The following is a 70,642-nucleotide window of genomic DNA, read 5'->3' as shown; positions in this document are numbered from 1 at the left end:
TCGTGGAGGTTACGTGCAGTGGACATTATTTGAGGTGAAAACAAGTGAGAAGGAAGCCTCCCGCTCCCTGAGCTTCAGTGACCACAGGAGGGGTCTCAGCATTAGGTGGGGGGCTACGGGCTGGGGCTGAGCTCATGGTGTGTGGCCTTGAGCTCCTGGCGTTGGACTGAGACCTCAAACAACCACTCAGGCCCCAGTTCCCCCTCTGTGAAGCAGAGTAGTGACATCTGTGCCTCTGAGTCCTGTCCTGAGGATTGACTGTGCCCCGTACCACAAGGGACATGTGTGTGTGCATGGGACTGGTCAGTCACTGCTGGCTTCTGAAGATCCTGGGCTCTGGTGACATTAAACCTTGGAGGGTTGTGTCACTGAGAGATTCCCGCAAAGCAGACCCTAATGCCAGACAGAGGCCACCAGGCTAAACAGGAGACACGCACACACTCCAGCCCGGGAAAGGGCCACGCTCTTGACATACCCTCTGAACACGTTTCAGATGAAAAGAAACAAAAACCACAACACGGTGCCCGGTGTGTGGCGTGCTCTCCTCGACTGGTGTCCAAGGTGCCTTGAGACAGGGCTCCCCAGCCCACGTGAGGGTCAGATCTGGGTACGGCCCACTCACAGCACCTGGAAACCGTCCCCTGGCTTCTCCCTGGGTCTGCTCCTTCCAGGCCCGTGTCCATGTTGGCTGCAACATAACAGAAAAGGTTAAGTCCGCAGCCGATCCTTAATCACGGAGAGCCACAGTCCATGCCAAAGTAACGAGGTTCATACCTTTTTGACAGAATTTAATAATATGGTTTTATAATATTTAATTTTGTTCAGAAAATAACTCTCAGTAGGAAGCCTTTCTTCCTTCACTTACCTAAACATTATTGCTTTTAAACAGTTTAATTCATATTTCCTGGCACAAAGGACTTCTTATGCAGACCTGTCGTGGTCGAGGGGCGGATTAGCTTCCACTTAATTTGGACATTCAACCAACTTTGAAAAGCAGGGCTGTTACTCTCCTGTGAATCGGGACAGTCAGATTTGGAATGTCTTAATTTAAGGGTACCTGGTGGAGACACTTTGCTTTTCTGGGATAACAAGAGTCCCCCATCTCTGTGTCCCTTGCATTGAGGGTAGACACTCTGCTCCTTGTCCCCGCAGGTCTCCTCCTGGTGGCCAGCGCTTGCGGTGGTAAGGTGTATTTACCGAGTGACCTAATTCCTCTCTTCAACAGCCACGCAGTGATCTGCCATCTATCCGTTAGGAGATTCCTACTGGGGTCTTCCTGCTAATATCCTGGTGGTAAAACTAGCGAAAATAAATTGGTTCTGCCAAGTCGACTCTGATGAGGCCGAAGTGGAGTATTTGTACAGGGAAAAGCGGGGAGATTCCACTTGCCCCAAAGGGCAGAGCTGCCAGATGGAAACAGCTCCTGGGAGCAGGGAAGGGCTTTGATGGTGGCATGCTCTGAACAGTGTCCTCCATCCGCTCTGATGGGGGAAAGCGGCTCTGGATGCTGTGGCCTGCTGCCTCTCTGCCTCCTCACCACCCTGTCCACAGCCGGCAGTGGCCTCCTCTCAGGCTGCCCAGAACCTGGTGGATCAGAGATGCAAGAGGTGCCTGAGGCAGGAAGGGTGGACGCAGAGGTGGGGACACGGAGCAGGGAGCCTGGATGGACCTCTGGGCAGCGGGTTGCTGAGACCAGGGTCTGGGTGAGTCCCAGCCCCCTGCAGAGGCCCCCAAACAGCAAGTTCGGGGAGTCACTTCTGTGCAAGATCAGAGCCGGGGAATGGGTAGGAAGCAGCCCGTAGGATTTCTGGGTGCCCCTGCACGTCTAAGGACGGCACACAGGATGCAGTGACCAACACCACTGTGAGGGGGCTCAGAGAGAAGCTCCCACCCAGCGGCTCCTACCAGGTGTCAGGCGGCAGGGAGGATCTGCAGGCACCAGCATTGACACACTATGACTCAGGGTCTCCATCCACGTTGGATAGGAGAGACGATGAGGAAGATCACACAAGGATGGACAAGAGGTAAACCAACACACTGGATCTCTGCGTGGGCACTCCAGCCTCTGGAGGAGGTCCCCCAGATCCAGTGGCCCATACCGTGGTGTCCTCTGGGTGCCCTCACCACAGCTGGCAGAAAGAGTGCTAGTCCTGAAAGCTCACCCCTCCAGCAGGCACCCCACTGTGAGGACCCGTCCTGGGTACACCCACACCCACCCACACCCGCTGTCCGGCTGATGGAGGTGCAGAAGCCTGTCTCTGCCGCGACACGGGAAGACTCCGCAGCCCAGCCCCGCTCTGCCCAGTTCTGCTTCCGTTCCACCCCAGAGTCCGCTTCCTGGGGACCTGGTTTAGTGGTGATGCAAGGAATCACAGGACACAGACTCTACAAAGGGATTTTGGAGTTAGATCCCCAGAAGTCCAGCGGGAAATGAGAAGGTTGCCCACAGCGGAGGGTGAAATACTGGTGCCCACATGCTGTGGGGTGGTTTGATAAAACTCTGTGTGAGCTGGGCTGGTATGCCAGCCGGGGGCACCATGAGGAGCATCTCAGGCCTCGGAGAGGCCCCGGACAAGGAGTCATTGAATCACGGGTTTGGTGGCTTCTGTGCGGAGATGCAGAGACTGTGGAGAAAGACAAGGAGAGGCCCGAGGGGAATAGTCAGCAATTTAAAGTGCAGTGTGAAGCTCTCCTGGGAGCACAGAGACTCCTTTATGACCCTCTAGTTGTTCCACATTCCTAGGAACCACCCCTAGACACCAGGTCATTGCTAGGATCCTGTCCCAGCATAACCCCCCGGGAGGAGATGCACCCCGTGCCACCAAAACTGAGCAGGGGCTCCTCCAGCAGAGGCTGGAAGGGACCTGTGGACCCGGGCCCGAGGGGGCCCATCAATAGGAAGGCACAGAACATGAAGTGGTTGAGCAGAGGTGACGGTCCTGCGGCATCAGGGGACCATGCTGATGTGTGGCCAGGGAGGCTCCGGGAAGCTCGAAAACGTGACAGGTCACACTGAGCGAGCCCGAAGCCCGGCTGCCAGGTGGACATCCAGGGAGAATGAGAAAGCCAGGGAGTCGTCATGCCAGACCAGCCGCCCACCCTGAGCCAGAGAGCCCACTCTGGCCACGTCCACTAAGGGGTCAGGCCATCAGCACTGCTGGAGCTCTGTGGAGGCCGGGGGCACCAGGGACGTCAGTGCTGTTGGGGGGCTCAGTGATTGCCGCCGTCCGGCTGCAGCAAACTAACCAGGGGGGGGGTGACGAGCAACTTGTGCACATCGATCCAGCAGGAGTGGGGGCCGCTTATTGTAGGACAGGAGGGGTCTGTATACCTGACACACAGCTGATCTTAATTATAAACTCCATACAGCAGTCGACCCATAAGGAACCTCCACCCTTAATGGCTGGCGTTACTTCACAAACCACTCCCTCTGCAAAATGCCAGGCGCCATCCTGACTTGTTCACAGACCCCAACAAGATGGCCTGCTCCTCTGTGGCCTGGGCTGGCAGCAGAAGGCGGTTATGGAATTTGGCGTCCTCAGGGCAAGGACCGACAGGAGGCAGCCGAGAGTGCCGAGTGAGCATCAGAACCAAGGCGGGCAGAGTTCTTCTGCGTGTCAGGGACAGGATGGTGGCCCAGGTGACATGGCCCTCAGAGAGCTGTGGAAATGGTTCACAGAACTGTGCTCCCAAAGCAAGATGGATGGGCAGCCACCCAGTGTCGCTGAATCTATAAACCAAAAGGAATCAGGCACCCGAATAAAAAGTCATGATGTCCAGAAACGACTGTGACCCCCTCTCCAGTCCTGAGCAAGTGCACCACAGCCCAGTGACGAAAGGAGAGTCGGGGGTCATGGGAGGAAGGATGCTGAGGTGGTTTCTTACCTTCCCCGGAAAGACCAGAGTCATTTACCTGGGAATTGCCCAGGGCCCAGGGGCCATCCTGACGTTTTGATCTCAAGGACAAAGCACCATCACGACACCCCTTTAGAAGTCCACCCACAAGGTCAAGGTAGAGCACGCAGTGGGGCCACTTCAGAGCTCCACACGCAGGGTCAAGGCAGAGCACGCAGTGGGACCTCTGAAACATTGGATTTTTCTGGTCCCCAAATTCATGATGAAGTGGATGCAGTTGGTGTTTGGCGGAATCCAGATGTGGGTTTCTTGATCTATGGGAAAGGTCATGGCTGTGGGGAGGACCCCAAATGGAAGTGGTGAAATTGTCCCTCACCCCAGTGAAGCGATGACTCACAGGCGATCCTGCTGAGAGTGGACGGGGTGAACCAAGGCTGCTCCAAAGGACCTACAGGTGGAAGCCGACACATTTCTATGGAGGTCACCTGTCTGGGCACCGTGCAAGCCAGTGGCTAAGAGCCTGACCCACGGTGTGCAGAGGCCGTGTGGGTCATCACGGTCGCCCTGCGTCAGCAGATGAGCATAACCCAAAACACCCCGGGCAAGGCCTTCTGCGCCCCCTCCGAGGAGAGCTGGGGGGCGTGGGTGGGAGTCCCCCGAGCTCTGCGGATGCTCCTGCCCTCCCTCCAGGACCAGAGACCCACGGCCTGTCTGACTCCGTCCCTGTACCAGGAGGAGCGGGATCAGGTGGAAGCCAGACAGGGTCCAGCGACAGCGGTACGTGGAGGACAGATCACAGCGGAGGTAAGAGAAGAAAGGTCAGAAGCAACTATGGAAATTGATAAACTTGGTAAAAATGATGAATAAAATAAAGTCAACACAGTGGAAGGAAAGAAACAATAAAAAGCCTCACTCCACACAATGAATCACACGGAAAAAATCAACAAAGGGAATAACAGTAGGTTTTTTGAAAAGATAAACAGCATTAAAAGCCATAGCTCTGCTGATCAAGAAAATAAGAGCAAAACATAGATCACCAGGAATTAAGGGAGGGTTATCTCTACAAGAAAGAGTGGCTCGTGGTCAGAGCGGCCGGTGGTCAGGTGGGACGTTAGCACTGCCCAGATGTGGGCTGACCGCCTCCCAGCACCGCCGGCGCCAGCCACAGGCCCGGGATGAGCTGGGTGAAGGCCGTGTCAGGGCCCTGATGCCGACACACGCAGTAGGACGACGACCAGATGGCAGACAGGACCGACCTCGGAAACGCACCGTGTCCTGTAAGGGATATTCGGGGGAGGGGGGGGGCATCAAAATCCCCAAGGGATCTGTGGGTGGCCCTCCACGGCCGGCCAGTGCTGACAAGAAGGCCCTGCAGAACCTCAGCTGCTGACAGAAACAGCAGCCCCTGGACAAGACCTGCTGGGGGAGTGCCGAAACCCCAAAGTGGGCTCAGACTAATTTTGGGGGGGGTACCAGGGATTGAATCCAGGGGCCCTTGACCACTGAGCCGCCTCCCAGCCGTATTTTGTATTTGATTTAGCAACAGGGTCTCACTGAGTTGCCTTGAGCCTCACTTTTTGCTGAGGCTGGTTTTGAACTCGCGATCCTCCTGTCTCAGCCTCCCTAGCCGCTGGGATCACAGGCGTGCGCCAGGCAATTCTTGTTATGAGCAGCCAGTTTGCAGGGACAGCCCAGGGGCCTGGGCCACAGAGAGTGGCCAGAAAAGCAAGCGTCTCTCACCCCCAGCCCAGCTCTGAAGCCCTCACATTGGAAGGGGTAGCAATCCTCTTGCCTGGAAGGGCCTGTGTTCCAGGTGTGAGGTCGGCTTTCCCGCCTATGGGGGGAGAGGGTCTGCTCCACTAAGAACACGGCACCAGTGTCCACCCAGCAAGGCTGGGGCCACAGGGCCCTTCCCAGGGCCATCTGCTTACTGACGGTGTGGTTGGCGTGTGATGGCTCATGGAGCACCTCTGGCACTCTGTCCAGCTCTGATGGCGAAGGACAGTGCAGCGGTGGCCACCTGAGAACGTGAGCGCCCAGGTGGATCTGGCCCCTGGTGGATGCCCACCTGAGCCTGTGGCATGGAGCGCAGCGAGGGGACTCGCTGGGTGTCTGCAGCAGCTCCACGGCCAGATTGCTTCATGAACCTGTCTCATCACCCGTGATTTGAACCGCTTTTCTGGAGCTGAGGGGGTCTTCTGTTCACAGTAGACAGACTTCCAGTTAATGACCCTGATACTAGCCAGACAACGGATCAGAGAATTTCTGGCCCTAGGCTCCGTTCTGAGGAGACTCAGAACACCCCCTGGACAGCCTCCTGCCCTGTGTCCCCTCCTGGACACAACCTGGATGTGAATTCACTCTCCAGGGCTGATGGCAGCCAAGGACTGGCCAAGGGGCAGGACTGGACACTGTGGTGCAAGCCTGGCCAGGCAGCTCCTTCCTCCCAGGCTGCTGACCACACATTGACAATTATCAGCACGGTTAACACTGCACCTTTGAGGATACAGCCATGCTGCTCCCTGAAAGTTAGGCAGCACCTGCTGGTGACCTCAGGACTTGATTGATGCCTCCAGGACCTTCTGTAGAGCAGCACTCTACAGTCAACGAAGGCCTTCAAACTCAGGACCACCGCGGTCTCCAACATGCCTCTGCAAGTGCTCGGACTGGGAAGAGTCTGACGTCATGGATGGGAGGATACCAGGCAGGACTGACGTGTCTCACTCCCGCTCACCCTGAGACTCTGCCACAGCCCACTCACGGGTGGAAGCGCCCCAGGAGGTCCCCCAGGGAATGCGGTGCTCCAAGGACAGCTCTCTTGGGATTTCCTCAGGGCCTGAGGGTGGAACTCCCGCCCCTGCTGGGCTTGGGACAGGAGCAGAGCACCTTTGGTCTAAGTGTCCTGGAGACTTCTGTCACAAGGAGACCCCTCAGCACTCCTTCCAGAAGCTTTTCAGTGACTTACATGATGCCACACCAAACTCTGAGGATGTCACAGCACTGGACATTATGGGCATTGTCCCCCTGAAGCCACGTCCTGAACCGTGGCCCTGCAGAGCTCCAGCAGCAGACCCCACCGGCCAGGGGAGCCCGGGGCGGCCCAGGGGAGACATTTACACTGTCTGCCAGGCAGTCTTCGTTCGACTTGCACAATGCCCCACTTGGCAAATCAGACTTCTAAAATTTTTAATAGATAAGACATTTGAGTGCATGCATTTAAATCATTTTAAATTCTTTCCACTGCTGAGTCCTTTCGACCAGGGATCATTGATGAGTACAGTTGTCATCTCAGTGGCACCAGCAGCCGTGAAGCACACCACGCTCCTCCTGGGGGTGCAGTGCCAGCGGCTGCAGCCATTACTCAGAACTGACAGTCCCCCGGGGGCCATCCTAACTGCCAAGTCCTAAAAGCCTCCTAACTTGGCCGCGGCCGCTCTCTGGGTCAGGTAAGCTGTATCAATGATGCAGGTTTGTAGGCCAGGATACAAGTCACCAGAGCCCAGTTGTGTGCCCAGAGCCAGGGGCCAGGAGGGGGTGGAGCTAGAATCCATCTCCACTCATAGTCACCGCGCTGCCCACGGCCAGCCATGCAGGGCTCTGCCGTCTCTACCTGAAGGAGGTGCCGTGCCGGTTGAAGGCCTGCCGTGCCGTCTCCCTAGCCCACCTCTCTGTGTCTCCACAAGGGAGTTGTGAGCGAGAGAAGGTGTTGAAGTCCGGCGTCCCTGGGGCTGCACCGCTGTGAACACATCCCTGGTGCCGCAGGAGGCAACCCACAGACCAGGCCGCTGCTGCCCAGAGCCTAGTTATTAGGTTGTTATTAGGTTATTATGACTCAGCAGTTAGGACAGCACCTGGCACATGGTAAGCTCTGATTTATGGCCGCACTATTAAGACCATTATTCCTATTACGAACAAGAAGCGGTGCTCTCCTGCAAGCTGCGGGTATTGTTGAAGTAATAACCACTACTAATTAATAATTACTGATAAAAACTACCTGGCAATGGAGTTATTTTATATGCATGGGGCCTTGTCTATTAAGAGTAACAGCCTGATTTGAGCAACAGGACATTGTGCAAGGCTCGGCCTGCCCAACATGGTGGCAGTGGGGCGCGGCTGGCTCACACACACTGGTCTGCTGTAGGCAGTGCAGGGTGTGATGTGGAGTGTGTATAGTGAATACTGTGGTCCCCGGTGGATGTGTGGAATGTGTATAGTGAATACTATTTGCCACCAACCCGCCCGGGGCAGCAGCGAGTATGGTAGCTTCAGTGTGCGTGGTTTCCCCAGTCCCCCGCGGGTCCACGGCAGCGGTATAGGATGCTGGTGACACTGCCCCTCCAGCTCTCACTGTGTGTGGGACATCAGTTTGTGAACCCTCGCATTTCCCTCCCTAGACTGTGGGCGCCTTGAGGCCGGACCTGCAGGGAAGGACCTGGCCAGGGAACAGGCTCGGTTCATTCAGGCAGCTGTAACAAGGTACCACAAACCGGTGGTTCACAAACAGCAGAAATTAACCTCTCACAGTCCTCGAGGCTAGAAGTCCAAGGTCAAGGTGGGTTTGGTGCCTGGTGAAGGCTGCTTGTCTGTGCCCTGCATAGTGGAAGGGAGAGGCAATCTCTCAGGCCTGTGAAGTGCTGATTCTATTCATGAAGGCTGCCACTCTGGCCTGAGCACCTCTCAGCTCGCCACCTTTGAATTCCATCACGTTTGGGGATCAGGTTTCAACATGTGAATTTAGGGGAAAAATTCCCATCATAGCGCCTAGTGAAGGGCCTCAAGGAGTGAAAGTTCAGAGGATCAAGAGTTCCCTGTGACGTAGAGAGCAGCCTCATAAAAAGCATAAGAGCTTTAAACAGACAAATGGGTGCTCCTCCACCTACACTGTGATCGCGTCCTGAGATGTTCCTTGTAAGTCGAAGGCATCTCAACTCAGAAATGCAGTGGATACCGCTGACCCACCAACACCACAGCCTTGCCCTGCCCACTTCAGTGCGCTCAGAACCTTGCATTAGCCTCCTGCGGGGAAATGTCATCTAGGACAAAGCCTATTCTATAACAGTCCCAAGTGTCTCCTGTCATTTATGGGATACTGTCCTGAAAGTGAAAACGGAATGGTGTATGAGTCTGCCTTAGCAGCACTATAAGGTTGAAAAATGGTGAAGTTGACCATGGTAAGTAGGGGACCCTGTATCTACATAGATCCAAGTCTTCCTTTTGTGGAGGCCTAAATTCTATATGAAGATTTCTTCAACACCCTGAAGTGCAGGCATAGCCCCTTTTAAAAGTTCCCCCTGCAAATTAAGAGTGCTGAGGAATGTCCCAAGACAGTCTCCCCACATGTTCACTGAATGTTAATAAGAGGCGATTCCAAGGCCCAATGAGAGGTTTTCTTCTTCTCTCTGTGGTAAACAGCTGGTTGTAGACCTACACGCCTGTTAAAGACAACTATAGAATATTCAAGCCAAAAAATCTGTGGGCAGGCACCGGGGTAATGGTGGAAGCCAAAGTTAAGGAACCAGGATCCTCAAAGAAGCAAAATAAATTGGGGGAAGCCCTTCATTTCTCACCAATATTTCTCAGCAAATCTTCTAATGCTTGATCCAAAGCATGAACAATTGTATCAGGCCCTTCAGGAAGAAAACGTGGAAATTAAATTGGGAGCACAAGAAATTTTTTATGATAATCTCTATAAATATATAAGAAGGGGGGAGAATGGGGTCATGATGTGTAGCTGAAAGAAAATGGAAAAGGAAAAATGATGCAGACAGGCAGAGCCAGGAATCTACAGAGCTGACAAGTCATGACTAAGCCAAGAGTGGACATCCAGGGGGACTGTCCAGTAGAGGAACCCTGCTTCAGGTAGAAATGGCCAGGCCACAGCAGACGACTTCCTGGAAAGGCCTGAGGGTGGGTTGAAAGTTGGAACGTGTGGGCTGTGAGTCAGACACACTCGTTGTGGGTAAGTGGCAAGTACTTTATGAAGGAAGGTCTCCATGGCTGCATGAAAGCTGGGTGAGAGGGCATGGGAGTCCCGGAAGGATAGGAAAGAGAGGGTGGGGGTAGCAACTGTTTCTAAATAGATACTGGCCAAGAATTTCCAAAACCCCACGGAAGGTAACAAGCCACAGAATCTTGAAGTCCTACAAAAGTTTAGAAGGAAAGAGCAAAGACCATGCTTGGTAAATCATAGTCAAACTTCTAAAAAATGGGAGCAAAAATAAACCTTCACTGAAGGCAGAGATGTCTGTGGTGATTTCTCCTTTTCATCTCAATTTTTATTAATTTTTTTCCCTTTTTCTTTTGTTTAGTTTGGCTAAGGGCTTATCAATCTCATTTCTCTTTTCAAAGTACCAGTTCTTTGTTTCATCAATCCTTTGTATGGCTTATTCTCAGGTTTGTTGATACTGGCTCGGATCTCAACTATTTTCTTCCTTGAATTGGTTTATTATTTTTCAAGAATAAGCCAATGATGCATTGAGATGCATCATTAGATTGTTTATTGGGATCTTTTTGGTTTTCTTATGTAGGCACTCAAAGCTATAAACTTTCCTCTTAGATTATTTGCTTTCATAGTGTCCCGAGGTTCTGATATGTTGTATCACTATTTTCATTCAATTCTAAGATTTTTTAAAAATTTTTCCCTTGATTCTTTTATCACCTATTTATCATTCAAAAAAGCACTATTCAATCTCTATTTAGATAGTTTCTGTAGTTTTTTTGGTATTGATTTCTAATTTCATTCTACTGTGATCTGATAAGGTGCAAGGAACTATATCGATTTTTTTTTCTTTTTTTTTGCCAAGAGTTGCTTTGTGGCCTAAAATATTGTCTATTTTAGAGAAGGTTCCATGAACTGCTGAGAGGGAACTATATTCAGCTGTTGTTGGATGATGTATTCTATAGATGTTTGTTAGGCTCATTTGATTTATAACAGTTTTCAGGTCTAAGAGTCTTCACTGAGTTTATTTCTGGATGATTTGTCTAATGGTGAAAGAGGTGTTGAAATCACCTAGTATTGCTGTACTGGGGTCCATCTGGGCTGAAGGCAGAGAACAGGACCATTATCTCCAAGCAATCAATATGAAGATGATCGTTGACATCGCAATCACAATGACGGAACTGGAGATCAATGGAATGGCAGCTTGAAAGTGGGATATTGAACACACACATGTGCATGCGTGCACACACACACACACACACACACACACACACACACAAATGATGTCCTGTATTTTGATCTCAGTGGCAGGTACCCAGATCTGATAACATGGTAAAACTTTACTGAGTTGCATATTTAAAATTTGTGTGCTTTAGTGAACATATGTGATACTTCAATAAAAATATGCAAAAACCAAACAAAAACCCCTGAATAATGTAATTGTACTCAGTGGCAAAGCAAACAAAAAACATGATCTTACTTACAGGTTCAGACCGTTCTGGTTCACACATGGAGAATGGCTTATAAAGGGCGCACTTAGACACTCTAAACCATTTATGAGTCTCCTTTGGTAACACAAGGCGAGTATAAAATTAAAAAGGAAAGGTATCTGGCAAGTTTGCAGGACAGTTCACAGCCTGCTGGATGTGGGGTGTGAGGGAAGGGGTGAAATTTTGGATGACTCCTGGAATTCCGGCTTCAGACAGTGATGAACTGGCAGTACCTTTTACCAAAAGGGTGATAACTTGAGAAAGAATAGGTCTGTGAACAAAGTAAAAGATCCTGTATTTGACCTACTTTATTTCAAGGAAATCACTTAGTCTTCCAAGTGGAGACGGACTTCTATTTAGATCTTGTTACTGTTTTCACAACGTAAGTTAACTTCTCTTCATTGCACATATGTGCACATATATACAATGTGTGCTTTTTGTAAATTAAAAACATGTGAAGGGCTGGGGATGTGGCTCAAGCGGTAGCGCGCTCGCCTAGCGTGCGTGCGGCCCAGGTTCGATCCTCAGCACCACATACAAATGAAGATGTTGTGTCCGCCGAGAACTAAGAAAAAATAAATAAATGCTAAAATTCTCTCTCTCTCTGTCTCCCTCTCTCTCCCTCTCTCTCTTTAAAAAAAAAAAAAAAAGGTCCTCCCGCCTTTGCCTCCTGAGCTGAGGGGATTACAGGAGTGTACCACCACACCTGGCAACTATTCATATTAAAACAAACATGTGAAGATCTTATCTATTCCTTTATCAGCGTCACCCTTTTCCTTTCCTTCTAGAGTTTGTTCCTGGTCCCCTCTGCCCAACCATATCATGCTTTGGAAACTTGTCACATCCAGGTGCACACCTCTACTTCCTTTGTTTTGAGCTCCCACCCCAGTTTTGCAGAGATTGGACTGTGTTTTATACACTTTTCTGCTTCACTCGGCCGCCGGCCCCACCACGTGGCCCTACTCTGTCAGTCTGTTGATGTTTAATATCTGCTGTATGTTCCTCGTGCTGGGCATTGCCCCTCGTTTAACCACCTCTCTGTTGATGGGTGTGCTCCTTTTCCTAGATGTCTTCTTACTCTGAAGAATTCTTTAATAATCTAGAATGTGTTTCCTAACATGCTGACGATGTTACTCTATGAGAGGTCCTCGGGAGGATTGCCTTTTAACTTTAATGTATGTTGCCATATTGTCCTTCTCCCCCTAACCCATAAAATCTGCAACACCTCATGAGTCCTCTAACATGCATGAGTCTTTACCCACATGATGTCAATTCCCTTCTTTTTTAATTAGTATTTTTATTGGTGCATTATTATTATAATACTTAATAGTGGAACTCACTGAAATATATTTGTACATGCACATAAAACAATTTGGTCAATTTCATTAAATATTTAGAAGTCTTTGCTTTTCAGGTGAGAGTAAAGGAATCTTTATTATTTTAATTAGCATTTTATCACCATTGATAATTTGGATATCTTTGCATATTCCCTGGCTACTTCAATATGTAGCTCTGTGAGTTGTTTATTCATATTTTAAAATATTTTTCTATTGGCTTGTCTTTTGAAATTGATTTTTATATAACTACGTACCACAGTTCCTTTTATGGTATGGATATTAATCCATTGTCATCTGAAATGCAGATATATTTTCAAGTGCATTATTCATCTACAAAGTATGATAAATCTTGAGCTTTTTATTATATATATATGCCTATATTTTCTTTCTTTAGATTCTGAGTTTTCAGCTTTTCCAAAGTCTTTCTAGAACCCCAGCCCTAGATTTTATGTTGCAGCCTAACTTTCCTGGAAAGCATTCTATTTCCCATGCTTCCTTGATTGATTTCCATGGTGTCTGACTTCTGTGGAGGACGCTGGGGCCGGTTCTCTCACTTGGGTGACTGGATGTGTCTCCATCATTATGAGCAGCCGCAGTCATCCTCTGCTGCCGGTACCCACCCTGTCCCCCATGGAGCTGCCCCGCCTGCTGGGGTGGGCTCTGGGTCAGCCTGGGTCCCACTGTGCACTGTCCGCCTGTTTCCCAGCTGCTCAGGGACGCTCCCACCGCCGCATGCTGTTCTGGCCTCCTGCAAGACAGAGCCTCTCGCTGCCCTTTTTCCCACCATTTCCCTGGCTGACCATGGGCTTGTTCTCCTATGACAGCTCTAAGGTCACAGCCAACTTGGGTTCGCTGGGAACAACTTCACATTTGCATTAGCTGAATTTCTGGGTTGGCCATTTTAAGTCTTCTCATCCAAGAATACGACTGTGCGTTCATTGGTCTAAATTCTTCACGTCCTTCCGGAAGCGTGGACAGATCTTTCTTATGAATACTGTGCCTTTCTTAATACTTAACTCCTAAGTATCTTTCTGAGTTGAGAAAAGCTATTCATTTCTGTATTTTAACACATATATGACAGCCTACTAAGTTTGTAACTTGCTTAGAGCAGCTTTTTGTATTGGTACAGGTTCTTTGGACTCACAGTTCACGATTGATCCTCAGCAGCTTTGTAGCTCTCATTTCTGTTTCTTCCCAGTGTTTACACAAGCTGGTTCCTTTCTTGTCTCACTGAATTCATTAAAGTCTAAGAGACAATGTTAAAGTACAATGTTATAGTGGCCCAGAGTCAATTAAGAGCCAAGTTTTCCCAGTTCTTGACTTTAATTTCAATGATTTAAATAGTTTGGCATTTAGGATTTAGTATTTTAACATTTTGTATGGGTTTTGACAAATAATCTACGTTTGTTTTTCTTCTGTTTTGCATAAAGTTTTCTGTAGCAATTACTGCTGTGATTTCAAATACCTTTTAAATATCTGTTGATGTGATTGATGTGTTGGGGTAATGGACTATATTAATATCCCAACTTTCACTTTGTACTGATCTGTTCTTGTCTGCTTGGTCATGATGTGTCATTCTCCTAACACAATGTTGACATTTTATTTATAATTTTGGTACTTATATTTAAGTGAGATCAGTTTATAATTTTTATATTGTCCTATTAGATTTTTATTAAAAGTCATGTGACCTTAGTAAAATGAATTTTTATGTCCTGAAATAATTTACATAACATTAATATTGCACATATGTCAAATCTTTATTCAACTCTTTCTTTAAAAATTTTCCTAGCTGTAAATGAACAGAAGACCTTCATTTTTATTTATTTATTTATTTTTACGTGGTGCTGAGGCTTGCAGCCTCCCACGTGCCAGGCGTGCGGCGAGCGCTCTGCACTGAGCGCAGCCAGCCCCTTCGTTCAACTCTGATTTATTGTCATAATAATTTATTGTCATTCAGCTGTGCTGATTTATTGTCATTTCCTCGTTTGTGACTGGTTTAAGACAGATCTGTAATCATTTGGCCAGAGAAGTAGTCCGATGCCCTCTGTCCTGAGGTGTGCCGGAGTTCTGTGATAGGAGGCCTTGTAGGAGGCCGTCACCGGCACCTTCACACACCCCTTCTTAGAGCATTGCGCGCGTGCGTGTGTGTGTGTGTGTGTGTGTGTGTGTGTGTGTGTGTGTGGCGGGCTGGGGACGGGTGCTGGGACGGGCGCCTGTCTGAAGCCGGAGGCTGAGGGCTAGGCTGCCCTGTGCCCTGAGGGCGTGTGCTGGGCCTTGGCCCCAGACCTAGCGCAGGTACCCACGGTGGGGTCCGCGCAGTGATGAGGAGGTGACAGCCAGCTGCCCTGGGATCTGAACTCCAGCAAACCTGGGGCTGGGACACTCATCTCCCGGGTCCTTCCTGCTGTCCCAGGAGCGCCTCCTACGGGGGTGTTATAAGGCCAGTATTTGTTGGTCATGTGGAGGAGACTGGGGAAAAGGACAGAGGGCATCTCTGTGTCCCCTTTACCTCCAGTGTCTGCGGTTTCTCAAGGCGATTGCCAGTCTGCAGGCAGCTCTGTAGCGGTGGCTTTATGGAGATGCCCCACGGCCGCGTGGGCTTTAACCAGGGCTATCTCCGCGCTCACCTTACAAGGCACTTGCCTCCCGTCCGTCTCGGCCTCCTGCCAGGCAGTCTGCGCCACCTGTGCAGACCTCAGCACGCTGCGTTGCAATGACGCCAACGGCGTGGCCTGCGCTGTGGGCCCTGCCCTCTCCTGGGGCAGGGAGCCGGCTGTGGCACTGGAGGGACTTCTGTTGACACCTCACACTCCACCCTCTGGTTTCAGCCTCGTTCCCAACCACTGCGTGGTCCTGGCCTTGCAGCACTCAGGCCCACGTTCCCTGAGCCTTGTCACGGTCCTTGTTCATGTGCAGACTGACCTCTATGTGGCTCGAGTTTTTGTAGGAAACCAGCTTGCCGATTTCTGATAAAACAATTCACGGGGGGGGGGGGGCACTGTGCTCCTTGATTGGAGATCCTATGCTCATAGAAAGATCTGGAAATACCCACGCCCTGGTGCAGGAGGGCTCTCCTATTGTGGGGTCTTGGGAGCAGGCAGGCTGCGGAGAGGGACTGTTCTCCACGACCCCTGGGCTTCAGTGACACACAAGCCTGCCCAGCCACAGGGTCCTGGCATTTTCAGGCCCATGGGGACCCTTCCCAGCCACCCCAACACTCCTGGTGCTCCCTTGCCACTAACAAAACAAACAGCCATTCCACTTCATTTTTTTCAATCTCTCTGTTCACAGCAAGGTAGAAATAGCGAACACACCCTGAGGTTGGGTTCCAGAGGTACGTGTACTCAGAGATGATCAAAACAGAGGGACAAAGCCACCGCAAGTCTCCCCTCCAGCCCTCAGAAGAGGAATGGGGGCTGGGCCCCTCCTCCCATGCACGCCCAGGGCAGCCCCCAGCTCCAGAAGACCAAGCTCAGGACCCCGCAGAGCTGCCACTGAGCACAGGGTTGTGCAGCGACCTGAGGGCAGTGAGATCCGGCTCCTGTCCGTGCTGGTCGGGCAGCTTTGGAGAATCAAAGTTGGGATTTTCCATAAATGTGTAAGGCCATAGGAAAATACTTCATTCTATTTCGAATGAAAAATTACTCCTTCTATTTACAAAATTTATGGGCCAGCGTCCACTGAGCAAGCCTGCTTGTCCACTCAAGTTGAGTGACTGGTCTCCCCAGCACTGGCTAAATGGAGAGGTGGCCGTCATTAGGCCCTCCTGTGAACAGTCCAAGCCCAGCTCCTGGGCTCAGGGTTGGGTTTCCCAGACCAGGAGGGAATGGCCCTGCCTCCCTGGCCTGGAGAGGGGTGACAGGGCTGTCTGAGGGTCAGGGGAACCCACTGTGCCTACAATGTGCTGTGCCCATCAGCTCTGACTTTGGCTGACAACAGAGATCCCAGTTGGAAGGATTTCAGTGACCAGCAGTGAACCTTTCAGCCGTGCTGGGGTTCAAGTATAAAATGTGTCACCTGCAGTGACTTGCTCACAGAAGCAGCATATTCGCATGTGAAGAGAGGTAAAACTGCACACGTCTCCAAGCCTGGGCATCACACAGGGTCCCAGGGCAAAGCAGGGAGCAGAGGCCAGGGAGTTCTGGAAGAACTGGCTGCACGGAGCCCCTTCTCAGGACCCCGGTGCCGTCGGGCGCTGCTTCCCGAGGGCCTCCACCTCCCCCGCTCGGCTCCAGTCCTGCCTCTGCTCCCAAGATGCTCACTCCCTCCTGGACAGAAGCTGCCTGGTCTCCCTGCCTCTGCTCCACACTTCCCTCCACCCCTCCTCCGTGTCTTCACCTGTGTGGGATCTTCCAAAGCCAAGCTCAGCTGTCCTGCTCCCAAGATGCTCCCACAGTGGGCGTGGCCCGTCCCAGGACTCTGCCATATAAGGCGGGACCAGAGGGTCAGCAGCACCTGCAGGAGAAGCTGCTGCCCTGGCCAGGTGCCGCTGCATCTGCTCATGACTCACCTGGACCTCCTGCCACAGCCCCCGGGTGCCAGCATGCCCACTGAAGCCCTGCACAGCAGCAAATCGATCCTTTAAGTCTAACTTTGATTTTTGGAAAGAGTGAGAACTCATTAAAGGACAGTGCTGTGAATTTTACTGGGAAATGAGCTCAGTGACTGTTTGGGTTAAACACTGGATGTGGCTATGAACTGTGTCCCTCGTAATCCTAAAAGACAATTCTGAAGGTCTTGCTTCCAATGAGAACATAATTGAAATCAGTTAATAGCGTCTAAGATGCTCGACGTTTTTTAAGATCTGTATTTAGGGGTTGGAATTATCCTCAACTTTTCTGTCCCCTTTGGCCAGATCTCTCCATCTCTGTGGAGAGTGGTGACACCCTGGAGCTCCGGGACTTTGTTCAGGCACCCTGCGTGTTCCACTGCAGCAGAGAGAGGGCAGTCCAGAGGCTGACCTCCTGCTGCCCCTGCTCACTCCGACATGGTGACATATCCTGTGGGTACAGGATCCGGCCATTGATCGGCAGCCAGGCTCCACGGACACAGCCTTGCAAAGGCCATCCTCAGAGGGCCACCGAGAAGGCTGCGGAGGCCAGAGGAGCTCAGAGGGGCCAGCAGACCTGGCTTTGCCAGCAGCTTCTGGTGATGTCACTCACCCAGGGCTTCTGCCAACCAGCCTCCACGGCTCCCAGGCCCCGCACCCTGTGCGGCAGCCTGCCCCGACAACATGCTTTGCCAGTGCGTGGGCCCTCGGCCTCTGCACAGGCCCCGACAGGAGATGTAGCTGGGGAGTGGGAGGGGAGGGAGGCCTGTCTGCCCACTCCCCGTGGCCCCGGGGTCCTCCGTGGTGCTCGATGCCCCCAGACTGGGCTGTGATGAGGCTGCCTCCTCTGTCCTTCCTCCAGCCTCAGGGGCACAGGCGCCTCTGTTGGCAACTCAGGGGGCTCCCACTGCCGCTCCCCTTCTTGGCACTTACACTGGCTTTGTAAGCAGCTGCCCACATCAGTCTTCCAGAGTGGGCCTGGGTTGGGCTCCTGGCATGTCCTGCTCACAGGGTTATGAAGGCCTGCAGACCAAGGGACACAGGCGTGCTTTGCAGAGAAGGCTAGCGCAGAAGGAAACGCTATTGTTACTTCAATTTGTGATCAAGAAAGACCCTGTGGCTGCCTGGGGCCTACCAGGCCCACTGCTTGCCACTGGGCACTGCCAGGGAGCATTTGCCAACAGAGAAGGAGGAAGGCAGAGCGGTACCTCTGTGTCCTTTGGAGAATTCACCACGCTGGGCCTGCTTCTCCCCGATGCCGTCTCTGGCCTTCCTTCCTCCCCTCTCTCCTCCCCTCCCTCCCCCCCTCCCTCCTCCCCTCCCTCCTGGGCCTTAATCACTCACCTCCTCCTTTGCCCAGAGGAAGTGCTGGGATCACAGAGCACACCGGTGGTGTCCCCTCTGCTGCCTTGGAGTGCAGTAGGCAGCGACACCTCCACATCCAGCCACCCACTGACACCTGGGCGCCCAGCCCTCCCGGTTCCCACAGGGCCATCCTCTGGGCCTGTGAGCTCGTCTCTCGCTCCTCTTTCCTCCCCTTTCCCTTCCCTCTGCTCCTCTCCCCTTCCTCGCCTCTCCCCCACCTCAGCATTTCCAAATCTAAACCAAACACAGCAAAGAATAAACTTGCTCCATTTCCCAGCTCCGTGGGGACAAGGGCGTGTCTGAGTCGCCCGTGTGCTAACAAAGGGAAAGGTGGTGAGGAGCCCGCGCTGTCGGGGACCTGGCCGCGCCCTGTCTTAGAATCAGAGATCACAGACTTCCCAAACAAAAACGGCGAATCCAGCGCCGTCCCTGGAATACACACTCCCTAATTGCTAATGTTTCCTTTTTGATAACTAAAAAGACTGTGCACATTAAATAAAAGGAGATTTAATTTCTAGTTTAAATACAGCTGCTGTGATTCTCGTGCACCACACAGCTGTCCCGAGGCTGGCACGGGGCCACGTTGCAGACGCTCCCCCAGCCTGTCCGCATTGTCTCTCTGACGCGCGCCCAGAACATCTTGGAGTGTTTGGGAAACACTTTTATTCATTTTCAGGTCTGCAACGTGTCCCGAGGGACGCCCGCAGCAGCCCGCACCTCGGGGCTCTTCGCACCTGTCACACTGCTTCCTTTCTTTCCCTCTGCTGACTCTTTTTCTGCTCAGGAAAATGACTCGTTTCACCGTTTCTTTTCCGATCCTGTGCAGAGACAGAACCAGTAGACTACAACATTTCCTACTCTTTGTAAAAAGATGTCTCATTTCTTTTCTTCTTTTTCTGTTTTTAGGAAAAGAACCGATCACATGTTTTTATTTTGAAAACCACAAGGGTAGAATGTCCATCTAGAGGCTTAAGGAGATGTGGTCAGCCGGCTCTGTGTCTTTCAGGGTAGAGAGGAAAAGAAATTGCTGCCAACTGTGTGTCACTCCCGATTCATTTCCAAGTGAAAACAGTCTTGTGAGATATAAGGAAAAAATGAGAGCGATTAACGTCTTCAAGGACATTCTGGCCACTGGCTTTAATGCAGTGGCTCCCCTCCAGGAGGCCGAGATTCCTGCCACGTTCTGCAGAGTCATTGCCGATGGAGGGCCAGGACTCTGTGCGTCCTGTCTCATGAGGGTCTGACCTGGGGAGGACCCACAGCCACCCAGCCTGGTGCACTCCCCTGACTCCCATGGGTGAAGGTGCCCCACCCCAGATACTCAGTCCTTCCTGCCAGAGACATCCCAGCGTTCCCAAGCACAGCCACTGGCCCTGGGCCTCCTGTCCCCAATCCTGTCCAGGACCCCTGTTCCTGAGCCCATCCCTGGACAGAGCCACACACAGAGCAGGGAATGGAGAATTTGCCTTCTGGGAAAGAGCAAGAGCCCTCACCTCCTCTCAGCCCAGTCACGAGGTCAGAGTGGCCATCACAGAGCACCACAGAGGGCTGGGGTCAGTCACAGAAATGGACCACCTCGCAGTCTCGGGGGCCGGGGACCTAAGGTTGAGGGGCCCAGTGCTGCTTCCTTTCCCTGGCCCCCGGTGTCCTCGTGTGACCGACCCTCTGTGCTGTGTCCTCATCTCTTACCAGGACCAGACTGGATCAGGCCCCAGGTGGATCTCCAAGCACTGTCACATCCCAAGGTCCTGGGGGTCGAGGCTTCCCCGTGGTGAGTCTTGGAGAAACAACCCCACTCCTGTGCAGGCCGGGCCCATGGAGCTGCGTGACGCAGTAGGCTTCCTGCCAGGGCTCAGGTGCCATCTGCCCCAGGGTGGCACCGGTCACTGGGACACAGGGAGGACCACTGGCCATGGCCTGCTCTCACACCGAGTGGATCTAACAGCCACGTTCTGTGCCGATCCCTGGAGGGGGATCAGACCCAGTTCAGGTATTAACAGCTTGTTTGATGCCTTGGAGAAAATGGCTTCATCTCTCTCTCTCTGAGGAAAGGGGTGGGGATGGGGACCTCAGGGATCCCCGCCTGCCCCATGTGGACCAGAGAGGGGCAGGAGCAGAGTCAGGCTGGCTGCAGCTGGGGCCACCTCCGGGCCCCTGTCTTTGCAGATCAGGTGATGGAACCTCAGCCAGATCTTGCTGGACCGCTGCTGAGCTGGGGGTGTTGCGCAGTTGAGGTGGCCGCAGAGCCTGGAGCCTGGGCCACCTGGCTCTTCACTGAGAGAGGCCTGCAGCCCTCGGCCAGAGCATCCCTGTCTCCGTGGCAGGGTTTCGCCAGGTGGGCACAGGCCTGCAGATGGACCTTCCTAAGTCTTGGTGGGATGCTCCTCATTGGCCACCACCTGCAACACTTGTTTTGAGTCTGGGCAGGTGAAAGGTGAGACCGAAGGGGACCCTGGGGCCACCAAAGGCGCCCAGAGACTCTGGGTGTGTGCAGTCCCTTCCTGTCCACCTGGTGGAGTAGGAATGAAGCCACTGAAGGACACGCATCTGCCTGGAGGAGAAGGAGCTGCTGCTGTCCCTGCCATGGAGAGTGCCAGGAGTGGGAGCAGACAGCTGGGGACACAGGACGGCACACTCTGCCCACCGTCCCACAGCTTCCTGCTTTCTGCAAGCCAAGGCCTGGAACAGAACTAGACCCTGAATACAGAAGCATTAACAGCCCCGAACACCAACAGTAAAACTACCCTTTTTAATTTCATGAACAAATTAAAATTTTAAAATGGAATTAATAAATGAATCTTCTTTGTTAATTATAAAATTAGCAAATCAAGAAATTGCTGAATGGAGTTAATATTCCACTTAGGGCCTGGTTCCACAGCTATACCCTGGGGAAGGACAGTGGGAGGAGGGGGAGGGACCATCAAGGGCCCAGGCCTTCTGGTGTCCATAAGGGCCAGCCCTCCACAGTGAGTAGGTGGAGGCACCGAGGGCAGGAGAGCACGCGGGAGCTCACAGAGGCTGCCGAGGATCTGTGAGTGTGGGGAGCGGCTGCAGCAGGTTCCCCACCCCGCTGCATGAGTCCTGCACCCTGTGAGGAAGAGCGCGCCCCAGAATTTCCTTACCTGAGTTATGCGTGTGGGCAAAGCTTCACCTCCTGCAGCCCACCCACACCGCAGCCCACATGCACTGCAGCCCACCCGCAGTGCAGCCTACATGCACTGCAGCACACATGCACTATAACCCACATGAATTACAGCCCTCCTTCACAGTAGCCCACATGCTCTGCAGCCCACCCACACTGCAGTGCACTTGCACTGCAGCCCACATGCACCGCAGCCTACTGCACTGTAGCCCACTCGCACAGCAGCCAACATGCACTGCAGCCCACCCGCACTGCAGCCCACCCACACTGCAGCCCACCACATGCAGCCCACATGCACTGCAACCCACATGCACTACAGCCCACTTGTGCTGCAGCCCACATCCTCTGCAATCCACCCGTGCTACAGCCTATCTAAACTATAGCCCACCCACCCACCCACACTGCAGCCCACATGCTCTGCAGCCTCCCACACTGCAGCCCACCTGCACCACAGCCAACATGCACTGCAGCCCACATGCACTGCAGCCCACATGCACTACAACCCACATGAACTACAGCCCACCCGCACCTCAGACCACCAGCAGTGCAGCCCACTCTCACTGCAGCCCACTGCACTGTAGCCCACCGGCACTGCAGCCCACAGGAAGTACAGCCCACATGAACTACAGCCCACCTGTGCTGCAGCCCACATGCTCTGCAGCCCACCTGCACCACAGCCCACCTGCACTGCAGCCCACCTGCACTGCAGCCAACGTGCACTGCAACCCACCAGCACTATAACCCACCAGCACTGCAGCCCACCAGCACTGCAGCCCACCCACGCTGCAGCCTACCCATGCTGCAGCCCACATGCACCGCAGCCCACCTATACTGGAGCCTACATGCACCGCAGCCCTGCTCTGGTGCCAGCCTCCAGCCTCACTCCCTTTTCCCATGGCAAGGACCCCACTCCCAAGACCAGTGCTGGCCCCCTCGCTGTTGTGCATGGACTGTGTGGATGCAGCGAGATCCACCTCTCCTCCCAGGCCTGAGCCATTGAGGATGGAGAGCCCCCCTCCATCAGCCTCAGTAGGGCTGACGCCGCGCTCGGCCACTCTGTACACTGGAGGGCCATGGGCATTCAGACTGGAGGCTCAGCCTTGCCTGGGCTGAACTGTCCAGAGCCCCCAGGAGCTAGCACAGTCCTAAGGGCACTGCATGTGCTGCCTCTGGGGTTCCCGCTTGTCTGCACTGCTCTGTGTACACCCACCTTGCCAGTTATGGGGAGGCTGGGAGCCAAAGTCTGGTTTCCATCAAACCCTGACCTGCTTGGAGACCTGTGTCCTGGACCTGAAGAGCAATGGCTAAGGCTTAGACCCACGCTTACCCAGGCCCTCTGCAGGACTTGGCCCCGTGCGGCCCGTCCTCCCACCCACCTCTCCATGACTGTCTTGTGAGAGACTCTCCCCTCGGGCCCCTGAGCCTACCTGGCCATGCCCAACCAGGGCGCGCTCCCTCCTGGGCCCAAGATGAGCGAACCGACGAGCGTGACCAAGGATGACGGGTGTCAGCAGTGGTACTGATTCCCAGCAGGGGTCACGCACACACCATGGGACACCCTGTGGGAGATGGACCACCTATTAGGACCACCCAGGACTTGGACAGAGTGACCTTCCTGTGGCCAGAGGATGGGGGTGACTGCAAACCTCTGAGGGTGAGCAGGAAGGGTGCTCTGCTGCCTGGTGACCCCAGCAGCAGGTGGGGTAGGTGTACCCAACCTCTAAGGTATGTCCCTGTGCCTCAGTCACCTGAGCCCACTGCTCTAGGGCTCAGTTCCCAAAGACTCACAAGAGGATGCTCAGGGCCTCCAGCAACCTGTACAGCTCCGCCTCGCGAGTTAGCAGCCCCTCCCCGCGTCCTGATGAGCTCCGGCTGGGCTGCAGTGTGGCCTGTGTTCAGTCCTGCTCCTTGTGCCTGTGCAGAGTGTGTGCACAACACGGACAGCAGGACAAGCCTGGCCCAGTGAGCCGGGAGGGGACGGGTCAGCTGTGTTGGCACTCTGCCCACCACCACACTGCCCGCCCAGGGCCCGGGAGCACAGCCAGCGGAGCTGTCCAGGAGCACCGAGGGGAACCTCTCCCTGCTCGCTGCACTTCCCTGCAGTCTGCTCGCCTTGGGGAAGGAGCTTCTGTAGACAGGAGTGCCTCAGGCCTTCTGGATGTCACGGCAGTTGGAAGGATGATTTTTCCCTTCAGGGCTAAGGAAAGGGCACTGACCACTCTGTGATGGCCAGGGCAGCCTGTCTGGCCTGACAGCATGGTGTGCTCCTGCTGCCTCTGGGACCAGGCTGGGCTGTGCCTCCTGGTGTCCCTGGTGTCCTCCGTTTCTCTGCATCCTTGGTCACCACTCAGCAGGCCTGGGCTCTGTCCCCACTGGGCGCTGACCAGTTGGGTCTGCTGGACCCCTGCTGTGCCTGGACATGAAGCCCTGGCTGTGGCCCCGTGGTCCCTGCTGCTGGCTCTCTCTGGCCTTGTCACGGTGCTGCCTGTAGCAGACCTCCTGGGACCAGCGACTGGTGGTCAGGACCCAGAGCAGGAGCTGGGCAGCCGTGGTGGGAGTTTCTCCAGCTGCCCCCTCAGCCACCCGGGGTGGGAGCCCGAGTCTCAACGGGTGTGCTGTGGATGCGGCCGGAGGTCCCACTGCCTGGTGTCCTGGGAAATGCTGGGCACAGAGCCGGTGTCCTGGAGCAGGAAGGAAGGCCGGGCGGAGAGTGCCCCAGGGTGAGCTGATCCACGTGGTCACCATGGTCCAGTGAGGTTCAGGAGCAACTGCCTGGCTGTGAAAGGCCCCGGAGTCCGGTGCCTCGAAGAAGGCATCTGTCACCTGGGGCCACAGAGCCCCTAGAGCCCCGGCTCAGAGGTAAGCACTGAGCGCCGTGGAGAGTCTCAACAGTGAGGAAGGGGCCGCCGCACAGGTGTGTCCGCTGCCCAGGTGTGCCTGAGCACGCATGTGTGCAAATGAGCATGTCCATGGGAAACGCAAAGAGGAAGCCCAGCAGGGGTCTAGAGAGGGGGCAGAAGGGGCCTGTCCCTCTGCAGACGCAGCCAGGCCGACCCTCCACGCACAACATCCCCAGAGGGCACGGTGGCTGGGTGCACATGCTGGCCAGAGCGGCCGAGCCAGGAGCAGTGGGGCCAGGCAAGCTGGTCCCAGGCTCAGGCCTGCAGCACGAGGGCAGAGCAGTGGGGGCAGAAGCAACCGGCGTGGCTCAGCACAGGAGGTGAGCTGGTAGGCGCCGACTCTGACGGCTTCTTGCCGTTCACTGCTGATTCTCATTCCTTCTCTCTGAAACATGTCAAAGAAAATCTACCCCAGCCCCCCAATCCAGGCGGTCACCTCGGGCCGTGAGGGGCCCTTCAGAGCTGCTCCCTGGGAGCGGGCGGCGGCTTGTGCTGTGCTGGGGGGCTGCTGGGGGGCGCTCTCGGGGCGTGGAGTCGCTGATGACTTCCTCCCTCCCCAGAGGCACCTGCTGCGAGTGCGAGGTGAAGACGGCAGAGAGGATCATGGCATGACCCTGCTGCGAAACGCAGCTGATGACCTGAAGGAGGGTCAGCCTGGCCGGTCGTTCTGCCTCCTGGGTTCTCTCCCGTGTCCCCCTAAATGGTCCGGACACTCTTCTTTTTCTACCTTAAGGAACGCTCTTCTGTAGCCTGTGCCACAGTCGACTTTGACCCAGGGCTGGATGGGACCCGGCTTCGGCCGTTTGCCCCAGATGGACTCCACAGCCCCTCCTGTGTGCAGGCGCTGGGGCTGACCCTGCCTCTGGGAGTGTCCTGCTGCCCCCAGCCCCCCCCATCCACCCCTGTGACCTAGAGCTGTACCAGACACTCCCCACCTGTCTGTTCTGGGGAAGCAACTTGTGTGTCTCATGGACAGACAAAACCCTGCCCTGCCATACTCTGGAGATGGCGTGTGGCCCTGGTGGACAGAGTGCCACCTGCTGCAACTGTCCCCTCTGTCCTTTTTAGGAGTCCGTTCAGTCATGGTCATTTCCCCAGGTCTGGACGTGCTGTCATCGGATGGCTGGGCGAGAGGGTCCTGCTCTGGGCTTCTCGGACATCTCATCTCCAGGGCAGAGGAGTGGACTCGTCAGACTGAGCAGCAGGAGGCCCAGCCGGGCAAGAGAAGTGAGAGAAGCTCCAGGCCGTGCCCACGGCCCAGCACACACTCCGAAACTCCTCCACCCGCCCACCCAGAGGGGCCCGCCTGCCAGGGACTGATGAGCTCTAAGAAGCCAGTTCCAGGACCCACAAGGAAGGCAGCATGCCCCCTTCCAGCACAGGCCACTTCTGGGCTAATTGGTCTCCAGGGTGTAGGAACAGGCCCAGGAGGCACCAGGGCTGTTTCCGGCAGATTGGGAGGCCTGCAGAGCCGTCCCTCTGGGTGGAGCACAACTTCCTGGTGTCCACCTTAGCCTGTGGCTCTCCCTTCACCATGGCTGGCTGCGGGCCACCTGCCGACTGGGGTTACTCCTGGGGGTACGTGGGGGCGAGGCGCTGTCTCACAGGCCAGGGCAGAGGCGTGATGCTCTTTATAATTTGGGGGATTTCTGGAATCAGAACTCTTTCATTATAAAATGCCGTGAGCCTTCAGACAGCAATCAAGCGCGTGGTTGCAGAAGGCCTCTGTGTTTCTAAACACATGACCAAAGAGCTGAAGCCAAAGGTGCCCACTGAAGGAGCTTGTCGACACCGCGAGGTGTTCTGGGCCGGCCATCCTCCACGCGGTGCTGCTGAGTTCATAGATGGCTTCTGGCGCCTCGGGTGGAACCCGCAATTTGCCAATAGCCCAGACACCTCCATGAAGCAAGAGGGGGGTTTGCCTTTGAAATCCCCCCCCCTCCCCCGGGAGACTTAATCCAGTCTGTGATGACTTGCTTCAAGTCTCAAAATCAGCTACCTGGGAGCTGGGGCACACGGAAGTGAGGCCCCGGTGCCGCCGCAGCAGAGCGTCTCCGTCCCCTTACAGCCCACCCTGCTCCACTCCTTCGCTGACAGTCATCCCAAAGCTTCCAGCAGAGCCGAGGGGTCCTGCCACTTGGAAATGACATGCAGGCTGGTGACATGAGCAGCGTCGGGTTGGCTCCTACGGGCTCTGGGGTGAGGTGAGCGCATGAGCTGCCCAGGTTTCTATCCCAGATCACATGGGGCAGTTTGGGGCCAGCCCAGGTGTCCTGGGAACGAAGCATCTGTGGTCACCGGCAGCGTCGGGAAGGCCCGCAAAAAGGCGGTGCTCCTGGCGGCTCTCCGAGGCAGAAGGGCAGGCCCAGGGGCTGGCTGGGCCCTTGAATTTCATAGCCTCCCTGAAAATCAGTTGTGGAGAGTACAGTGTCGGAAGTGGCACAGATCACAGCAGGTCTGTGACGACTGCTCAACAAGTGTCCCATGACACTTAGAAAATGTGCCTCCAGGACCTGCCCTGCGAGGCTTCCGAGAGACTCGTCCCCATAGCAGTCTAGCCTAGAGCTGCCCCCCCAGGTGGGCCCTCCTGGGGCCCCTGAGCCGGGGAAAGGTGAACCGCCCAACGGAGAGGAGCTTGATGGATTCCGAAGACTCAGTCCAAAAAATAGAGGTAAACCACCGCGTCATTGAGAAGGTAGGTCGACGTCTATGAGACGGAATCAGATGGTGAAAATAGACAGTATTCAGCTCATCGCACCCGTTTCTTTACACTTTTAAAAACGAGGCTACAAGAAAACACACAAGTGACACGCACTTTGCACTGTCGCCCCCCTCCATGGCTACTGGACAGCGCCCCCTAGAGTCGGGGTGGGCACACGGTGTCCACAGGGGCAGGTGGGCTCACCCTGAAGGACACGAGAGGTACCCCAGGACTTGGGAGAGGGAATACCCGGAGCCAGGAGAGCACGCCTGGTGGCAAGACCCCGTTTAGTTGGTGCGTGCAGATGACTTGTGACGCGTGAGATGGCCACGCTGACAGCTCGGGGACTTGGGCTGACCAGGTGAGTTAAAGTCACGTGGACCTTCCAATCTCATTCTCACTCCTTTGTCACTCCCTCCCTTTGTGGCCGGGAAGCCGGCTGAGTCCCGGGAAGGCCTCGGATGGCTCTCCTCAGCCCCGCCTCTGTCCACCCGGGACAGACAGGGACACGTGGGCTCCCAGACTCACTACCCTCCATACCTCCCACTCTCGGAGGACGGACAAGCCTGCCTGGCTTTGGGGACCCGTGTGTCACTGTCACCATCACCCAGCATCCCAGGTTCACCCAGGAGTTGCACCCTCAGCACTCAGGGACAGAACCAGGACAGGGTGACCAGTGGGACTCCCTGAAGGGCACCGCCCGGGGTCCTGCCCTCTGACAGGGAAAGGAGAGGCTGGCCGCTGGCAGGACTCGGAGGACGACAGGTCAGGAGGCTGGGTTTGTGGCTGCGGTTACTACATAGTATTATCGAGAGCATCGCCAAGTTCCTTCAAGGTGCAGGCTCTGCCCTGGGTGTGTGACTCCAGGGACCGCCCAGTGGGCGCTGGAAACAGCGATGGTTTGCTCCACTTTCCATGTGGGGAGAGAAGGCCAGGAAGGCAGGGGCACATCAGAATCCCGCAGCTGGGAAGCACAGCCTGGACAAGCCCGAGCCTGCGGTGAGACTCGTGCTTCCCATGCCAAGGGCCTGGGGCAGGGGCAGAGATGGGGCAGCGAGCCCTTGAAGGAGGCGGTCAGAGCACGAGTTGAGCTTGGTCTGGAGAGAGCTTTGGCAGAAGAGGAGCTTTGAACCAGCGCTCAGTGTGGACCCGGCTCACTCCGCCTGCTCCCTCTGCCAGTCCCTCCTCTCCGGCCGCCCCGTCCAGCAGTGGGTAGTGATGCCATCCACGCCAGGGAGTGCAAAGGCTCTGGAATGGCATTGTTCTTTTTAAGCCAAACAGTTATCGGAAGCTCAGCTTCACCTTTCTAAGATGCACACTTCTTCTCCCATGAGTGCTTTCTGTAAATGCGGAACTGGAAGTTGGCATTTTCACTGGTAACAAATGCAAGGGGTTCCACCAGGTGGCTCGGGTCTCGTGGAAGCTTGACAGGGAGCCCTGGCCTAGTCACGGGACATGTTCTGGCTGCAGCAAGGTGCAACACTGCATCTGTGGAGCTGCCAATAAGAGCAGGTACCCGGAGCTTGAGAAAGGGGTGTCGCCCAGCTCCACAGGAAACCAGCTTCCAGTGTGACCTGGGCAAATCCACGCCAGCAGCAGTTCTTCTCCTTGCCTGAGAAGTGATGGATCCTAGGGGAAACTTCTAGAAGGCTCTGCAACCTGAGCCCAGGCCTGAGATTCTAAGTCAGACTGTTACCAGTGATGGCAACGTCTGCTGTTCTTGGTCCATGAGCAAATGACACTCGGCAAGGAACTGTCGGCTCTTTCCCCGAAGGGGTTCCAAAAGCTATTAAAGAAAGTCTGTTCCCCACGGGGTGCGGTCACCTGAGGGAGCCTGACCCCATCTCAGTCACAGCCTGTCAGTGTCACCGAACACGGTGTGGACGCAGCGGGAAGGAGACGCAGAATCTGTCTGTGCCCGCGCCTGAGTGAGCTGCATGCAGGAGAGCCAGAGAGGTGACACCAGAGGTGACGCTGGGCATCCACAGTGTCCCAGCTCCTGGTCTGAAGTAAACTCTACTCCATTCTCCCTCTGCCCTCTCCAGGGGTGGCATGTAGTGACACAGGAGAAATGGTGGGGCGTGACCATTGGCCCCGAGTGGCCCAGAGAAGCCCAGAGAAAGAGTGGTCACATAGTGAGCGGGCTCACCGCTGTGCTGGAAGGGGGAAGGAGCCAGAGGAATCGGAGACTGGAGGGTCTTGAGAGAAGAAGTGGCCTTTCCAGGTAGACAGAAAGAGTGGATCCAGTCATGGGCAGGAGCACATGCTGGTCCCTCTGTGGCTCCCGGAGTCCCTTGCTCAGGCTGGGGAGGTCAGGGGTCAGCAGCTCCCTGGACTGGTAGGCCAGGTGCAGAGCTGGGCCAGGCCATGGTGGGAACCTGCCAGCAGGCAATGGGGTGCCCGAGTGGGAGAGCCGTGAGTGTCCTGGGCACTCAGGGCAGGGGAGCGGCATGCAGACGGGATTTAAGGAGACCTGGCCTGAAGGTGGGGATGAGTACCTGGAGGGGCAGGAAGGGGCCTCGGGCCATCGGGGGAGCATGACGGAGGCTGGGAAGACGTGGGACTCTGTGGGGGTTAAACAAGGGGCTGGTCAGAGCACAGCCGGGGACAGTGGAGGCCAGGGGCAAAGGTCTTTGCAGCTCACCCCTGCAGGTTCACAGACTGGAGCATGCTATGGTCACTCGCTCACAAGGCTGGGCACAGGATGTTAGCCCCGAGCAGCTACTGTCTGGGGCCACATTATAGAATCCCAAGTTGAGGATTGGGGACAGTTGACTTTGTGCAGATGTGGTTTTATCTACATGTTGGTTTTTAATGGACAGTGATGAACTCTACTTGTTCATAGTTAGGGGGTACACAGAGATAGGGGTACACTTGCTCATAGTTGGGGGTACCCAGAGATGCTGTGTATGCATTTAGCATGATTCAATGGAGCTAGTTGACGTCTAGACACCACTGGCGCCTCCTCTCTGGCTGAAGCACACGGCTACCAACACCTCCCGTGCCCACGCCAGCTCTCTGGTCACCACCACTCTGCTCCTGCTTACGCGGGTCCATTGCTTTAGCTTCTGTGTACAAGTGAGACTGTGCAGCATCTGCCTTTCTGTGCCTGGCTGATTCCTCTTAGCTAATGTCCTCTGGGTTCATGCACATTGTCACAGCACAACTTTTCTCTTTTTAAAGGTGAATGCAATTCCATTGTGTATATCACAGTGTCTGTCCACTCATCCACTGATGGACAGTTAGGTTGATTTCCTCTCTTGGCTTTGAGAATAGTGTGGCAAGGAACACAGGGGTTCAGATCTTCCTCTGACACCTGGTTTCAATGCCTTTGGATGTACACCTAGTAGTGGGATTGCTAGATCACATGCTAGATCTAGTTTCAGCTTTTTTTTTTGCTTTTGGTACCAGGGATTGAGCCCAGGAGTGCTCAATCCTCTGAGACACATCCCCAGCCCTTTATATTTTATGTAGAGACAGGGTCTTGCTGAGTTGCTCAGAGCATTGCTAAGTTGCTGGGGCTGGCTCTGAACTCGCAATCCTCCTGCCTCAGCCTCCCAAGCCGCCGGGATTCAGGGGTGCACACCTGGCTCAGCCTAGCTTCAGCCTTCTGAGGAGCCTCCACAGTTTTCTGTACCCACTTACATCCCACAAGCAGCGTGTCACTGTCCCTTTCCTCTGGGCCCTCACCAGCTCCTGGCATCTCTGTCTTTTTGATGATCACCTCCCTGACAGGTGGGAGACTGGCGTCCTGTGTGGTCTTACTGTGTCTCCTATCGATCATGATGTGGGTCATGCCTCCACCTGTGTGTCGGCCATCTGTGGGTCTTTGACAAGTATCGACTGAAGCCCATTTTCCATCGGGTTCTTGCTGTGGCTCAGGTTCTTGGTGTCTGTTGGACACTGATCCCTCATGGAACACAGGACTTGCCAAGGTCCCCCGTGCCAGGTCACCTGTCCACCGTCACCTGTTTCCTTTGCTGTAGAGGTTTTCGGCTGGATGCCACCCCACTCGTCTGTTTTCATTTTGTCGCTTGAGCTTCTGGATCAAAATCCAAACTAACATGAACCAGACCAGTGCCTTCGGGCTTCTTGCCTGGTTTTCCTATCGGTCGTTTCAGATCTGAAGTTCAGGTCTTCGGCCTCTTCTGTGGGGGAGCAGGTCCTTGTGCCCTGCACACCCAGTCTCCAGCACCTCTATGAAGGGCTGCCTTTCCCACCGTGTGCCTGCGTGCCTGGCATCATGGTTCAAGATCAACAGACTGTAAGTGTGTGGGTTCCCTGGGGCCTCTCGGTTCTGTCTGTGGCCGACATGTCATTTTTAAGTAGCAGGAAAACACCAGAACAGTTGGCCCCGGTGACAGGCCCTCAGCTAACACAAGCTCCGGGGTGAAAATCTGGAAGCGGTTCCTCCCAGGCCAGAAAGTGACGGGTCGCCCACCCTCACAACCACTGCTTGGTGCCCTCTGGGAGCCCTTGCCAGGACCACCGGGTAGGAGGAAGAAATGAAAGGCACCCAGCTAAGAGAGGAAGAACAAATTGCTGCTGTTGGCCGATGACATTGTCATAAATGCAGAAAACCCTCCAGGTGCCACCCAAAAGCCGTTGGCGCTCATAAGCAGATACCATGAAGTCACAAGACACAGAGTCAACCCACAAAACCAGCAGCATTTCCCTACCCTAACCGTGAACTGTAGGAAAAATGAACCAAGAAACATCCTCATTCAGAAGAGCTGCAAAAAAATGAAATATTTAGGAAAAAGTTTAGCGAAGGAGGTAAAAGACCAGCACACTGACAATTCTGGAAGTTTGATGAGAGCAACTAGGAGCACACAGAGGAAAGTCGCCGCTGTCCTGTGGATGGGAAGAGGGACTGTGTTGAGATGTCCACACTACCCCCACGGATTCAGATTCACAGTCCCCGTCGAAATTCCACTCACAGAAGTAGGAAAAGTAATCCCCAAATACCTCCAGACCCACAGGAGCACTCCTGGGGCACACGCTGCCTCCCCTGGGGGCGTTTCACAGAGCGCCATCAAGACAGCTCGGTACTGCTGACTCCAGATGCTCTTCGACAGCGTTACTGCTGCTGGTGGTCGGCTGTGTGGCCCCGGCTGGGCCCGTGGAGATGGGTAATGCTAATCCAGCAAGGTTTCCAGGACCATGTTGCAGTCCCATCAGAAGCGTCTCTGTGCACTGACCACCACCAGACTGGGGCTGTCACTATTCCTACTTTCCAGGTGGAACAAGGTTCAAGAGCTAACCTGAGGCCGCGCATCTAAAAGTGCCAAGCCAGGATTCAGACCCAGAGGGCATGCCCATGTGCTCCAGGGTTTGCATGGGCTGTGTCTTCTTCTTTAAGGTACAATCTACTATGTGATCTGCCTGGGCTGCAGGTCCCCAAGCCCCCTTCAAGGTGGGCACCATCAGACCTGTTACCGATGAGTTGACTGAGTCCCAGCTCCAGGAGACTCCTCAGGAGCCAGGGAAGAACCGCGGGAGGTGGGACCAGCCTGGACTGACCCAAGGGCCTGGCCCTGGTGGGCTTCTCTTGGACCTGGCTGTGAAACCACTGAAGACGCCTGGCTGAGGAAGAGAGGGACCAGGTGACGTGTTCAGAGTCCTAACATCCTGCAGCACACGTGAAGGTGCTCATCTCTCCTCGCACAGCTCCAGGCACGTCCAGGGTGGAGACAGGGCACTGGAAGGAGGCTGCCATTCCCTCTGGCCAGGGGCTCAGAGGGCAAAGCTCCTGCATCCCCTCGAGGCCGTAACGCTGCTGGAGATGATGGCACCTCGTGGGGCAGCGGCAATCCCCCCGTCGACGCCCAGGGCTTGGCTGTGCCTTGCCAGCTCTGTGGCCTTTCATCTCAGTATCAAAGGGTCTTGCAAACACTAATTAAGCCATGGGAAAGAAATGCTCTCATGTCAGCTTCGAGAAACTGAGGTTCTGAGAAGGAGCACTCAGGAGAAATCAAATGAGACCTGACATCCCCCAACTCTCTGCTTTCCTGAGTCTTTGGCTCCAGGTATTTCTACTAACTCCTCTGAGCATCTCTTTGTGCCTAGACCTGTCTCGTTATGGGCCATCCAAAATAAACACCCAAAGTGATGTCACAAAGCAGGAAGGCAGAGCCACAGGGCAAGGGCAGAGATGGGCCAAAGACGCGGTGGCACTGGGGCAGGAAGGCCCAGGCGACCTTGGCTTTCCAGCGAAGCAGAGTGGGGTGGCGTGTGCAGAGACGCCAAGGTGAAGGCTGAGGGTGGGTGTTTGGGGCAGGCAGCAGCAGAGGCCTGGCTTGGGGCTGTCGCTGGAAGGCCCTCACTGAGCTGCAAGGGCTGGACACGACGTGGCAGGGACAGGTCCACTGTGGTCGTTGAGAACTAGGAGATGGGGCTCAGGGGGAATGTGGATCAGGTCCCGGGACAGTGGACGTGGGCTGCAGCATGGGTGAGGCCCCGGTGCAGGAAATACTGTGTGGTGTGTGGAGAATTCAAAAGGCTGATGCGCACCAGCCTCAGACTCTGCCCCATTCTCACCTGCCTTCGGAGAAGAGCAGGACGCGGCCCCCACCGCACCACGAGGCCTTCTGAACCGTCATCGTGGCTGTTGCTGACTTTCAAGCACACGCACACCGGCTTCAAAGGAGCACATTCTCATGGCTCAGCTTTTACTGAGCTTCTTATTTGAGTGGAAGTTAATCTGTTAGGACGTGGCTCCTGACCCTGCAGGACAGTTTCTCCTGGAGCCGCTGTGGGTGGAGTCCACGTCTCCAGTGCCTGCATTTTCACAGTGGATTCCAAATAAGTAATCGCAGCCTACTGGTCAGAGATGAAGACTCGGTTCTGGGGTTTCTTCATTTTCGTGTGGCCCTTTGGGGCTTCTAATCTGCATTGATTGTTTAAAATAGACATAATGTGCTAATCAGGTTTTTGTCACTGTGAAAAAATACCTGAGATGACCAACTTACAAGGAGCGCAGGTGTGACTTGGCTCAGTGTTTCCAAGGCTGCCGCCTGTGCTTGTGTGGACCGCGCTGTGCCGAGCCCACGCGCACTGTCCATCGGCAGAGGCCTGTCCACCCCACAGTGTGCAGGAAGCAGCGAGAGGGAGGAGCTGGGGACACAGCAGTCCCCCGGAGCACGCCCCCGTGACCTCCTCCCAGCAGGCCCGCTGCCCCAAGGTTCCAGCACCTCCCACCTGTCCACAGGCAAGGCCACACCTTCAACCCATGGGGATATTATCCAACACAGTAGGTGGCAATGCTGTTTGGAAAGTGCAGATCATTCATGCACGAAACGTGTTGCTGACTTTGAGTAACATCTTTAAAACTAAATGTATTCTGCGCAAAATGTTTGACTTTAAAGAACAAATTAAGGAAATAGGTGAGGTGAGGATTTTCTGAAACGCTGTGTTGCATGAGGAGGGGGGTATTGGACAAGCTCCGTCCTGAGGGTCAGACCCGGGGATGCTCCTGGGGGTGGAGAGCTGTGAGGAAGCAGATGGGGGCCACAAGGTAAGTCGGGGTGAGGAAGGGAGGGGATCTGACTAGGCAACGAGGACCAAAAACCAACTTACGCTGTGGACACCGGCCTCCAGGACGGGAACCTACCACCTACAGCCTGCAGCCGTGCTCTCCAAGGCTGCCCCACGAGGGGCCAGCCCCCTCCCTGAGCTCACCCCGTCCAGTGGTCCTGGGGACTGGAGGCAGTGGCTGTGTCCTCTCCAAGTCTCACCCCCAGAGAGACTCTCTGAGGTCAAGATCAAAGACCTGCTGAACTGCCTTCATCCAGTCCCTTCCCTGGGCCCACCTGGGCCCTGCCCTGTGTCCTCCCTGTGTCCTCCCTGTGTCCTGCCCTGTGCACACGGCCTCTGCACAGTGAGGGAAGGACACCAGCAGCACTGACCCCTGGGGAGGGCCTACAGCTGAGCTGGAAGATGAAAACCCGGGCAAAGCCAGGGGGTGTGGCTGCCAGTCAGGAGAGGCCGGGACAGGCAGGACCTCCCTGCTGAGGCTGGACGGAGGCCGGGCTGGACTGAGCAGGGGATGGCCTCCTGTCCTCGTGTGTGCTTTTGAACAGGGCACCTAGAGCTGGTCTTCAGGAATCCTGTGGCCCGGGGCTGATTGCCGAGGGATCTAGTTCAGGCAGAGTGCTGTTTGAATGCTCCTGAAGATGCCCAGGAGCACCCTGAGGTGCTAGAAGTCCACGGAGTGAAGGAGGCTGGTGGGAGGGAGACGTGTGTGAGTGGCGTGAGAGGCCCTGACGCTCCCGGCACCCTGCCCCTGACTGCACCCCCCCCCCCCCCGGGGGCGGCTGCTGCTCCTGGTCTTGGTCGTGTGGAAGCCACAGTCAGGGTCGGGCAGGCCCTGTTTGCAGGACAGCCGAGAGCGGGCCAGGACTAGACGGGATGGGGTCCCTCCTGTTCCTCCGAGCTGTGGGCCACAGTGGGGCCCCCTCCAGAGCTGGGCTGAGTCCTAGAGGGGTACACTCTTCCTCAGGAAAGGAGCTTTGTTTACTGAGAAAACGGCAGAAATCCCGAGTCTGGGCAAAGCCGAGCTTTGTGACTTGTGGGGTGGCGGACACCGACAGTCAAGCTCCTCCGCCCTGGTCCCCTGCACTTCTCCCCCGGTATCTCTGTCCTCTGGACGGCTCCAGGACTGAGCTGTCCTGCCCACTCTGCGTCCAGCAAAGGCACAAGCCGCCTCACAGTGGGGGACTCCCTGGGAAAAGGAGGTCCTTAGCCACAAAGGTGGAGTGAGGGCAAAGCTCTGGCCTCAGGCCTGAGTCTGTGGGGAGGCCCCAGGCACGTCTGTGTCCTCATGGGCATCCTGCTCCGCCCCCAGGAGTGCTTCCCAGAGGCTCACCCCCAGCCCACACACCCGGGGAGAGTGAGCTCCAGGAGTGTGCGACCACCCAGACTCGGGAGGGCTTGCCTGCTGTCCGCCAGCATCAGCCGGAGAGGGCAGAGCAGGCTGCTGGGCGTCCTCGCAGCAGGACAGCCCCCCACCGTGCCTGCTTTCCCAAACGGCTCTCTCCTTCCTCGGGGACCGTCACAGAAATCAGCCCAGACGGGTTTCCAGGATGGCAATCAGAGGGGTCTTTCCTGGTGCACCCGGCAGCTTCGCAGCGAGGAGGCAGGAATGGAAATGAAGGGGTGTCTGTGGCACTTAGCACCGGGCATCGGAGGCGACCGGGAGTCAGGAGGTTGGATATGAAAAGTAAAGAGAGATCTCCACCAGTGGGAGCGGCCCTCCGGGAGCACAGGGGGAGGAAGGGAACTAGGGGGACCCACGTCTGCAGGAGGACTGAGGCCTGGCTGGGCACGGAGACCCTAGAGGTCAAGGACACGCCGGCCCCACAGAAAGCGCCCTGCACAGCAGCCTTGTGGGGAAGGAACCACACGGGCCGAGGGCAGAGGAAGGAGCCATTTTCCAGGCAGGGCACAGAGAGCAGCTGAGTCCTGCCAACCCACAGGGCATGACAAAGAGTGTGCCCCAGGGACCAGGAGGAAGTCAGATGGAGAGAGGTGCACACAGCGGGCAGCTGGCCTCGGAAACCCACGGGCTCTCCCCTCCCCTCCTACTCCGGCTGCTGGCACGACGGCTGGGAGAGACAGGCCCGGCCAGGAATGCCCAAGGGTGGGAGGGACTGAGTTTGGAGACTGAACTGGGAAACCTGGGGCCCACAGGTGCATGGTGGACAGAGGGGAGCCCAGGGGAGGCCCCGGGGTGAGGTTTTGTTATTTTATTTTTAATTTTTAAGACTTTCATTTCACATATTGTTTCTCATATGTTCCTCTGAAATCTCTTTCTCTCTTTTCTTCTGCTTACAGTCAATCTCTGTTGTTCTCTCTTTCACTCTTCCACTTTTTACTTCTATCCTCTCTCCTCCTGGCTCATGATCATCACATGCTACATCACTTCTCTTCCTGTCCACCATTCGAAATTGCAAACTTACTGTTGTTACTGTGGGCAATAACTGAGCACATCATTTCTATTTATTCTCCATAACAGTGTAGACCTCGTAACATGAACGCTTTGGTCTAAGCTGTATATTGTTCCCATTAGTTGTTATTAGTTGTCTTCTCCCAAACGTTGAGGTACTGGAAATCTACAGCAACACCATACATCTACAGGGTAGAAACTCTACGGCCTCACATCCATATGTTAGATGGGTAGACCCACAAACAACAAGGAAAAAACAGGGGAACAAATTTCCATGAACAAACCAAGGTACTCCCGTAACAGAGTTCATGGCTGACACTGTGGAAGAAACATCAGAGAAGGAGTTTAGAATGTACATAGTAAGCCAATCTGCAAGGTAAAGGACAATGTAAGGAGTGATATCAGAGAAAAAATACAGGAAGAGAAAGACCACTTTAATAAAAAGAGATTCTGAAAAAAAAAATCAAGCAGAAATCCTCAAAATGAAGGAATGAATAAACCAAATAAAAACTTCGATGGAAAGCACCGCCAACAGACTAGATCCCTTGGAGATAGAGTTTTCAGCAATGAAGACAGAATGTATAATCTTGAAAATCAGGTTGACCATGGAGAAAAGACATTAAGAGACCATGAACAGAACTTCCAAGCAATAGGGGATAACCTGAAAAGACCAAATTTAAGATTTATTGGAATACATAAAGGCTCAGAGATATAAACCAAAGGAATGCACAATCTTTTCAATGCAATAATATCAGAAAATTCCCAACACCTAAAGAATGAAATGGAAAATCAGATACAGGAGGCTTATAGGACCCCAAATATACAAAATAACAACAGACTCACACCAAGGCACATTATTATGAAAATGCCCAACATACAGAATGAGGATAGAATTTTAAGGACTGACAGAGAGAGATAAACAACAAGTCACATTTAGAGGAACACCAATCTGGATCTCATGATTTCTCAACCCAGACCCTCAAAGCTAGGAGATCTTGGAACAAAATATATCAAACTCTGGAAGAAAATGGATGCCTGCCAAGAATACTACACCCAGCAAAACTTCAGAATTGACGACAAAATAAAAATCTTCCATGATAAACAAAAGTTCAAAGAATTCACAGCTAGAAAGTCTGCTCTACAAAACACACTCAATAAAATATTTCATGAAGAAGAAATGAAGAGGCTGGGGATGTGGCTCAAGCAGTAGCGCACTCGCCTGGCATGTGTGCGGCACAGGTTCAATCCTCAGCACCACATACCAACAAAGATGCTGTGTCCGCCGAAAACTAAAAAGATAAATAAAAATTCTCTCTCTCTCTCTCTCTCCCTCCCTCCCTCTTAAAAAAAAGAGATGAAAAATAAAAGTGAAAACCAGCAAAGGGAGGAACTACACTAAAGGAATAAGCAATAAAAGAGAAACTAATTCAAATTAAAACCCAGAACTAAATCAAAATAACTAGGAATAAAAATCATATTTCAATAATAACATTGAATGTAAATGGCCTAAAGTCACCAATCAAAAGACATAGACTAGCAGATTGAATTAAAAAACAAGACCCAACAATAATCTGTCTCCAAGAGACTCACCTTATAGGCAAAGACACCCACAGACTGAAGATAAAAGGATGGTAAAAAACATATCATGCACATGGATCTCGTCAACAAGCAAAAGTTAATCAGAAGGGACAAAGAAGGTCATTTATACTGTTTAATGGAATTATACATCAATAAGACATAACAAATATATTTATGGCCCAAACAATGGAGCATCTATGCACATCAAACAAACTCTTCTCAATTTAAAGAATCAAATAGACTACAACACAATAATACGAGGTGACTTTAACACACCTCTCTCACCAGTGGATAGATCCTCCAAATTAAAACTAAATAAAGAATATATAGAACTAAAAACACAATTAACAATTTAGTCTTAACAGATATACATATAGAACATTTTATCCATCAAGGACTGAATACACTTTTTCTCAGTAGCATGTGAATCTGTCTCTAAAATAGTCCATATCTTAGGCCACAAATATCAAAAATAGAGATAATAGCTTGATTCTATAATGGAATGAAATTAGAAATCAATGATAAAATAAAAAACAGAAGCTGCTCTAACACCTGGACACTAAATAATACACTACTGAATGACCAATGGATAGCAGAAAAAAATCAGGGATGAAATATAAAAACACTTAGAGGTAAATGAGAATACCAATAAACGCATCAGAATCTCTGGGACACCAGGAAGGCAGTGCTAAGAGGAGAGGTCATTGCATTGAGCTCACTCATTAAAAGAAGAGAAAGTCAACAAATAAATTACCTTTCACTACATCTTAAAACCCTGGAAAAAGAAGAACAATCAACACCAACAGCAGTAGAAGACAGGAAATAATTAAAATCAGAGCTGAAGTCAAAGGGATTGAAATCAAAAGAAACAATCCAACAAATCAACAAAATCAAAAAGTTGGTTCTTTGAAAAAAATAAATAAAATTGATAAATCCTCAGCCAAGCTAATAAGATTTTTTAAAAAAACTCAAATTACTAAAATTCATTATGAAAAAGGAAATATCGCAAAGGATACTACTGAAATATAGATGATAATCAGAAATCATTTTGAAAATTTATGATGTAATAAAATATAAAATCTTGAAGATATCAACAAACTTCTAGAGACATATGATCCAAATTGAATCAGAAGGACATTGAAAATTTAAACAGATCAACTTCAAACAATGAAATAGAAGATACCATCAAAAAAACCTGCCAACAAAGAAAAGCCCGGAACCACACGGACTCTCAGCTGAGCTCTACCTAACTAGAAAGAGCTAGCACCAATCCCCCTCAAACTATCCCATGAAATGGAAAAGGAGCGAGCCCTTCCAAACTCATTCTGTGAAGCTAGTATCACTCTGATACCAAAACCAGACAAAGACACATCAAGGAAGGAAAACTTCAGATCAATATTCCTCATGAACATAGATGCAAAAATTCTTAACAAAATTCTGGCAAATCACATATAAAATCATATTAAAAAGGTAGTGCACCATGACCAAATGGCGTTCATTCTGGGGATGAAAGGTTGTTTCAACATATGGAAATCAATAAATATAATCCATCGCATCAATAGACTTGAAGACAAGAAATACATGATTATCTCAATAGATGGAGAAAATTTTGAGAAAATTCAGCATCCCTTCATGTTCAAAACACTAGAAAAACTCAGGACAGTAGGAACCAAGCTCAACACTGTAAAAGCTGTATGTGCTAAACTTACGGCCAGCATCATCCTAAATGGAGAAAAAAATGAAGGCTTCCCTCTAAAAACTGGAGCAAGACAGGGATGCCCTCTTTCACCATTTCTGTTCCGTGTCGTCCTTGAAACTCTAGCCAGAGCAATTAGAAGAAAGAAGTTAACTGTTTATAAATAGAAAAAATATTAACTCAGACTATCACTATTTGCTGACAACATGATTCTATACTTAGAAGCCAAAAAAGTCCACCAGAAAACTCATAGAACTCATAAATGAATTCAGCAAAGTAACAGAACATAAAATTAACACCCATAAACCAAGAGTGTTCCTATACATCAATGAGGAATTGACTGAAAAAGAAATTCAGAAAACTATCCCATTCCCAATAGCCTCAGAAAAATAAAATACTTGGGAATCAATCTAACAAAAGAGGTGAAAGACCTCTACAATGAAAACTACAGAACACTAAAGAAAGGAAGAAGGCCTCAGAAAATGGCAAGATCTCCTGTGTTCTTGGATAGGCAGAATTAATATTGTCAAAATGACCACACTGCCAGAAGCACTATACAGATCTAATGCAATTCCTAATAAGATTCTGATGATGTTTTTCATGGAAATAGAAAAAGCAGCCATAGAATTCATTTGGAAAAATAAGAGGCCCAGAATAGCCAAAGCAATCCTTAGCAAGAAGAGTGATGGGCTTCACAATACCGGGACTTAAATTATGCTACAGAGATATAGTGACAAAGATGGCATGGTATTGGCACCAAACCATGCATAGACCACTGGTACAGAATAGAAGGCACAGAGACAACCCCACATAAATACAGTTATCTCCTAGTAGACCAAGGTGCCAAAACCATACACTGGAGAAAAGATAGCCTCTTCAACAAATGATGCTGGGGAAACTGGAAATCCATAGGTAGTAGAATGAAATTGAACACCTACCTCTAATCCTCCACAAAACTGAACTCAAAGTGGCATTAGATAGAGACCCTGCACCTGCTAGAAGAAGACAGAGGCCCAACCCTTCATCATGTGGCTTAGGAAACAAATTCCTCAACAAGACTCCTAAAGCACAAGAAGTAAAATCAAGAATCAAAAATGGGATGGTATCGAACTAGCACCCTTCTTCACGGAAAGGAGACATTCAGTAACATGCAGAGTGGAGCCTACAGAATGGGATAGCATCTTTGCCACTTGTACCTCAAATAGAGCATTGACACCCAGGATGTAAAGAACTCAAAGTGCTTAACATCAATAATTAATAAGTGGGCAAAGGGACTGATCATGCACTTCACAGAAGAAGAAATATAAATGGCCAACAAATATATGAAAAAATGTTCAACCTCTCTAGCGATTAGAGAAATGCAAATTAAAAGTACACTGAGATTCCTTCTCACTCCAGTCAGAATGGCAATCATCAAGAATACAAGCAACAATAAATGTTGGCGAGCATGTGGGGGAGAAAGGTACACTCATACATTGCTGGTGGGATTTCAAATTGGTGTAAGTATGCTGGGAAGCAATATGGAGATTCCTCAGAAAAAATGCAATGGAACCACTATTTATCCCACTCCTCATTTTATACCCAAAGGACTTAAAATCAGCATACTACAGTGACGCACCCATGTCGGTGTTTACAGCAGCTCAACTCACAATAGCTAAGCTATGGAACCAACCTAAGTGCCCTTCAACAGATGAATGGATTAAAAAATATGGTATACACACACAATGGAATATAACTCAGCCATAAAGAAGAATGAAATTGTGGCATTTGCCAATAAATGGATGGAACTGAACTATCATGCTAAGTGAAATAAGCCAATCCCCTCAAACCAAAGCCTGAATGTTCTCTCTGATATGTGCATGCTGACTCACAATAGGTGTGCGTGGGGTTTCACAGAAATGAATGGGGGATGGGGGTAAGGAGAGTGGGTGGGAATAGAAAAAACAGTAGAATAAATGGTACCTACCTTTCCTAAGTTCATATATGAATACATGACCAGTGAAACTCCACATCACGTACAATCACAGGAGTGGGAAGTCCTACCCCATGTATGTGTGATACGTCCAAATGCAGTCTACTGCCAGGCTTCACTAAAAAGAACAAGTAAATGAAAAAAATCACGCAGACTAATGACATTAAAGGCTATTTCAAAGTCGAATGCTGCGTTCTGGGTTGTCTTATTGATCAAAATGACTCCCTCACACAATCTCATTCTTACCTGGTGGTCAGACGGCAGTGAGGCTCAGTGACCAGGGAAACACCTGGACACACAGTGCCCAACACCGTGTCCCCTCTGGCTGGGACCTTGGTCCTCGCTCTGCTGTGGCTCTGCATGTGCCCTGGATCACCACGTCCTGGGGAACCCCACGGTGCCTGCAGAGTGGAGCTCCTGTGTCCAGCACCCTGCTGACGTGGGCCTGTCTTCCTCCACCCAAGCCATGCTCTGGAGCCAGGGGACAAGCTGCCTGGAGATGGTGTTCTGGCCACCGTGGGAGTGGCCTTGCATCTCGTGGGGTCTGGTGGCCTGCTGTATGTGAGCTGGGACAGCGGTGACACCACAGACCCCACAGGTGTGGGAGGGGGCTCTCAGAGCCAGGCTAAGCCCCCTCCCCTTAGGCAGATGAGGGTCTGAAGCAGCATAACATCTTCCTTGAGGGACTGAATAAAATCCTAAAAACCCAAGTCATGTTTGCACACAGTACAGGCAACATGCACAGCCCTTTCCCTGAAGACAAAGTCGAGGGGTGAAACCACAGGAGGAGGAGGGAAGGTCCCCTCACCTCTGTTCCCGGGACAGTGGGAAGGCAGGGTCACTGTCCTGCCCATCCTGGCTCCGGACCCCCAATGTGCAATCCTTCAAAGCCTCAAGGGCAGCAGCCATTAATGACCGAGGGGTGGCCTCGTGCATAGTGGGCCTCCACAAAAGTGTCGGATGAGGGGGTGAGCCGATGACCAGAGCTGCCCCTGGGGTGGGACGCTGGGAAGCAGAGGACTCCCGAGGTGGGTGGGGGGGGACCTTGGGGCTGGGGTGGGGACTCACACCCAGGTCTGGCGCTGGGCCGAGCCACTGTCCCTTGGCACTTCTCCCCAGGCTCTCAGAGCACAGGTCTGGGGACTGGACACTTCAACGGATCACAACCCACCAGGACCTGGAAGTCAGGGCCGGCACTGCAGGGGCCATCTGTGCCAAAGGCCACCCATCTGGGACTCCGCAGGGCCAGGCCCTGCCAAAGTCCCTTCCTGACTGAGACGTACATCTAGGAAGGGCCACTCGGTGTGGCTGTGTCTGAGCTGCAGCACCACACGAAGAGGTGCTGAGGCCGGTGCTCCACCAGGGCCGGAGAGTTTGCAAACGTGACCTCTTCCTGCGCGATTCATGCCTTCTCCTGTGACGGGGAGCCCGGGGCCGCTGGGAGTGTGTCTGGAAACACCTGTGGGGCACGGGCACACAAGTGGTGCTGCACAGGGCCTGCACTGGTCACAGCACCAGCAGCCCCTCTTGTCTCGCCAGCCAGGCAGAGCCCAGTGCCGGGCAGGTCTCCCAACCTGGGTGGGTGCCTCTCCCCTGGTGCCCGCCCCTCCTGCCCGCCCACGCGGCCTTCCCAAGGGCCGCCGGAGCTTGCTCCTCTGTCCAGCACGCCCAGCCCTTCCTGCAGCCTGGGACGCTTCCCTCCGCCCTCCCTCACTGGCTGCTGGGAACTCACTGGCTGCACCCTCAGGAGCTTCTCAGAGGCTGTAAAGAGCAGTGGGTTCCGGACACTCCTCACCCCTGCATTTCTTCTGAGGACGAGGAGCTCACTGTCCATTCCTGCCAGCGGCCCTTCCAGTTGCATCACCTGAGAAACAGGTGTCCTTCCCGAGGGCCCGAGAACCCCCTCCAGGCTCCCCAGCAGCCAGGCCTTTGCTCTCAGGCCTGTACCTGCCTCCCTGTGCCCTAGGCAGCTGGGGTGCTGCGGCGCTGGTCTGCCATCCTCCTCACTCGCCTGTTATGGGGACATGTGACCCTGGAGCCACCCCTCTGTGCCTGAGACATCTGGGGAACAGAGGCACAGGACTTCCGTGGCCTTATCTTGGGGCGGAGTCTCTGTGTGGGCCTCAGCCTCTGGGTCAAGGCCACGTAAATCCTCTGGTGAAAGGAAACTCTTCCCTGGGCTTCAGGAGCTGGTAGTAGAAATGGATTCATCTGCCCAGCAGCAGATCCAGGGTCTGGGGCACCTGCAGGGAGGACTGGAGAAGCAGCAGGGGCACTGCCCCCGGAGGAGCCCAGCCGGGCGCAGCTGTGGCTGCAGGGGACATTGGTAGGCACCCCAGGAGGAGGGAGGAGCCAGAGATGACGCCCCAGCCCCCAGGGTGGCCAGGACAGCCTGGAGCCCCAGAGCAAATTGCTTCGCAGTGAGCCTAAATTAAAGCAGCCATTATGTTTTCTGCTCTCAAGAAATCAGTTGATTTGGCCTCTGTTTGAGTCAATCAGAGACACCCACAAACGGCAATCCAGCCCTCTCCCCCTGGAGCCTCCCGCCTGGCTTTCTGCCCAGCAGCCACTCATCTGCGTCCTAATCCGGGGCACTTCAGCCTGGGCTCCGGGAGCTCAGATGGGAGAGTCGGAGTGCACCCCTGCGCCTTCTCCAACATGGCCCCCGTGGCGCAGCGAGGGAAGACCCCTTCCCTGAGCCACACTGTGTGGAGAGGGGACAGGGACGCCAGGATGTCCCAGCTTCCTGCAGGAGGGGCCTGAGCTGCCCCACAGCTGCACACAGCCGGGAGCCTCTCTCCTGAGTCCTGCATTTGCTCTGGGCTTCATCTGTCTTTGCTCCTCCCTGTCCTGTCCAGGAGGCCTCTCTGGAGGCAGAGGAGGGAGGACAGGGCTCAGGGGTTGTCCCCACTGCTCTTTCACTTCAGTCCCAGGTGGGGATAAAAATACCCGTTTCTGGCACCAGAGTAAGAGTTAGGCACAAAGAGGGTCCTTCCTCAGTGTCAGGGAACCCACAGCCACCCTCACCCCCCTCGCTTCCCCCCTGCCTCCCCGTCCCCACCCCCCACCGGCCCTCCCCTGCTCCCCACAGCAGAAAGCAGAGGCCCTTCTAGGCTCCCAGCACAAGGTCCTGCGGTTCAGAGGGTGTCCACTGGCCCTAGAATCTGAAGGGGATAGCGATTTACCAGGAATCTGTGGGTCTGCTCTGAAACCAAAAAATGTGCCAGATTCTGCAAAGACAAACCGAGGACAGCCGGTTCAATCCTAGATCCAGATCAACAAGAAATGCTTTTTCAGTGTGATCTTGCCCCATGTGATAATTTGGACAGATTGATCTAAAAACCTGCTTATCACTGATCTGAAGTCCAAATTGAACTGGAAGCTCTGTCCTTTTTCCTGACAGCCCAGGTGGGAGGGTGGGAGAGAGCAGCCATGCAGATGTCTCTCCCCACTTAGTTCCACTGAGACCCGTGATTCATTGTCCTCTGTGGGCATTTGTACCACTTACTGACTTAGCCCCCGTCAGGAAGATACGGGCTGAAGAAGGACCTCCCTCCCTCGCGGATCCCCATGCCCAGAGCAGGGCTGTCAGGAGTGGGGAAGAACAGGCTTGTCTTCAAAGGCATTTGAGAGTAAATTGGACTAAATTTCAGGTACCATTTTCCTAAAATCTGAGGTGTTTCCTCCAGGTGGTGAGAGCACTTCGGACTGCAGTTCTACTCTGATCTGAGTGCAAAAGTAGCTCTGTAGGCTGTCCTCGCCGTGAGGGTCAGCTTGCTTTCCCCGCGGCTGGCTGGAGGAGACACCTTGAAAACCAAGTTCTGTTTCTGCCTCGGTGAAAAGTAACACCTTTCTTGTTCTCAAGAGGGTTTCTCCAGCGGCTTCCCTGTCAATCAGCAAAACAGACCCTCTGATTGTTCCGGGTTCCAGCCTTGCTCATTCTGCCCTGTATGCAGCAAACATGCTCCTAGATAGGGCCACGAATCAAGAGGTCGAGCAGCCCTGAAGAATTCCTTCAGAGTAATAAGTCATCCATTAAATGCCACTGAAGCTATTCTTGCTATAAAATGTATGTCAATATAACCTCAAATACTTTTTATAAAGTACCAGTAGTAAGACATTAAAAATGACAAAAATGTCTTTAATCTGTAAAAACATTTAATCACCTGAGATCATCTGCCTCACAGTAGAGCACTCGTTGCCGGGACGTCTACAAGCTGGGGACGGCTGGCGGAGTGGGACCCTGGCTCTCTAGTGGGCCCTCCACAACCACTGCCCTTCCCCCCTCAGCACAGAGGACACTCATGATCTGTGACAATGACAGATGTGACAGCATGACTCCTTCTTGGGGGAAAAGCCAACAGATACGCCATGTTTCTAAGTTGAGGTATGTTTGTTCGTCAGTCAGTCACTGCCTTGAAGTCAGACAGACAGACAGAGACAAAGAACACTTGCAACCTTTTCTCTCGAGAGACTCTCCTGCAGACAGACACACTGCGAATCTGCCTGCTTCCGGCTGCAAGGGCAACTCTGCGGTCAGGCATTCTGCAGGGCTTCGGGGGCTGTGTTTCTGACCCTTCTCTGGCTCCAATACATCTCATGCTAAGACACATGCAAAGACACCCCAAAGCTGAGGTGACTCATGTCAGGAAACCTTTAAAATAATTCTATTGTGGTAAGAAGTATGTAAAAACACCACTGAGCCAGGCTTCACGTCCACATTGAGTGTGCTCACGGAGCACTGCGTCTCACGGATCTGAGGCTCTACCCACCCGCAGCTCTCCTCCCCCAGGCCAAGTCAGGCCTTCTTAATGGGTGGGGGACATGAGGACATGTGGACTGAGAGGTCCCCCTGGACCCTCAGCAATGTCCCTTGGAGGGCCCCTGCCCTCCTCCCCTGGCTGAGACCATCTGATCTGAAGCTTCTCCCCACAGCCCCACGAGGCCCAGTGCCAGCACGAGGCCCAGGACCTGCTGGAGACCACAGGCCTCCAGCTCCTGTGGACAGCTGGGGTCAGCTCTGCTGAACAGGAGCAACAGGATTGGAGATGCACTGGCCCTTTCCCTCACCTGAACAATACGCAGAGCAGCCATGACTGGCAGGTGGCAGGGACCGGGTGGGATCCCGTGTAGACCTCTGGGCCAGCCACGCGGCTCATGTGGGAAGCTCAACGTGCAGCAGCAACTGTCCCTGCATGGCCTATACATGGCCAGTGTCCCCCAGCTGCCATGCAGAGATGTTGGTGAAGTCAGCCCTCGACATGTGAAGACACTGAGTGTCTCTGGTTTGGTGGGTTTGTTCCCATTTGCATTTAGAACCATCTGGAGAAATCTGTGACATTACCAAGGCTCGGGCGGGCCTCGACCAGGTCAAAACATTCAGTTCTTATAGGCCTGGGGGGCATCGAGTCCAGGCACTTTTCAAAAGCCCCAAGTTTTTATTATTGTGAAGCTAGAGTCAGGAGCCATAGATTATGGGAGCAATTACAAAATAAGAGAGAATGCACCTTAAGTGGGAATTTTCATTTGTTCTGGGATTTCTTAGATGGCTCTCGAGAGAAAAGGTTGGTACCATTCGCTGCTTGGAAGGAGGACCAATTAGGAAAATTCAAAGCCATGTTCTTTTCTTAAAAGAACCAGGAAATCGAAACCAATACAGGCACAGGATTCGAGGCAAGAGGCCCAGGAGAAAGTGAGCCAAAGCCTCCGAGTGGGCTTGTGTGTTCCCCCGCGTTGGGCTAGGAGCGCTGCCTGTACTTCACCAGGTGAAGGGGCGACCTTCAGGGTCAGGAAAGACTTGCAGCGCTCCTCCTCCTGCCCCACCAGCTCGCTGGGGAGTCACGCCCCATCTGTGGAAGTCAAGGGCCAGGTATGATAATGTGCCTGAACATGTTCTGCAGAAGGTGAGACCTACATGGAATCCATCATGCATAAAAAGATCCTCACGCTCCCAGGCTGTGTAGCCCTGAGGCTGACCTGCGCTCCGGCACCCCTGCTCTAGGATGCTGAGGCTGTGGGGAGAGTCAATGAAAAGGGACAGGGAGGAAGTCATCAGCCCCCAAGACGGCCCCTCACCTTCAGCCAGGACGGCAATGTCTCCATGCAAAAGCAACCCAGCCCAATTCTGCACCACAGAAAGCCTGGCAGGAACTCAAAGGGATCACAGCAAACATGCACCACTCCACCATGAGTCACCGTGGCCTTGGCTGGTAGCAGCCCCAGGAAGACTGATCCAAAGCCAGAGGAAGGGCAAGGTGAGCCGCCCATGGGCCAGAGGACCGTCTCCAGCTGTGTGCAGAGTGGGAGCCCACCGCATCCTTGGGGGGCGACCCTCAGCAGCTCTGTCTGGAACTCGCTCTGATATCATCTCTTTTTATCCTCTGCAACTCCCAGCCCTCGGCTTCCCTCCTAGGAACATTAAATTCTAATCCCTTCCAAATCCCTTTCTATAAAAAAATGTGATACTGTGAACAGTTTTATGATATTATCACCTTCCCGGGGATGTAAGTTTTAACAGGAGAGTTTTAACATAAAGGAATTAAGGTTTTCAAAAATGTTCAGGCACAGCAAATGGCAGAGGAGTGGTCCTCAGGGTGGGCAGGCTGCCAAGTGCCCCAGGATGGGACCGCAGGTGCAGACCCCTGAGGAGGTGGCCGCAGCCCAGGCTCCACCATGGGAGAGCTGGGAGACCTGTTGTCTGCACCCTGCCAGCCTCATACAGAAGAAGGGCACCCTACAGGGACACTGTCCCCTCTCGCCCCTCTCATGGCTCCAACCCTGGCAATGGCTGGGTGCTTCAGGGGCGGACACCTCACCCGGGAGCCGCCCATGGACCCCCGCTGTGCTGGGCTGTGACCCTCAGCTTCGCCTGGCTGCCCACCTGAGCCCCAGGTACAGCTGCTGCAGGAGGCCCCAGGCTGAGGAGCTCAGGCGCTTCCGCTGGGGATAAACCCGCAACGTCAGAATCTCCTCCCCTCCTCCTCGCAAAATGTCTTCTTATCTAAAATCAATCCTTAGATTGAACAGTTTAGAACCCCTGTTGTTGGCTATCTGTGGGAATTTCACAATTCCAACTAACGATGGCTGTACCTGAGCACCCACCGTGTATAATTCCACTCTCAGAGTGCTGGTGAATGGCTCATCTTGCATGAGGACTGGAGGCTCACCCTCACCTGGGATCCACAGGACCCTCGGAGTCACCGGTTGTTCCAGGGGCAGAGAAGAGGGGATGGATGAGTCTAGAAACAAGCATGGTGTCCTCTCACTTGGACAGATACTCTGTATCCACCAGCTTCTTCCCATTTCAGTTGGGGCTTCCTATGAATGACTTTTCTGCAGTTCAAGTTCTGGCTGTGCTGACTCCTGCAGTAACCTGAGGTCGCTGAGTCACTGTGCTCAGATTAAAGTGCCTTTGGGATTTGTGACCCGTGGCCCAGACCCAGCCTAGCTCAGGAGCCCTGACTCAGGTGAGCCTCCTGCTCTCTGCGGGGGTGGAAAGAGCTCCCGTCAGGTCCTTGCAGTCCTTCCACTTAGTGGCCCATCGGGATCCTTCCTGTGTGTTTGGAGCAGCTGGGGCTGCCAGTCCCACCCATGCCCTGTCTGGTTTGTGTCCCACGGGCACGCCCTGGCCGCCTGTGCTTGGAGTCCGAGGAGGGTGTGTGGAGCGTATTGCAACCTTCCTAGGTGAGGCTTCGTGGAGGGTGTTTAGACTTTCCGTGTCCTTTTGCAGCTTCTTTTCCATGATTCTCTGAAGGCCGAGCAGGTGCCGGGCTGAAGTTCAACCACAAGAGAAGGATGAAGATGTGGGTTTGACGGGGGTTGAGCGGCTCCTCCCAGGAGTGAGCACACATTCACTCCCGGAGGGGTCAGTGTGCGACCTGCGGAAAGGCGTGAAACAGCATTTTCTTTGGTCTTTGAAACGCTCGCTGATCATATCGGTGGCGTGGCCCCCGTTTTCCTCCTGTCCTCCTTCTGTGGCTTGTTGTTTGAGAACCTGGCTGGGGACAAGGCTCCAGCAAGCCCCAGAGCCGCCTACCCCCCAGGCCACTGCGGCACCCCAACTCTGAATGGCTTGGTGAGGGTCACTGGCCCCTTCCATGTGCCGCCTGCCTGTCCTGGGCACATGTGTCCATGCCGCATCCACCTCAGAGCAGTGGACAGAGAGGAAGAGCCGTCTGCCTGTCCCTCCTCTCCTCTCCCACCCACCAGTGTGTCCGAGGACTCGTGGCCTTCAACAGACGTCTGTGAAACCGCCGGCTCTCCCGACCTCTGCCACATGAGCGGATCCCAGCTGGCCCTGCTCCCCTGTCCGGCTTCTCCAAGTCTCATTCATCCCTCCAGGGCCACCCATCTCCCTCTTCCCCCTCCAGAGCTTCCCTGATCTTCCCATCCACACTATTCTCGTCCCTGATCTCTCTGCCCATGGGTCAGCTGGCCCGTGGACGTGACCCTGAGCCTGAATAGTGTCTGAATCCACCCAGAATCCTAAACCAGAACGGCACAGACAGGGTGGCTGAGATGATGCTCCAGGGCTTCTCACGGCTCTGGAGGAGGCAGGTCTGAGCGCGGAGGGTTGGCGGGTGTGTGAAGGACTCCAGTGCGCAGGTGGCCGTCTCCGGACACCCTCACCCAGAGGACAGAGCCAGTCTCTCTTTTTATAAGGTTGCTAATTCGTTATGGAAGCTCTCCTTCCATGACCTCAGAGCCTCTCACCCCCCAAGGCCCCACCTCCTACACCACCCCCGGGGGTGGGTTTTCAATATGAGAATTTGGGAACATAGAAGCCTGCGCTCTAGATGTATCTGTGTAATAATTCCCTAATGAGACTGCATGCGCCAAGGCCAAAGCAAACGGAGGTCAACCAATCAAAATGTGTTGATCCAAACATCGATTCGGGTGAGAACCATTGAATCTACTTCCTCTCCAGTTCTGAACTAGGCGACGTCTAAGTGCGTGAGATTGCGTATTGTCACCGTGCTCTGCAGTGGATCCCTAAGCTACCCCTCCTGTCCACCTGGGGTGCAGTGCCTTGACCACACCACCCATTCCTCAGCCCACTCTGCTGCCCCCGGCTCCGACGACCACCCTCCTCCTCTCTGCTCCTGCGAGTTAGGCTTCTAGATGAGAGAATTCAGATCCTGCAGGTTCGCTGCACCTGGCTTTCCTCCCTTGACCCTGCGGGTCCTGTGCTCACAGTGTCACTTCTCCCTTGGTGACTGAAAGGCAGTATACAGGAGGCCAACCCTGGGCTTGACGTAATGGAAGTAAAATGTTAAATTTTTTTTGTTATGTGTTTGTCAGCTTTTTGTCACTGTGACTAAAAATCCCGACAGGAGCAACCTGTAGGAGGGAAAGCTTAGTTGGGTCTCATGGCTCCTGACGTCTCAGTCCATGGTCAGTCAGCTCCACGGCTCCGGGACCAGCACAAGGTGGCACAGCATGGGGGATGGGCATGGCGGGAGGAGGCTGCTCAGCTCAGGTGGACACCTCAGCCCTGCCCAGGAGGAGCAGAGAGAGCGTGAGGGGAGCCCGGGAAAAGGCAGAGCCTCCGGGCATCTGCCCACCTCCTCCAGCCACGCAGGTCTGCTTGCAGCTACCACCCAGTTAGTCCACTCAAATCATTAGTCCATCAAGTGGATTAATAGCCTGAGTTAATCACAGCTTTCACGATCTAATTATTTACCTCCTGCATTAGCTCCAGAGCTATGGAGCACACCTCATATCCAAAATGTAACAAGTGGCCATCTTCAAAGTGGACATGTCCTAAAGTGGGAGAGTTTTAAACATTAAATGAAGAGGAAGCACCAACCCCCAAGATAGTGAGGTCAGAAAATCGAAATCATTCATACAAAACGGGAGGGACTGGCTTGGGAGGACCCAGGAGGAGAAGATGGACACTCAGCCCTGCCCAGGGGGAGAAGGTCACCGCAGCCCTGCCTCCGCTGGTCCTACAGCTCCTGGGGCTGCATTCAGTGTCGGGTGTCATGTGCTGAGATTCTTGATAAACTGGGACGCTCCAGGGGGGGGGTGGAAGTGCCCCTATGGACATGCCCCAAGGTGACGTCCTGAAGTGAAGCGGACGGTTTATTAGCTGTCCTGCAGGCTGCCCGCTGAGCCTCCAGCGCTGGAGCTCCAGCGCCAGGCTCCCTGGAGGGAAGGGATGGAGGAGAGGAGAGAGTTTTAGTACTCGGTGAGGACTTCAGGAGACGGGGAGGTCAGACTCTCCGGGAGACTGAGCAGGTGAGCACTGAACCAGGACGTGGTGAGGGACCCATGAGGGACCGATCCCCTGGGCCTTCCCCGCCCCAGAGCAGCCCGGAGGGAGCTTTGAGGATGCAGGTGGGACTTGCTTCCCTCTAGACGCCCACCTCCTGGGAGGTCCACTCCCAGCAGGTCAACATCAAGGCCAAGAGGTCCTCCATCACCAGGGGTCTCGTTCCTGCTGGGTTGGGTTGGACCAAGAGGCCAAACATGTCTCCTGCTCTCTCCTGTGTGCCCCTCTCTCCTGTCTCTCCCTCCCTCAGCCCCTCTGAAAGTCCCAGGAGGCCGCTCCTGCAGGACCTTCCTTCGGGTCAAGGGCTTGAGCTACTGAGTGAGGTGTGGGACCCCTGAACACCTGGACACAGTAGTCAGCGACAGGGAAGGTGTGGAGCTGAAGGTGCACACTGTGTCCCCCCTTCCTGAAGTGCAGCTTGGTGTCCCAGTGAGCTTCAGAACACCCGGCATCTCCCACTTTGTCAGCAATGCTGCCTGAAGTCTAGCTGGCCGACGCTGGAAAGGAACTGAGGGTGACCAGGTGGCAGACGCAGCCTCCTCCGAGTCTCTGAGACCCCACTGAACAGGGAGCTGGCTGGGCAGGGCTGCGCTTGGGTCCAGCAACTGTCCACACTCAGGGGAGCTGGGATGGGAAGTCTGAGGGAAGCTGGCGTCACAGGATGACAGTGAGGAGGAGGCAATGAGATGGCCCAGCAGGGGAAGATGGCGGGAGTCTTGGGCTGGACCTCCACGGACCAGAGCTGTGACCCCAGCAGGTCAGGCCCTGGCCTTGGAATCCCCGCAGGCCCCCCTCTGGAGGCCATCCAGCTCTGAAGAGTCAGCCCCATTTCTCCACATTTGTGATGTTGGGGAACATGATATCATACTTAGAGCAGTCGAGGCCAAGGGCTGGAAGAATCCATCATGAAACCAATCACCAGAAAGCTTCTATTTTATAGAAAGAGGGAGAGGTAACATTTTACACAATTTTAAATTTTTATTAGTAAATCTGTGGCCAGGATGGATAAGTCTGTTTCATTCATTGTTTAAATTTCATGAATGAACTAAGGTGGGTATTTCTTCTTTTCTTGTTGTTATCCAAACTCTCCTCCCCAATTCAGAAAATTGTTATTTTTGAATCTAGACTTAAAAATAAAAATTTAGCTTTTTGCATCATGTCATTCCAAGTATGTGACGTTTATTCAAATTTTCTTTCACTGTTTCAATCATGGACTTTCAAAGCAAGATAATCAGCACACACCCTGGAACCCCGCTACATTCTTAATAGGACTTTTGTTTTAGCCGAGTTTCTTAAGCTGATTAGTCAGAAGGATGGGATTTTAATTGGGGTCCCCGTTTTCTTTTAGTCTTTGGAGACATCAGGTTTTTTTCAACCCACACAATTAATCGGTGGTGAAAAATTCCCAGGAATCGATCGTTTTGTTCCTGCTCTCTGGTGGAGAGAGTCGCCCAGTCCCGGTCAAGCAGGTTACGGCTCTGTACAAAAGACATCTTAATGATGTCAAAACAGAGTGCACATTTCCTACCTTGGCACCAGAGAAAAGGGAAGAGTCTCTCTCTCTCTTTTTTTTTTTTAAGTAGCCAATCTGTCTAAAGTATTCAAGTATTCAGCCCTAACTTCATTATGAGTGGACTCACACAAATCCGCACAAGTGTGGGGGCTTTTGAGCGCTTCCTGCCTGGGCCCCAGAGCAGCAGTGGGAATGGACCCACGGTCGCCGCAGGAATGCATTTACGATCATGCATTGCTTAAGTCTGTTTTTATTTCTCGTTTTATGGAAAATGCGGTGGTAATCCCTTTAGAATTCCCCTCGGTTTAAATCTCAGAGAGCGTTCTCGGCCGCCTCTTAAGGCCTCGAGAGCCCTTCACGTGGCGTAAGCCCATATTCAACAGGTAAAGCCCACTTTGTTCTATAGAGATGGCTGGAAATAATGTGAAATTAAAGATTTAATCTTCTGGGGGCAGCGCAGCCTTTCCTTAGTCTGTCACAAAGAAACCAAGGAGTCTAGCACCTTTTCAGTAAGCAGAAAAGTCTTTGATTGGCAGGGCCCATTGCATTGATCCCCAAAACTATGTTGCTAAAAATTTTATTAATACAATTAGGCAAAGAAGCCACGACACAGTCTTAAATGTTGAGGGAGATTTTTTGTTTCATGATGAAGTTTGCTTCTATTATTAACCTAATTGACAGGATTTATGTGCAGGAGGAAAAAAGGAATCACGCTTTGGTGACAAATTAAGTACCTTTTTCCTGCTCACAGGAAAACCTGACCCTCCCAACACAAATTAGAAGTGGCCGTCAAAGCCACATTGACGTGAGATGAGCAGAGATTTCAGCAGGCTGAATACACTCTTTGTGGTTTCGTCACTGTGCCTGCTATTAAACTTTTAAACGAAATATTCTCTCTCTGGTTCATAATTCGAATTCATTTTTTTCAAACCATGGTAGGAAAATACCAAGGAATAATTATCAACTTTGCTTTTGGAAACCTGGTCCACATTCTTCCAGGGATCCTGGGGGCAGGAAGGTCAGGTGGGAAGCCACTGCTCAGAGCTCGCCCTTCTCTGGGGATCCCTGGGAATAACCCTCCCTGTCTCTTGGCAGAGCTGTGGGAAGGCGAGGCGACTGCCATTTTCTGGTGTGGAGGCTCAGGGACAGAGACCCACTTGGATCCATGGAGGCAGAGACAACCTTGAGCTGGAACTTCCTCTGAGGTCCACCTGGGGGACACTCTAGGGATGGGCCCCTCGCCTTGTGTTTCTCTGGCGGAACCCATGGCGGCCCGTGGTCTTGGGCTGGAGAAGAGGAGACGGCTTGTGAAGAACATCCGCTGCAGAATTCGCCGTCTGTGGGCTGGACGTCACTTAGGACAAGTGACGCTGTCGGGACCTCCTCTGGAAACCCTCCAGCAGCATCTCAGCTGCCCTGTGGCCACATGCTGCCACCAGCACTCCAGTGAAGGCCTGCGCGGGCCCCCAAGTCCCAGTGCAGGACCACACCCACCCGCGGTGCTCCCCGGCTCCAATGGCCTGAGCAGACTGATGACAACCACGCATGCTGCGCTGAGACCCTGGGAGGCAGTGCACAGCACAGCGAGCAGCACAGGACCTCCACATGGGGTGGGGAGGGGCATCCTCCCTGGGGTCGCCTGCCTGCAGAACAGTCCCCGCCCTTGCTGCCATGGTGCCATTTGGGGCCGACCCCATGGGTACCGGGAGGTGGCAAATGTCTCTGACCCCCTCACCTGGTCTCTCAAACGCTGTCCGTGGCGAATCATTGTGGAGAGTTTTGTTTGTGAAGACTGTCCTCCCAGCCCTGCAGGGTGGCTGAGCGTGTGCTGGGTGCCACGCAGAGGGCACACGTGAGGGCCGAGGGCTGGCGTGGTGGATCCCCGGCTCCACATGGGCTGCAGCTCAGAATGAAGCTGCTAACACCATCAGCCGTGGGTGCCGACCATGGGTGCTCAGCCGAACACGGACTCCCACGGCCACAGGCCCTTCTGGAATGAAGCCCCAGAAGCCGCAGCCCCACCCGACAGCAGACTTTGGCACTGGGGTGGGTTGATGAGGACAGAGAGGGCACAGCTTGTTCATCTCAGCAAGTGCCTCTTGGCCACTGGAAATGGGGCCGTTTCTGGTCTCACTCTTCTGTGGGCTGGACTGGGCTCAGATGGGTGTTCCCAGGGCTCCACACCCCGGGGGCCGAAGTGCCAAGCTGCCCTTCCCTCCGGTCAGCAGCGCTGCAGGCTGGCACTGTTCCTCTCCCGTAGGCGAGTGTAGACATGCCCTCCCGTTCTGGTCAGGGGCCCGTGGAGGAGCCTGCAGGCAGGCATCTGGGGAGCCCCTGCATTTTGCACATGGGCACTGAGAAGGCAGGGGCAGCCGGAACTCCAGTGTGTCCTGCTGTGGGGCCATCGTACAGCGGTGAATGGCTCGTCGGGACTGAGCAGGGGATGTGGGCCCCGGCAGCTGAAGCGCTGGGCAGCCCAGACCTCCTATGTGGGAGGAAACTCAAGGGTTGCCTTGCGCACACGACTGCTCCTGGAATTTTAGCTGCAGCTAAAAGGTTTCCAAACTGATAAAATATGACCAAGTTAGTTCTCTTTTAAAAAATGTTCTCCCTAATTATTTGGGAATTCAAGAAGGGCATGACTTGTTTTCCCTCTTCAGCAGCATCCCTTTGGCCACATCCGTGGGTGTCCCAGGCAGGCTTTGGTGGGATCTCCTCGTGCAGGAGCTCATTCTGAACTGCCACCCTGCGTGCGCCTGCGAAGGGCAGGATGATCTTTGCTGGCACATCCACAAGGGTTGTTCTAAAAAGGCTGAGATTTTGCAGCACTCACCAGTTTACCTGGTTCATTAATAGTTCGCTGTAGTCTTCTCATTTATGCCTTATAAGTTTCTTTTTTTTAATAGTGAAAAATTCGTTGATACCCAATTAATAAATGGGCAAATGAATTTAACAGATACCTCTCAAAAGAAGAAATACAAATGGCTAACAAATATATGGAAAAGTGTTCAACATCTTTAGGAATTAGGAAAATGAAAACCAAATCTACATCTCACTTCTGTCAGAATGGCAGCCATTAAGAATATAACAATAATGAAGGCTAGAGAGGATGTGGAGGAAAAGGAGCCCCTCCATGCTGATGGTGGTAGTGGAAATTAGTACAACCACCTTGGAAATCAGTATGGAGATTTCTCAAAAGGCTGGCAACGGAACCACCATGTGATCTAGCTCTACAACTCCTTGGTATTCACCCTAGAGAATCAGAGTCAGCCTGCTCTAGTGACAGAGGCACACCCACGATTCTAGCACCCAATTCACAATAGCCCAATCTTGGAACGAGCCTAGGGGTCTATCACGGATGGAGGATAAAGAGAATGTGGTCTATCTACACAATGTATTTTTATTCAGTTATAAAGAGGAATGCAATGATATAATCTGCAGGAAAATGGAGAGAACTTGAGGGCATGATACTAAGTGAAATAAGAAGAACTCAGAGGGTCCAGCGTCGTCTGCAGCCTTTCACAGGTGGAAGCTGGAGAGGAAAAAGGAGAAGAGAGGTGAGGGCATCGCATGAAAACCCAAGGGATCAGCAACTGAGAGGACGGGGGCAGAGGGAGGGAGGGGGAAGGGGAGGGGAGACACTGAGGAACGACCTTGGCCAAATTGTATTGCTAGACCGTGTGCGTGAATGAATATGTGACCACAAACCCAGCTCATGTGCGATTACGTGGCACCGATATAGTAATATGGAAAAGTTCCTCCCTGAAGAGCTGTCCTGTCCCCTTTGTCCCTGACCTACGGGTCCCTCCTCACTGCCCCCTGCCTGCTCCTTTACGCTGACTGAACACCCTCGGGAGCTCTGGTCCCAGGGTCTCACCTCCATGTGACTGGAGCACACTAGAGTTTGGTCCTGAAGCAGAGTACCCCTGGTCATCTCCCCCTGGCTGCTCCCCCATGACAGCATTGGTAGGCAGCTCCACGCTGTGACCAGTTCTGAACAGAGAACTCACCCCACTTACTCAGCTGCTCACACAGCACTGTTTCCCCCACTGGCATGCACTCTGTTAAGTGTCCACTGTCCTGAACCCAAACCAGATGAATCATAGTCGCTGATCTCCGAGGGTTTATTTGCAGCTAAATGGGAAGAGGGAGATAAAGACGACTCCCGTGGGACTCTTCTAAAGGCACGAGCAAGTTATCAGAACCGTGCACCCTGTCTGCTCATTAGTCTCACTCTAAGACCGAGCACCTATGTAGACGTCCTTGTGTCTGTCACCTTCTTTTGCATTTATTCGAGTCAGTGGGAAGATACAGAATATTTACGATATCACAGCCAGGCAGCAGGTCAGGAGGAAGTACCTCCTCACACACCGCAGTGTCTCAGGAAGGAGGGGGTCTGTTCAAAGACTTGCTTGGGACAATCTGTCTGGTTCCTCTTTCTGTGGAGATGGAGCTCACCTGGATCAAGCTCTCCAGAACCTTAGGTCAGACTTCATCTCGTGCTCTTTGACTTCTTGGCCACAGAGGCTGTGGCTTCATTTGGCCACCCTGCAGATAGTGCCAGGCCACGTGCGGTCTCCTGTGGCTCTTCTCCCTGCTGGTGTCTCTGCAGAGCCCACTCCAGAGCTGTACTGGGGCCGAGGTAGGTCTGCGTGCCCTGAGCTGCTCTCCTGCTGGCTCCGAGGCCGCCTCTGCCAGGCAGTGGGTGAACTCTCTGCACCTCTACTTGGACCCCACTCCTGACCATGGGCAGCTCCTGGCTTTCCACCCCGTCCAGGAGAGAGTCCCTAAGGGGGGATTCAGCTGTGAAGCGCTGCTTTGCCTTTTCGGGCCGGTGGGTCCAGTCTGTGCCTGTGGTGGCCAGGTCACTAGACACATGTGGCTTTCAGGTGAATTACTGGATAGATCCTTGATATTAAACATCTGGGCCAAAGTGATGTTTCCTCTTGGAAGGAGCATGTCATGACATATAGTTTGTGAGCTGTTTCTGCACCTTCTTTCTGACAGAAATGAGTATTCAGAATAACAGGGCAAACTCCATTTGGGATAATAAGTTTTTGCCAGGGAGGAAAGATGTGGGTAGCCTCCTGGGGACACCCCCTGAGGTAACCTGCAGTCTCCCGAGTAAGAGAACTCTCAGGCTGGCCCAGCAGCCACACCGCAGCGGTCGACCCCACTGACTGTCCACACATGGCAACCCGCACGGTGCATTCCTCGTGAAGCTCTAGAATTCTCACAGTTAATGCACCAGGTTTTCCACCTGAAACTGCCTTTGGGTAAGAAACACAATCGTGTCTCCACAAAGAAATGGCAGATCTCTCTCGGTTCTTTGATGAGCTTTCTGAGTCCTGGGAACCTTGGCTGTCGGCTTTGGGGTGTACGCAGACACTCTGGGGTTTCACTCTTGTGTTGCTCAGCTGTCCAGAACTTGTCTGGCATCCGAACCCTATTCCATGCGGTGCTTGTGAGGGGGTTCTGAAGCAATGAGTAGGACATTTTCTGAGTCATCTTCTTTGTTGCTGATGAATACTCCAAAATTTCTGCAGGAATTGGGTTAGGAAGCTCAGATAGTCTCTCGTCACTTGTCAAAGAATGACCACTTGCACCAGCAGCCCCGTCTGAGATGGCACCCTTCCCATCTGCCCATTCATTACACTCACCAGCACCTTCCCTGTCACTGTGGATCTCCCAGTCAATAAACTGTGATTCACCTGCACGGGCCATAAAATATCCCTGTTATGGAGCCTGTCTATCACAGAGCCGTGATCATTCTCCCCCTGCGATTTAGGAAGTGTTTTGTCTTCATCTGACGGATCACTTCCGCTGGAACTCCACGTTATACCTGTTGGCTCCCTGGTATTCTTAGATGGGGTAGTTTCTTTCTTTGGTTTTGAAGATAATTCAGGGTCCTTTTCTGTAAGAGTCACCTTTCCAGTTGTTAGAGTCTCTTCTACCACATGAGGATTTGAAGGTGGTCATCTGTAAATAAGAAAATGGGTCCTCACCAAACACCAAGTGGCTGGCACCTTGATTTTGGACTTCTCATCCTCCAGAACTTGTGACTGTAAGGCTGGCCACCGTGAGGCCTCTCCGTAAGTTTCATTTCATTCTTTCAAGTAAGTTTTCTGAGCATAAAAAATGATCGCCATCTTTTCCTAAGCATTAGCACATGCCGAAGCTAGATCCAGCTGTGCCAGGTCCCCACCTGCCCTTGTGGAATCCTGGGGAAGTCCCACAGGTGAGCACTGTCGCTGTGCTCATGTTGAGGAAACTGGGGCAGAGAAGAGTGACTTGCTCAACAGCCATCAGTAGGCGGCAGTGAGATTGGATGCAAAACTGACTACAGTCTTGTCATACAAAAAACAGAAAAAATAAAAAATAAATGACATCTGGTTAATATTTTTAAAATACTGTCTTCAGTGATTTTAGGACATAACCACATCCATGCAAAATGAAGAATATAGCTTGTATAAGACATTTTATACTTTAACCTCTAATTAAGCAAAACCTTCAAGAACGTGGATTTTGACTTTTATTTACACTCTAATTTTGAAGAATAAATGTCAATAAAAAAATAAAAACTGACTACAGTCTAATTTTGACCACAGTGCTCTGCCTCCTCTGTGCTGAACACATCTCAGTCTAGGAACTAAGAGCTACCTATGTGGGTAAAGGTCTTTATCTTCAAGCAAAAACACCTTCCTTGGTTGAGCTAGGCTCACTTTTTGTTAATCTTAATTTGAGTTTCTCTTTAAAAGGGCACTAAGTGAGGACTTTCTGTGAAGCTATTTATTTGGAAATGGATCCCAGGAAATACTACTGGAAGGAGGCAGCCATGAAGGATTCCTATTGAGCAGACAATCGTGTGGACAAGTGGGAGTTGATTCTGCAGGGCAACTCCAGAGAACCCTGTGGAGGTGGGCTAGGGCACGTCTCCAACTTCTGCAGGCACGGGCTGCAAGTGGCTCCCTGGGCACTTCTGCTCTGCCATGTGCACTGGTAGGGTGGGATTCTGCCATCAAAGAAAGCGTTCAGAAAGAGACCCAAGAGCTGGCATTTGGAGTGGGAGTGGGAGGCACTGCAGTTGCAAGTCTGAGGAGGAATGGATGGGGCACCAACAGTTCACGCTCAACAGAATTTCACACTACTGTGGCTTTATATTTCTATCAAAGTATTTCATCTCCTTAATTTCTAAAGATGAAGTACTGTAGCCTTCACTCTTGATGCCTTTACCTTTGAGATACCTTTCTGTGATCTAAATGTGGAGCAATTATAGATAAAAGTAGAAAGAGACGACCTGAAAAGATAGTCAATTTCAATCACTAAAAGCATGAAATATAGGCAAAACTACCCTAAAACATTTGCAAATAGTGTATTTATGAAAAATTATATTCTGTGGCCACCTGGATACATCCCAGGAATGCAAGGATGGTTCAATATTTAAAAATCAGTCATTGTAATCCTAACGTGTTAACAGGTTGAAGAAAATTCACATGAACATTTTACTTGATGGAGGAAATTATTTGAAAAAATTCAGTACCTACTCCTGGTAGGAATAGAGAACTTCCTCAATTTGATAAAGGGTGTCTGCAAATATCTACAGCTAATATTCTATTTAATGGTAAAAGACTGGCTGTATTCCTCCTAAAATCTAATGCAACTAAGCATGTCTGTGTTCACCACCCTTATTCAGAATAGTGCTGGAAGTGTGGCCATTACAGTATGCCAGGGAAGGAAATTAAAGGAAAACAGATTGGAAAGGAAGAGGTCAGGTAATGCCTGTTTACTGATGGCATGTTCATGTGCATGAAATCTTTTCCAAACCTGCCAAAAACCCTCTAGAACTAGTGAGTTCAGTGAGTTCACAGAATACAAGATAAACAGTCAAAATAAATTATATAGTAGTAATGAATGCATAGATACCAATATTAAAATATAGTGTCACAACTGTCCACAGAGTCACTTATGAGTAAATCTATCCAAACGTGCAGCACTTGTGTGGTCCGACAGCTCCCGTGTGTGCCCCAGAGTCTGTGTGCTGGGAAGTGTGTCCAGTGCGACTGTGCTGGGAGACAGCACCTTAGAGGCCATCAGTCCAGGCAGGCTCTGCTGTCCATTTCCTGTGGCTGGGGCAAAAAGCCTCAGATAACTCACTGTAAGGAAGAAAGGCTGCTTCTGTCTTGGTTTCAGCGGTTTTGCCCCATAATCACCTGGCCTCATTGCTTTGGGCCTGTGGCCACACAGTACATCACAGAGGGAGCAGTTGACAGAGGAGGCCGTTCCCCTCACAGCAGCCGGGACCCAACAGGAAAGGGAGACGGAGCCAGAGTCCCCACATCTCACCACCTGACCCCCTCCCACGAGGCCCACCACTGCAGGTTCTGCCACCTCTGGGTAGTGCCACGTGGTCTCTTCAGCCTTTGGCACATGTGCCTTGGGGGACATTCAAGATCTGGGTTGTACAGTGGGTTTGGTTTAAAAGCAGGGTCAGCCCCCCTCTCCACGTGTGACCTTTGGCTCTGTCCCCTTCCACCATGGGCTGAGACAGCCCCTTGACCTGGACTTCCCACCCTCCAGAACCCAGCTAAAGGCATCTCTATTCCTTTAATTTACGCGGTCCTCAGGTACTCGCTATCACAGCACAGGGTGAGCAAGACAGAAACGGCAGGCAGACCATCTTCCTGGGCAGCAGGACTTGGGATGGAAAGGACGTCAGTTCCCCATACAGAGAGAAGGCTTTACACTTTTTTTGTAGATACAAATTATTCTAAACTTAAATAGAAATGCAAATGAGGTAGACTAGCTGAAACAATTTTGAAGCAGACTAAAGTGGGAAGAATTGGGCTGCTGATCTCAAGATTTATCTAGCTGGTAACCAAGGACAGGTGGCTCTTGGAGAGAGAGACACGGACCAATGAAACAGGACGAGAGCCCAGAAGCAGGCCCACAGGACATCCCAGCTGGTCCTTGGGAAGGGGCAAAGGCAGCTGAATGGAGGAAAGAGGACGTCCCCACACACGGAGCCGGGACCACTTCAACGCGGTGCTCATGTCCAAGGCAAAGGCATTGAGGACTTAAAAGTCAAACTGCAAAACCAGAAAACTTTAGAAAAAATTATTAAATGGCTTCAGGAGGTCAGCCTCGGCAAGCAAGGGCTACTACACGTCACACCAAGAGCACGATCCAGAGAGGAAAAACACCGATGAACCAGACTTCATGGAAAGGACAACCCTGGCAAGAAGAAGAAAGGACCGTCTTCACACAGGAGAAGATACTCGCAAACCACATCTGAAAAAGGACTCACATCAGAAAGTGTGTGGGGGGGGGTGGGGGGGTGGGTGTGGGTGTGTGTGTGTGGGGTGTGTGTGTGTGGGGGGGTGTGAGTGTGGGGGTGTGGGTGGGTGTGGGTGTGTGTGGGTGTGAGTGTGTGTGTGTGTGTGAGTGTGTGGGTGTGAATGTGTGTGTGTGAGTGTGTGGGTGTAAGTGTGTGTGTGGGGGGGTGGGTGTGTGGGTGTCGGTGGGTGTGTGTGGGGGCGTGGGTGTGTGTGTGTGTGTGTGAGTGTGTGTGTGGGTGTGGGTGTGGGGGTGTGTGTGGGGTGTGTGTGTGTGTGTGGGTGTGTGAGTGTGTGGGTGTGTGGGTGTGTGGGTGTGAGTGTGTGGGTGTGTGTGGGTGTGAGTGTGTGGGTGTGTGTGGGTGTGGGTGTGTGGGTGTGAGTGTGTGTGTGTGTGTGGGTGTGTGTGTGAGTGTGTGGGGGGGGGTGGGTGTGGGTGTGTAGGTGTGTGAGGGTGTGGGTGTGTAAACACATAATAAAAACAATAGAAAATGGGTGAAGGGAATGAAGAGACGTCTCACTGAGCAGGACGCACTGTTGGCAGACAGGTCATTGCGAGGATGCCCAGCGCCGCTGGCCATCAGGGAATGCAAGCTAAGCCACCTCGCGCCATTAGAACAGGACTGAGAAGGGCGCTGGAAGGACACCAGAAGATGGCTCACTCCTGCGCTGCTGACGGAAGGGGAAGCTGTTCAGCCACTTGGAAACAGTTGGAAGTTTCTTACAGAACTGATCACGTGGCCACCCTGGAACCCAGTAATGGTACCTCTGGTCTTTATCACAGGGAAGTGACCACGTCTGTGCACATAAACCTTGTACACAGACATTTACGGCAGCTTTATTCATTACGGTCCCAAGGGGAAGTGACCCAGAGGAACTTCAGTAGGTGAGTGGATAAACCCACTCCATCCAGACCGTGGGTCGCTGCCGTGGAGAGGAGCCCGCTGTTCACACACCAGGATCCGATGAGTCTTAGGGAAAGATGCTGCATGGAGGTGCGGACCCCGTGACATGGCTGCTCTGTCTGATGCCCTTGGTCACACCTCTTCATGATGGATTCCAGCAGGAGCAGATCAGGTGAGCCCTCGCCAGGGGAGCAGAAGGTGGCGGTCAGCATGCAGTTCAGCTCTGAAGGTCAGCCCAGGGACCCTTGTTGTGATGTAGCTGCTCTGGGTCATGAGTCGTCTTGGGTTCCAGCTCTGTATGAAGTCACGAAGCTGGGTACAGGGCACCCGGGACGGCACCACGTCATCTGCACAGGAACCCCAGGGTGTCCAGCAGAGGCTTTCATTAAGATGGAGGCTGCCCAGCACAGCACTGCAGCCAAGGTGCGCTGGCTCCGTGCAGTCATGGGCCACACCTGGGGTCCCCCTAAAAGCACGGGCCTGGGGCTAGTGCTCAGGGCCCAAACCAAGCTCCTGCTGTGCACCCCGTGGGCACTGGTGCAGGAAGCTGCAGGTGGAGGGAGAGAGGAAACGCAGGCCATGGTGGGTCAGAAACTGGGGCGAGCCCCTGACACTGCTGGCAATAATTTTGGGGTGTCCTCAGTGCCACCCAGGGCAGGAGCTCTAAACTGCCCTTCCATGAGCTGGTTCTGAACTAGGGACCCAAGGAGCCTGGATGGGGGCAACCAGAAAGGCACAGAGATGAGGAGGGGTACAGAGGGCGAAAAGAGCACCTCCCTCCACCTGAGCCCAAATAAAACCGACCCCAGAAAAAACAGAAGTCCTGGTGTCCGTCACGCATGACAGGTGAGACGAGGTAGGAACAGGTAGGCGAGAAAGAGGTCGGGAAGAAATCTTGGAGATATGCCATATAACCACCAAGAAATCACACCACAGCTGGAATTCTGCAGCACCAGGAGGAGGTCAGAGGATGCAGGGGCGTCAGTCAGAACAGAGACCCACAGACACGGCGGGTGGACCCAGGAGAGCACCGTGGGCAAGGCCAAAGGGGAGATCGGAAAGAGAAGAACAAACGGTGGAGAAGCCGCATTTGCGGAATGAATGGCTGCAAACTCTCCAGAATTAAAAGACGATCTTAGTTCCCACCTTGAAAACAGAGAAGCTCAAAGCAAAACGACACGTCTGATGCATCTTACCCAAACGCCAAGCACCAGCAGTGACTAGCACGCCCAGCACGCAGAGCCCACGCTCAGCAAAGTAGCTCCCCACCAAGACCGGGGCACTGGGACGTCTGTGGTGGGCGGCAGCTGCCCACTGAGTTGGAACAGGCAGGCTCCAGACGGGCCAACCCCAGGAAGCTCCCCTCCTTGATGGGGGTGCCCCCTGGCCCTGGGAACACCTGCTGGGCATCCTTGGGGTGTCCTTGGGTGAGGTGAGCCATGCAGTGTGAGGGCCAGGCCCTGGGTGCCTGGCTGACTGTTCCCACTCCCTGGATCAGCATCCTGGCCCCCGAGTTCCTGGGAGCCGTCTGGGTTGTAGGCACAGGCGGTCAGTGTGCTTGTCTTCTGAAGTGCGAGGTGGCGACGCACCTTCAGCTCCCTGCAGTGGGGGCTGTGCCAGCTCGGGGCTCGGGCTTGGAGGCAGCGGCCATGGCTGTCCCCATCAGGTGGTGGAGAGTGAGGAGAGTGCGGCTGTCAGGGTCTTCCTCGGAGGCGTTGTGCGGACTCTGAGCAGCGCCGGCCCATGCATCCTGAGCACAGAGGACCTGCTGGAGTCCAGTTTCCTGGGTGCTGCTCCTGTTCCCCGGGTGGGTTTCCTGGGCAGCATGGTCTCTCCTCATCTGCTATTGAAACCTGGAGTTGAGCAGGAGACCACTGCGGGCCCCAGCTGGGCACCCAGGGAGGCACGCTCGTGTTAGGGTGTCCAAGTGCTGGTGATGAACCTTCAGCCCTGTGCACTGGTTTCTGGAAATGCGGAAAGCCCCCGAGACGGGGGCAGCCTCTGTGGGGTGTGAAGCCAGCCACTGGGCACGTGGGCTGCAGAAGGAAAGGGGAGGAGTGTGGTGGGGAGGGCGGGGGCAGGTGACGTGCCAGGGCCCTCCGTGCCTGCACCAATAGGTCACTGGGCAGCTACTCAACACAGGCCTCGTGCTCAGAATCTAAATTTAAGTCCATCAAAATCATCATCATTATCCGAGGTGCTAAACCCTCCTAGGACCAGTTTTCCTGTGGAAAAGGCTGGCGACCTGCGACCTGCGTGAACACTGCGCTGCAGGCTGTCCCACAGCACCCTCCTTGAGGCAGCGGGAATAGAAACCCCCCCCCTCCCCCCCGTGAGCCCCAGGAGCTGTTTACACAGGAGTCAGGCTTGGGCTACCCAGGCACAGATACCTCTGACGCTGAGAGAGCGCTGAACTGTTTCATTTCTGTTTGTTTCTATATTTAGTCATTTCTCCATCTCATCTGAGGACTTCTTAAAGGTAAACGTCAAACATAAAACTCCCATCTTGGTGAGCTGAGCCGCCTGGGTGAGCTAGCCCGAGAACCTGGCCAGAAGGGGTGTTTTCCCAACCTGCAAACCACCAACGGGCAAACAGTCATTTGGAATCTAATAGATCTGGAGATTGGTGGGACAATTTTGTTCACAATGTTGAACGGATGCAAAGAATAAAAACGATTCCTTTCCCCAAACCTGAACAGGAAAAGTTTGTCATTAATCATCATTAATAGCTACTATTGCTTAAAAATGAGTATGCTTTGGCTTGTCACCATCTCCCAGCTGCAGAGCTCTAAGGAAGACCATCTGAGAGCAAGTGGGCACCTCTCCCCATGCCTACAATGTGTGGGGGCGCAGGGGCTCCAACCCTCGGCCCCGATGCCTGTGCGGAAATATCTAGAAGGCAGCTTGGAGGCCAGGGGTCTCTGTACCTTGAATCCAGGAGGACGGAGACACAGGCTCCCACCCTGGGCACCAAGACACTCGCTGTGGTCTGACTTCTAACTCTCCTGGGCCCACAGGGGCCAGCTCTCCCACCCCAGGCCCCTTGCTCCTGCCCAGCACTTTGGACTCCCACCCTGCACCTGCTCTGCGGGGCTGAGCCGCTGCTGGTGGCCCCAGGTCACATTTACTGTGTAATCTCAGGGCCAGACTTGGGCTGAAAATGGGGGACCCCCAGACCCAAGTCCCCAGCTGGGGAGATGACCCTCCAGGAGACACCTCCGAGGGAGACCATGAAGGTGAAGCCAAACTGCAGCAGCCCCAAGTGGGGCGGCCTGGGGCCTGGAAGGGGTCTGGCGTGAGGGCCTCCTGCGTCCCAGTGAACTTTCAAACCTGTCTTTCTCTTCTCCCTCTCCATGTCCCCTGCCCACCCGTGGCTCTTCCCGTTGGTCTTGGCTTCTCTCCTCTCTCCCTGTCCTCTATCAGCCCACTCCTGCCCCTTGGGAGTCCTCACCCCTGGTCCTGGCTCCAGCTTGACGGGAGGGTCCCTTCTTAACCCAATCCTGGCCGGCTCACGTCACCAACCCCAAGGACAGCTTCATTTTGAGAGAGAGCATGGAGCAAAAGCAAGAGCTCCACAGGCTGTGTCTCCGCAGATGAGGCGCGGGACACGGGGGTGGAGGGCAGAGGGGGAGAGGCCCCTTTCCCACCACCCTCCAAGTGCCCGCTTTCCCACAGTGCACCAGCTCCTGCAGCTCTTGCCGACGTGGAAAACGTGGTCTCCCCTGTCGATCCGCTCACGTGAGAGCAGGCTCCATTCGCGCAGCCACCAGACCGGTCCCTCTTCTCATCATTCCATCTCTGGCTGCAAATTGGAGAGGGTTTCCCTGCTGTCCTAGCAACACCGAGCTCTGGCCAGTCCCACCTCTGCCTAGTGGCCAACCCGTCCCCAGGGCTGCCCTAGGAAGCCAGCTCAGCCTGACTGGAGATGACGCCCTTATTAGATCGCCTGGCATGAGCCCTGTCCCCGACAGCTGCTCTGTGTCCTCTCCTGTCCTCTCCCGTCCTTCCCCATGCCAAGAGGTCGTTGGGCAGGTATTCCTGTCCTGATTTCCAAATGAGAAAGACTGGCCCAGAGGCCGGGGCCTGCCCAAGGTCACCCAGCCCGTCACCAGGGTTTAAATCATTCTCTTTCCTGCACTGCCCCAAACCAACTGCAACCCACCTCCCACTGCCCCATCTGAATGAAAACAAGCCACGTTAGCTGGACGTGGTGCAGCCACGTCTGCCGCACGGTGATTTTGAGGATGGGAATTCCCCGCTAGAGACAAGCTCTGGGTGTCTGTGTGCACCTGCTCCCCATTGCCAGGATTTCTCACCAAAGCCCACGACCAGAAATGCCATCCCAGAGGCCTCCTAGAATTGTCTTGGCCCCATCTGGACATGAGGGTGGGCGAGGAGGTGAGCGAGAGTGGACCCTTCACCCACCACCCAATTTGAAAGAAGCAGAGTTTCTGGGAAGTGGACATTTTGAATCGTATGCCACCAACAGTCCAGCTGAAAAGAGAAGTGTCAGGAGCCCAGCTGGTGGTACCAAGAGCACTCAACAGGCAGAGGCTCAGCGTGCAGGGCCTGGGGCTAGAGATGCTGTCCCTGCCGCCCGGGGGTGGGACCAGGCCACTCTCCCACCAGAGCCACTTCCTGTTTTGCAGCCGAGCCCTCTGTGACCAGGGGCACCTGGCGGAGTCCTGCCACAGAGGTGAGTGGGGAGAAGTGGCTCTCAGCCAGGCCCTGGCCCCACCCAGGAGTCACACACTGCTCCTGAGCCACCTGGTGAAGACCCTGTTCTCCCCTGTCTCCAAGCTGTCACTCAAGTAGCGGCCCCCACCCTGCGAGCTCAGCCGTCAGTCAGCCCTGACCTTGGACAGCTCCCTCCCTCCCTCTGGCCAGGACTTTGACAGCTGGTACCAGACAGTAGCATGCCCTCGGCCCTGGGCACCGTGTCCACCTTGATCCGTGCTGACTCACCTGCCATCTCAAGTCACCAACTGTGGCCCAAGAGCTGATAAAGTGTTCCCAGAGCATCTTCTGACCCCACGGATCTGAAATAGAGAAAGCTGCAGGGTCTCTGCACGAGGAGAGCCCTCGGTCCCCGCTGGAAGCTCTGAGCTAGCCGCAGCCCTCCTGGGCCTGACTCTATGCATCCTACAGCACCCGAGGCGGGGAGACCTGTGTGCAGAGGCTGCTGCGTAGGGCTGGGAGCAGAGCTTGGGTCTGGGTGAGAAGCCTGGACGTGGCCTGTGGGGGCAGCCCTTGTCGTGGGTGTCCGTGGGCAGGCCTGTGTTCCAGCATGGTGGGGGTCACCCTGCAGGTCCCGACACAACCTCGGATCCCACGAACAGGCAGGAACACGGGCTTCTCTGGGTGACTGTCAGGTGCCAGGGAGGGCAGACGAGTGTGTGACAGATGTGAGGCTGAGTGTCTGGATGTGAAGAGGTGTCAGTAGAGAGGACGTGGCCATCAGTGGACATTGACAGCACCCAGACTCAGAAGCTCAGTGAGGGACTTGAGGCAGCACAGGGACTGGGGGACAGTGGGCATGGAGGGGGACACCAGAGGATCAGGAGACATCAGCAGCTGTGTGAGTGCCAGCGCTAGCCACGCCTGTTCGTGGGAAGACTGGCCATGGACGAGGCCTTTGCCTCCTGAGGCCCAGTGGCCTTGCTCGGTTTTCCCAGGGAGGGAAAGGCCCCACTGCGGGGCAGGCTTCTTCCTGACTCTTCCTGCAACACCAGGGCAGAGCGGGCCCTCCCTTCCCAGATCCTCACGCCGCCCCAGGGAAGCGAGCTGACCAGGAAGGAGTGAGAAGGTCAGGGTGTGTGGAGGTGTCACATGGCACCTATAGACATGTCCTCAGCGCTGACTGAAGCTCCGGGGCGGCTGGGCAGGGTTACTGACAGGGCAACGGGCAAGACGTCCTTTCACAAGTTGCTTGTTGGGTGAGACTCTGCCCAGGAGTGGACGGGACTCTGGTTCATCTCCCTGTGGGGTGTCAGAGGGCCATCCTGGATCCCACCAGGGAACTCCCCACTCAGGAGAAACCATGAAGCCATGTGGTGTGGTGGGGACCCCGGCAGAGGGGACAGAGCCCCGCAGATCCTGCGGTCAGCTCCACGGAGACTCCCTCCTGGGCAGCAGCACGGCTGGCTCCTC

The 70,642-nt window shown here is 53.4% G+C and overlaps 1 long non-coding RNA gene and 1 pseudogene across 12 annotated transcripts; both read right to left on the bottom strand.

Annotated features, from left to right (window-relative positions):
- Positions 1-19,025: 19,025 nt before the first annotated feature.
- On the bottom strand, positions 19,026-44,931 carry LOC144375515 (uncharacterized). Of its 12 annotated transcripts, none has more exons than XR_013435545.1 (6): positions 44,202-44,864; positions 42,716-43,928; positions 36,213-42,587; positions 33,818-35,499; positions 23,104-23,235; positions 19,026-21,213 (listed from the first exon to the last, which is right to left on the bottom strand). It is a non-coding gene; the product is annotated as an uncharacterized LOC144375515 (long non-coding RNA). The 12 variants fall into 12 exon arrangements; XR_013435550.1 differs by lacking the exons at positions 19,026-21,213; positions 23,104-23,235 and having other exon boundaries at positions 33,918-35,499; positions 42,716-42,870; positions 43,538-43,646; positions 43,753-43,928; positions 44,202-44,927; XR_013435548.1 differs by lacking the exons at positions 19,026-21,213; positions 23,104-23,235 and adding an exon at positions 35,796-35,999 and having other exon boundaries at positions 33,918-35,499; positions 44,202-44,931.
- A 13,816-nt stretch (positions 44,932-58,747) lies between these two features.
- Positions 58,748-64,168, bottom strand: LOC101957969 (DNA repair-scaffolding protein pseudogene; annotated as a pseudogene).
- Between the last annotated feature and the right edge of the window lie 6,474 nt (positions 64,169-70,642).

Source organism: Ictidomys tridecemlineatus, chromosome 2, assembly GCF_052094955.1.
Source record: "Ictidomys tridecemlineatus isolate mIctTri1 chromosome 2, mIctTri1.hap1, whole genome shotgun sequence".
Lineage (NCBI taxonomy): Eukaryota > Metazoa > Chordata > Mammalia > Rodentia > Sciuridae > Ictidomys > Ictidomys tridecemlineatus.
The sequence above is the reverse complement of the archived record's forward strand: the minus strand, read 5'-3'. Positions and strand labels throughout refer to the sequence as shown.